We start from the raw sequence: 72,089 nt of genomic DNA on the forward strand, positions 1-72,089 counted from the left end.
ACTCTGATACTTCTACAAGTTAAGAAGATATCTGAGTTAGAAATCTTCAGAAACCAATCCTTTGGTATTCCTGAAGATCAGATACATCAACACGTGGAGCATTAAATGTCTAACCCTAGAACTTCTAGACAGCTGTCAATAGAAATCAAAGGTCAGAACGTTTGAAATCTCCTAGAGCAGTGTGCGTACTGTTGGGATTAGACATTCATTTATTAGCTGTAATCATTTTTCCCCCCAAGCGTGCTTTTTTTTGAGTTTTGTGTCTAACGCATTCTGAGGTGTCGTTTTGCATGTGTTTTACTTAGGGTATATAAACACTTTTCTCACATTTCACACACTTATCACTCTCACTCACTCTAAAACCCTAAACCCTTCTCTGCAAGTTCTCTGCAAGTTCTTCACCTTCTTCATCAATCTTCTTCATGGATGCTCAACAACAAGAAGTTTTTAACTTCTCCCAACAGATGGAATCCAGTTCTAATCCCCAAACCTCAAACACTCAAACACCAACTGTTACAGGCGTCACCATAACCCCTGTTTATCAAGAACCCCACATTCTTGAACGAGAAAGCCACATAAACCTTTCAACTCCCTTTGAAGGTTTGGATGTTTTGTGTGAATCTTTGGTTGATTTTGACAACCTTAGAAGAAATGGCGTTGATCTTACTAGGGAACTTCGTCAACAAGGATGGGAAACCTACTTCAACAGGCTTTATGGTCCAATCTACCCTCTTCTGGTCAAGGAGTTCTGGAGACATGCTGATGCAGATGACCAATTCATTGTCTCGTTTGTTCTAGGGGTAAAAATCGTTATCACTGAAGCATCAATTGCTTCCTTGCTGAACATGGAGCAAACTGGAGGAAAAAGGATTTACAACATCCCTCCTAGGTCTAAACGCATCACTGAAGTTATCAACCCAACGATTTTCAAACCAAATGTTGAAGGTAACCCCTCTAAGAACAAAGAGCTACACCAGAACCTCCGAGTGTGGCTGAAAATCATCCTGGGAACAATCCACCACCGTCCAGCTTCAAATTCTTCAGATTACATAAATGCAGATCAGAAATGCATTTTATATTGTATTCAGAAGGGTATCCAGATCAACCTCCCTGTTCTTCTCTTCAGATATCTGAGGGATTTTGTCAGAGAAACCAGAAACAACATGAAGCCAAGGTCTTATATTCCTCTGGGGAGACTGCTTTCTGACATCTTCATTGAGCATGGTTTGGTAGATGATCTGGAAAAGACCAGATGTATGGATGATCTGGCAATTGATGTAGGGAAGGCTTTAAATGCCAGAAACCTCAAGAGCATGGGAATCATCAAAGAGATTAGAGTCAAGCCAACTCTGGATACATCTTGGGAATCTTTGAAGGATCAGAGGAAGATGCCTCATGGCCTTGTCAGATTCTTCAAGAACGAACCCAGAGATGCTGTTGCCATCTATCTTCAGCGTATGCTGGATGAGGGTGTTGACGTATCTGATTTCCGCCTCGAAGACTGTCTGGACTCTGAAGAAGATCTAGTCAGATACAAGAGAGGTATTTCTGAAAAGAAGATAGCTCCTCCAGCAAAGAAGGCCAGACTTGGAGAAACTTCTGGAAGCAAAGCTTCAGCACCTCTGAATGTCTCTTCTGGTAAGTCTGTTCCTCCTGTCTCCTCTGAATTTATAATGGCTTCCTCTAATCCTCTCTCCTCACAACCAATTTATACCACCTCTGACATTCCACCCTCAATCACCTCCCAAACTACACCAGTTCTAAAAATAGCCAGAACTTTCATTCCTCCCTCTCAACCTATACAAACCCACCAAAGCACTTCTTCTTCTTCATCCTCTGAATATGAATCACCTCCTTACGTCTCCCTCTCTTCTGACCAAGAGTTCTCTGACCAAGAACACTCTGACCCTAACTCCCCAACAATAGCTGAAATTTATGCTAAAAATTTCGCTCCACAACCCACAAAACAATCTGAAGTAACCTCAACCCTCCGAACTTCTCTTCCACAACAAACAATCACCATCTCCTCTGAAAATCAAACCTCACTTCCACCACAACAAACAACCACCATACCCTTTGAAACTCAACCATCTGATCCCTTCACATCTGATATCACCCCACCAATCCTTCCTGCTGTCCCAGAACCAGAATCCGAACCCTTAGATTTAAACCCACTATGCTTCATCCCCCAGTCTTCAACCAGAAGCAGATTCTGAACCCCAACCTGAGTCAGAATCTGAACCTCAAACTCTAAATCTCTGCCCTCAAAACTCTCCACCTCATACCTCTGAACCCGAACCTGAACCTGAGCTTTCTAAACCTACCCTTAAGGAAGCCATTATGATGATTGCAGAGGCTTCAGTTCAGAAGATCGATTCTCTGGTCACTAACTCTGAAGTCAGTGATGATCCTAAAGCTGTTAGGACACACTGGAACAGAGTCATTGGCTGGATGACATCTGAGTCTTTTAGCCTGAAGAGTGTCTCTGAACAAGTCAGAAATGGCTACATCAGAGATGCTGAGGCAAGACTCCAGGAGCGACTTGCCAGAGAAGCTGAAGCCAAAAGGCTAGAAGAGGAGAGGTTGGCTAGAGAAGCAGAAGAAGCAAAGAGACTAGAGGAAGAACGAATTGCAAAAGAAGCAGAAATCCTAAGGCAACAAGAAGCTGAAGCTAAGGCTCTGGCAGATGCAGAAGCTCAAGCTGCTGCAGAAGCTGAAGCTCAGCAGGCTCTGACTCAGGGGGAGTCTTCAACTGCTGTTCCCATGATCCTTCAGACTCTGAAGGACCTTAAGGAAGATCAGAATATCCTCCGAGACAGAATGGACAAGCAAGATACGGTCAATGAGAACATCCAGAAGATGCTTGCCATGATCTTGCAGAAATTGCCTCAGAACCCTTAGGCACTTAGGATTTTATGTTTTGCTTGCCTTTTGTTGTTTTTGCTTCTGTCTTCTTTTTGGATCTAATGATTTTGTTCTTGATTTTTTTTTGAATTTGATGTTTTGTGTTTCTCTTTTAATGAAGTGTTTTTCTCTTTAAGTTTTTTTTTTACTATGTCTTTTTGATTCTGACAAAAAGGGGGAGAAATCATTAAATAGCTCTGATGAAAATTATCTAAAACCTTAAGCACTCTGCAACAATTGTAGAAATAGCTCTGATAAAAATAGCTCTGATTAAATAGCTCTAACATTAAATTTAAGAAATTGCAGAAAGTTTTCAGAAATCTCATTACTTGCAAAGCTCTGGTAAGAACTTCTGAACTCCCTAGCACTAACTCAGGGGGAGCTTCTGTCTATCTGATCTTTTTTATTCATGTCTCATCTGCTATTTTAAGTTGTTTTGTCATCATCAAAAAGGGGGAGATTGTAAGAACAAAAATTGTTCTACAACAGATTCCTTGATTTTGATGATAACAAAGGATGAAACCAAAAATGGCACCCTAACGAAAAGTTTCTAAGTGTGCAGGGTTCTAAAGAAAGAAGTAATAAATCTGATGATGTCATCAGATGCACAACAAGATCAGATACAAATTCTCAAGTATCAGAAGCATCTGAAGTGGAATCTCGTTCAAGAAAGTCTAGAAGCTCTGACTCTGGACAAAACTGCAAAGTATCAGAAGCATCTGAACATGAAGTAAAGTCTAGAAGCTCTGACTCTGAACAACGCCCTCTGAAGAATCTATTTAGATCAACATCAGAAGCAAGATTCCAAGTTTCTCCAGATACACAATTACTCTGATTATGGATTTGCTAATCATGAAAGAGTAACGTTGAAGACAAGTAAAGATTTTCAAATGGATTTCCTAATTGAGAAAGAGACGTTAATCTCCGCTTCCAAGAGAAAAGATACTACTTGTGGTAAGTAGTCACTTCAAAGATGAAAAGTTAAACTGCAGAAGCTATTTATGAAATGGAGTAAACTCAGTTTAATATCCACCAGATTCTACTCTACTCCAAATCTTATATAAATAGAGATGCAATCAACATTCAGTAACATGAAATCAACTAGCCAAAACTATACTGAATTATTTCACGCTCAAGAAAATCATCTTTGCTCTCAAAGCATTTCACTAAGCTTTTGCTTATTAAGTGAAAAATCTGTTCTTAAGTTTGTAATATTTGCTTTCTTAGAAGCATTGTAGTTTACATATATTGTATCTTTTATTTGTTTGATTTCCTCAAGTGACTCTTTGTAGTCTGTAGACTTGAGAGGACTAAGAGATTTTCTTCTCTCTTAGGGGTTGTTTGTAATCTTTCAAGATTAGTGGATTAAGTCCTTGTTGAAGGCGAAATCACCTTGGCCGGGTGGACTGGAGTAGCTTTGTGTTATAAGCGAACCAGTATAAAATCATTGTGTGATTTTCTTTTTGAAAAGCGCTTATTTTTCAAACAATTCAAACCCCCCCTTTCTTGTTTTTCTCACCTTCAATTGGTATCAGAGCTCCGGCTCTGTTATTGATTTTCAAATCAAACACTTAACCGTGTAGAGAGATCCAGTGCGAGAAAAACAAATGGCTCACTCAAATGAAAGAGATTCTTACAATGCTAAACCTCCTGTTTTTGATGGAGAAAAGTTTGATTACTGGAAAGACAGAATCGAAAGTTTCTTTCAGGTTATGCAAGAATTATACATTCATCAGTGATAAAAAGGGTACTAATTTTCTATTTTCTATTACTAATACAATTTAATTTGGTACTGATTGTGTGTTAATGAATTATAGGTATTGTTTCCAGCACTTGAAGAGTTTCTCTCATATATGGACCAAACGTTTTATGTTAGGTAGTTTCTCTCATATATGGACCGGCACTTGATATATATATATATATATATATATATATATATATATATATATATATATATATATATATATATATATATATATATATATATATATATATATATATATATATATATATATAGTTTTAATCTGGTATTGTTGGTAGACATTTATGCATTAAATTCAGGAAGAAGTTTTCAGGAATTAAACTAAAAGAATTGACGCGGATGATTGCAACTACAAGTTATGTCAATACTTTGGAAAAAAGCATGCTTGAAGTAAAGGCACTTAATTAAGAGGCATTCATACACCTAATAAAAATTATACCAAGATTTTGGAGCCAATATAGGTTTACACTCAGTCAAAGATGTGATACTTTAGTGAACAATATGTCAGATACATTTAATTTAGTCTTTGTAACCGATAGGGCTAAGTCCATTGTCATCATGCTTAGAGAAATAATCGTTTACCTTATGTTGAGGTGAAAGTCAAATAGCCAGAATTTATGTTGAGGTGAGAGTCAAATAGCCAGAAGATTGCCAAGTATGAAGGTAATATTCTACTAAATATAAGAAAAAAGATTGAAAATGAATAAAAAACAATTGAATTGTGAGGTAAATGAATTGTATTTTGATCTGTTTTGTTTTGAATTATGTATTATGTTGCATTTTAAAATTGTGAATTATGTTTTTTAAAATGTGGATTCTTCATGTGTTATAGGTGTGTTGACATGGTTGCCTTTCTTTCATGTAATTTTATGTATGAAGGATCAAAACTTGGATATAAAAGATTTTGTCTCTGACTTCTAAAAAAAATATTTCTTTGAAGTTTACTATTAGTCAATTATTTATCATGTCAATGGCGAAACTCTGTGGACAAAAATAGAGTTTATTAATCTGCAATCATCCACTATAAAAGGACAATCTGGACGGTCCAAGAAGAAAATGAACAAGGAGATCGGAGAAATAATGAAAGATAAAACACAATTGAAGTGGGTAAAATATAGAATCAAATGTAAGCATTAACCATATGAACCATCCGAGCCTAACACAAGTCAGACAACACCAATTGAGCCTGCACCATCAAATCGGACATCACCGATTGAACCTGCACCACCAAGTCAGACAACACCCACTAAGCCTACACCCCAGTCTTATCAACACAAACATTTAAAAAAAAGACTTCAAAAGGAGACAAAAACTTATTTTGAGTCAACCTTAACGGTTATAATCTCTTTCCGATCATTTTGTAATCATATGCCATTTTGGTTTAGTCTTTTTGATGATATGAATGTAAGTCTATTTGTTTGCCATTATGGTTTGAAATTTGCTTTTATCATAAGCACAAGTAGTTTAAACCAACAAAGCCTAACCCATTATTGTCATTAACACATTTGAAACTTGCTTAGGCATAAATGACGCCATTCTATTATAATAGTATAAGGTATTTTAACATATTTAACAACACAATTATGTTATTTTGCTATTATAGCATAAGATATTTTAATAGGTTGAAAAAATTAATTTTCTTACAATTTACTTACAATAATGATGTCAATTTTGAGAGACTAATTAAGTAAATAGAGCCGGAGACGAATAAAACCTAATATTAAATATGAAGTATGTATGACACCTAACTTGTAAGACTTATTTTCAACAATAAAAGTTCTTATTTCAAATTTAGCATTAACTGACCGTATCATACAAGAGCTAATACCATTTCATCAACAAAAGAAATTAAGAAAAAGGTGTTACATCTGCCTTGGTCACAATAGTATAATACGAAACATTTATACAAATTTTTTAATCTACTAAAATAAAATTATCATATTTAAGTAGAATGTATACTATCTTTTGATCCTATTTATAAATTATTTTTTTTACTTAAATACATTGAAATTATAACTAATGTAATATAATGAATATTCAAATCAGTAGTGATTGAGTGTAGTCAAAACCCATCATTCTTGAACACAACACATAACCGTTTCTTTTAAAGCATCATCAACAACATTCAACCTAACATTCATTATCGCTCATGAAATGTCACTCTTCAAGTTAGATTAATTCTTCACCACCATGATTAGTTATTATTTTATTTTCTAAAATTTGAATGTCAAAAAAGGAAGAAGAAAAAAAGATGGCCACGTCATCAAAAATCGCTTTTATATACGACCACAACTTCTTCAACAAGCTAGAATCAGAAACTCAAACTCTAAGTAAGAAAAAATGGATGTAGAGAAAGTGTTCCACATGACTGGAGGAATTGGCAAAACAAGCTATGCCAAAAACTCCTCACTTCAGGTTCATTACTTTAATTTCTATCAATCTTAAATTTTCATGACAAATTCATTATCTTAATTAGTACTTTTACAATAGCGTCAGGGTAGTTATTATTGTATATTTTTGACAGAAAAAAGTATCAGATAAGGTGAAACACATTCTGATAGAAGCAGTTGAGGATCTTTACATTGAAACAACTCCAAAGAGTATAGGCATTGCTGATTTGGGTTGTTCTTCTGGACCAAACACTCTCTCAATCATCAAAGACATCTTCCAAACAATTCAATCAACAAGTCACAAAATCAGGCACCACTCTACTGAATTCCGAGTCTACTTTAACGATCTTCCAACTAACGATTTCAATTCAATCTTCAAAGCTTTGCCTGAGTTTCAAAAGTTGCTTAATCAAGATAGGAAAAACGAGTTTCCGTCCATTTTCATGGGAGGTTACCCTGGTTCATTTTATGGAAGATTGTTCCCTAATTGTTACTTGCACTTTGTTCATTCTTCCCATTGCTTACACTGGCTCTCAAGGGTAATAAATAACATTCATTCAAGTCTCGTTTCGATAGTTTATGCCACCGATTTTTCACAACTGTGTTTCATGCTTTCTTGTTAATGTTATTTAGGTTCCTCCGGGAATCTATGATGAGGAGAAAAAGTCTTTGAACAAAGGTTGTGTTTACATTTGCGATAAAAGTCCTCAACTGGTTTCTGAAGCGTATTATCAGCAGTTTCAGGAAGATTTTTCGTTGTTCCTTGAATCAAGGTCTGAAGAATTAGTTGTCGGTGGAAAAATGGTGTTGACGTTTTTAGGAAGAAAGGGACCTCAACATGTTGACAGAGGCAATTCATTCCTCTGGGAGATTCTTACTCGTGCATTTACTATTCTAGTCTCACAGGTACATTGTTTCATCTCATATATCACAATTATAATTCTATTTTTGAAAAATTCTTAATTATGATAAAGTTTTTTTAAGGTGATTGTTTTAATAATTAATAAAAACACACACAAAAGCTACAAATACAATGATTCGAAATTTGATGACTACGATATAATTAATACTCTTCTGTTTCATAATAGGTGATTCATTTATAATAAAATAATGTCTCAAAATATAACATTTATTTCAATTTATAATTTTTCAATTCTATCTTTTAATCACTACTACTTTTATTACTCTCAGATAATGGATACTTTAATAAAAATATTATTTTCTTTCTTACATTATTACACTTTTTTAATAATGAATAAAAACACACACAAAAGCTATAAATACAACGATTTGAAAATTGATGACTACGATATAATTAATATTCTTCTGTCTCATAATAGGTGATTCATTTATAATAAAATAATGTCTCAAAATATAACATTTATTTCAATTTATAATTTTCCAATTCTATCTTTTAATCACTACTACTTTTATCACCCTCAACTAATGGATACTTTAATAAAAATATCATTTTTTTTTTATTATTACACTTTTTTAATTTATGTGAAATGATCAACGGAATGATTCATTATGAGATGGGGAGAATAATATTTGTCAATTGTATTAAAATTTGTAGACTAATTAAAATAAAGTTAATAATTGATTAAAATATGTTTAAAAATATTGAAAATTTAAACTATTTAATAAATAATTATATATAATATCCACAAATCTTAACTAAATTGAAAAGAAAATGATATTGTTACCGTCATTCCAAAATTTAAATTATATAATATTTAGGATTTTGTGTACTAGAAATTTTTTAAAGGAATGTTGATGCAAAATTAGTGTCTATCATTAAGATTTTGAGTAAATCTAGTAGTAACATTCAATGGTCTCTGGTCCCTCTAAGCCCAACTTGGACGACTTAGAGTTTTGTCACTTTCCTTCAATCATTAACTGATTGCAAATTTTTTGGGGTCAAGAATTGATTGCAATTTCTATCACCCTAGATGAAAGTAACATCCTACCGATTCAAAGTTAGTAGTTTGAAATGAAACAGGCTATTTTGCTAGGATTTTGATTCATGAACATTAATCATTAAGTTGTAGCTTTTCAACATAGGCTCTCGAGTTTATTTTAAAAGGAGAATTGTAGGGTGCACCATTCCTCCACTATGGATAACAACACTACCATACAAATTGCATTTTACTAGTTACTTGTGGATGTTGCACGTTGTATTAACTAGAGAATATAATTAACAAATAATTAATATTATATTGATGATTAGAAATGATATTTATTTTAGAGGAAAACACATTATTATTATTTTTTCAAACTTAAATATTACTGATTTGGCTTTATGTGTTAAAGGGGGAAATAGAAGAGGAGGAACTTGATTCATATGATGTGCATTTCTATGCACCATCAAGAGAAGAATTAGAAGATGAAATAAGGAAAGAAGGGTCATTGGAAATGGAGAAGTTGGAAATGTTTGAGATAGACAAGGAGCAAGGGAGGGAGAGTCATGGTACAGAGTTTGCAAAAGCAGTTAGAGCTGTCCAAGAATCAATTATCTCTAATCACTTTGGAGAAAGGATTTTGGACAATTTGTTTGAGATTTTTGCAACATTGGTGGATGAAGAGTTTGCAAAGGAGGATATTAAACCAATCACTTTTGTTCTTGTTCTTCGAAAAGTATGAATGGTGTAAAAAACATTATGGTATATTTTTGTTGGAATTGATGGGATGATTTTAAATTTTATGCACTAAGTGTATATTTCTTCCTCTAATTAGTCAAATATGTATAAGTGTCTTTCCTTCTTGTATGCACACTTGCAGTGGAGTTAGGAAGGACTTAGAAATTTGTATCTTTTCACTTTAAAGTAGTAATATATATTAGACATAACTACAAGTTTTGAAATTGCTCAAACCCATCAAAAATCGTCTCAACTTTAGTGGTAAAACTATGCTACACCGATATTTAAAGTTGTTGGAGGAGGATGGGGATGTTTATATTTGTCCCTGTATAATTAAGCCCATGCAAAAACAAAATCATAAAGGCCCCATAGTAAAAGAAGGGGCGTGGATAGTTGAAACTGAGGTGACAAGAGCTAAGGGAGTGATCAAGGCTCCAAAGAAGCTTGAAGACTACTTCATCCATTTGGAGGCTAGTGAGGTGATCCTGGAAATGTGGGAGTTGCAAGAGAAAAGCCGGATTCTGTTAGTTATTGGAGGTAGATGAGAATAATTCAGTTGTGATTAGTAGTGTATGAATCCATTATAAATTCTATTGTATACACCATTCGAGGATTATCAATGAAATTATCATTCTTGTATCTTAACTTCTATGAGGTTACTTTAACCTTATAATTCATAGATCACAAAACTCATCATTTGATTGGTGCTCTCATTGAGAGAAGCTTCTCCCGAAATATTCAAATGGCGGGTGGCACACGTAACAACAATGACAAACTGGATGACTTAACTCCGGTGTTTGCTCAATTCTAGAAGACCTTCAACTCAAAGATGGATGCGATCACTAACCATGTTGAATCTCTGGAGTTGCGTTCACTGGAAGTTAGAAATTCACGCAACACGCATGAGCCAGATCCACATCATTGTCACATATTGAAGCTCGATGTTCCTAGATTCTGAAGAACAGACCCCCGTTGATGGATCTTCAAGATCACCATGTGTTCTATACCTATAACAATACACCGAAGGAGGAGAGATTCACGATGTCCTCCTTCTATTTGGACAATGCGACAATAACATGGTACTAGTGGATGTACCAGAACAAACATACAGTCTCATGAAACCAATTCTTGCAAGCTCTTTAACTCAAAATTGCATTGACGACATACAACGATCCTAGGGGTAAAGTGTTCAAGCTTCAATAATCAACTTATGTTGCTAATTATCTCAATGAGATTGAAACACTTGGAAATCGAATTGTGGGGTTAACACCACCGAATCTATTGAGTTATTGTATGTTCGAATTGAAATCAAATATCTATTGCGAGGTGCTTGCACAATGACCCATAAATTTGATTCAGACTGCGGGTTTGTCAAGATTGCAAGAAGAGAAAATCCAAGATTTAGTGTGATTGGTGTGTTCTAAGCCCTCATTCTCACCTTGGGTCGGGTTCGTCAATGGCGGCGATGTGCACGTTTTCTCTGTCACCATTGTGGACATATGTAATCGCGACTATAGTCGAAAAGTGATCCAAGATGGTAAAGCTAATGGATAGCTAGGAGGCAAGTCAGCTAGTAGCTGCTTAGTTTTGATCATGACAACACTTGAACTCAAGAAATTGTTGCAACTGCTGAAGATAGATCAAGTAATCAAAGATGTACAAGATGGTTGATCAAACTATCCTCTTGAATCTACTAAAGGCATGTGTTCAAAAGTCAATAATATAGTCCAACGAATCTCAAGTGAAGGTTTAGGTTTCAACGAACACTGGTGGTTTAACCTCTCAGATGATGGTAGTCAACTTGAAGACATATCAAGCCTCATCAAGAAGACTCAAGGTTCTATGTGATTCTAAAGTCAAAGATAACGATGCCAACACTTGAAGCTTCAGAGTGTGAAATAGAGGAACTGTGAAAGCTTATTTGATTGTGCTCGTCTAAGTGATCACTATATTGTAAAGACACGATGGGCATTTCTAGAAACATTACCGCTAACCCACACACACAGACATACACACACACACACATGCACACACACATGCATATACACATGCACATGCACATCCACATGCACACGCACACACACACACACATGCATACACACACACACACGCACACAGTTGAAAAGTCTCTCATTTTAAAATTAAATCACCAAAAAAATTGAGGCCTAGTGAGGTGATTAAAGGAGTACTTAATTGATTAAGAGACTTTTTGTAATTGTCTAATCGATTAGATACTTTCCTAATCGATTAAATGATGCCTGATTGAGTCTATAATCGATTGTGGAAGTCTCTTAATGATTTGTAATAGCTCTATATCTAAACCTTCCAATTTGGACCACAACAATTGACTATTTGCATTACCTAATCGATTAGAGCATTCATTTGACCCATGGATTATTTCCAAATTTATACCATACATAGGCCTATAAATAGAGAGCTTCTCTATTACTTTTTCAAATCCAAAAAACATGAAAAACCTCACTTTTCATTTGTCTCATCACCTCTCTAAATCGTTCTTATTTTTCTTCCATACTTTAGCCATAGTGTTTTGAGAGTTTTTTCAAGTTTATTGTGGAATATTGTTCAGGGTAAGGGAAAAATTGTAAGTTTACCAAAGGTGAATTTTCTCTTGAGTAAATAATTCTTTCATAGGAAGTTTTTATTTTGGTTATTAGCTAAAGCATTTAAAAGCTCTTGTTTGTACTGGGGGATTGTCGTAGGAAGTCCTAGTCCGGTTCGTGAGTTTCTACATTAAAGAATCTCTTTTGAGTCGTGAAGATCAGACAGTGAAAATCTCCATAACGATTCTTGAGCTTAGCCTACTTAAAAGCTTTATTGGTTTGAGACTAGTCTGGTTTAAAATCTTAATTTGTTTTCGAGTTCATCCAGTGTTAAAGCACATAAGGTTCGAGATCAACCTAGTAAAATTTTGGTTCGGTTCGTGGTCAGTCTGTGTGAAACCCCAGTTTGGTTCGATGGATAACGAACTTAAAACTTTGTCTTTTGCTCGAGATCAGTCTGTGCAAATACTAGGTTTTGTTTGGATACTAACCATTCTAAGCCCTATTTGCTATTTGGATTGGAGACTAACTGCTTCAATTCATGTTCGTTGTTTGGTTAAAAGTTGTTTTTAAAAAATTTCATTTCCTTGTATAAGAGGGTTCATGGATATAACCTTCTAAAAGCTCTCAAGATCAGTGGATACTCTCAAGATTAATTCTTAGGTACATGATTAAGTCTTCTTGATTGAACCTATATAACTCTCTGGTGGCATTTATCTTCCATTACTTCTTTTACTTTTATTAATTTTCTTAATTTGAATTTCTGCTACTTACTTATTTAAACACTCTTATAAAATGTTTTGAAACTCTGATTTATCAAATGATTTCGTTTTAAATCAATGTTTTTCAACCTGCACAATTCACCTTCATCTTGTGTATGGAGTCAAATGTCCAACAAGTCGTATCAGAGCCTAACTCATGTTTAAAGACTAATCGTCTAAGGACAAAGATGACCCTCAATACTTCTTTTAATAGTAGGGCTTTCTTAAGCACACCTCATTTATTTAATGGTGATAGGTTTGAATTGTGGAAAGATAAATTTAAAGTTTTCATTCAAAGTTTTTATATTGAATTATGGGAAACAATAATCAGTTGTCCATTTGTCCCTACTCAGCATGTTAATGATGAAGTAGTAGATAAACCTGATTTTGTTTGGACCATGCAAGATAAAAGAAAGTTCGAAATTGGTTAATAAGTACCGATGTGGGTGGTATCCCTACACGGCAGGGGATACTCAAAGGCCTTAATAGGTTTATAATATGTAAGGCTTGCTCGAGGCGGCGAGAGGCTATGTATGGTGGTGTTATGGAGTTTATTGTGGTATGAGATGCCAAATCATGTGACGTGAGAGGATATGTGATATAATTAATGCTCATTAGGTTATATTCTCTACTGCCATTAGAGGGTCAGATATTTATATAGGCTCTTTGACCTAAGGCTTAGGAAATCCTAAGAAGTGGTAAGCACTCCCCCTTGACCGGGGGAGACTAGTGACCACCTATTTTCTAGGGAGTCATGGTGTGAGCCATTATTGTATGACTAATGGGGAGATAAAAATATTATACACATCATATGTTCTAAAGGCGAAATGATGTACTCCATAAAGGTCATTCCCGGGAGACGCCTTACAAGGAGAGGGATGTGTGTCACTCGTATTTGAGACTCTCACAAATGGAAGACTATAATTAATATATCTAGAAACTTAACATTAAGGAGAAATCTTTAAGAATAAACCTCTGGTAGAACCTTAGAAGAATCTTCTTCCAACAAAGAAGATGAACAAGTTTGCTTTTGAGCTTCTCATAAAGAAGATGATTATGGGGTAACAATGTTATCATACAAGAAATTATTTAAATTAAACGTTAGGTTAACCAAGGAACATGATAAGATTTAAAAGCATAACATAGATCTTAAAGACCTCATTGAGTTTCTAGAAAATAGAAATGAAACACTAAGATATGAAATGACTAGTATTAGAAACCAAGATAGTAAATGAAAGACTTGTGTCTCGAAGAAAAAGGGAGTGAAATATCTACATGAAATCCTAAGTAAATTTACTAAGAGGAAAGAAAACCTAGTTTTGATTCTATCAAATCAAAGGTCTTCCATGAAAAAAACTAGACTAGGTTTAAAATCTAGTATATCACATAGAAAAGGATTTATTAAGAAGAAATTAAATCACCATGTTTATTAATGCTCTTATTGTGAAAAGTTTAGACATATTGAGGCTTTTTCTTATGATAAATTAAGTAGATTTAAAGGTAGTAACTCTAGACCTCTTAGAACTACTAATGCACCAGGATCCAAAACAATTTAGGTAGTAAAGGTGAAAACCTAGTTTTTTTTGCAGGATGCTTTATAGCTTTAAATGAAGCCTCAATGAATATTAAATGAAGTTGTGCAAAGAAATATGTATACCTTTGATTGTACATGGTATGTACCTGATGAGTGATGACACTCTGTCAACATGTAAGTTTTACATCATTTTGTTCATTATTTAATTAAGTTTAATCTCATTTTGGTTAAGTTTGATTATGGTTTACCATGTTTTTGAAAAAATGGAAGAAAGAGGAAAATATGAATAAATTGTGTGAAGAATAAAAAATTTGAGGCAATTCAGTAATGCAATTATTGTGCCCTTTTGTGGCACGATTCACATCTCATCGTGGCACGATGCCACGTGGGGCCTGACACGTTTTGCAACTTTATAAAGGGATTTTTGCACACTTTTTGAGGATCTTCTTATAGCGACCTAATTCTGACGACTGAGAGATATTGTGGAGCTCTAGAGAGAAGGTTTTCACGAACGGACCCCGGATTCTAACCATAAATCCATGTATATTTATCTTATCTCTATTATTACGAACTATATAGTTATGAGTAGCTAATTTTCTTAGGTTAGGTTTTATTGAGATGAATCTGTATGGATCTCTTGGGGCCATATGTTAGGTCTTTGTACTGCTTACTCTTTTGATTAATTCAATTTTCTATTTAGTTAATATTTATGATTAATGCTTTATATGTTTTTACAAATGTCTATATATCGATTCAAATTCATGTTGATTACTAACCATAACTGTATGAATCATATATAAATTAATTGTTCAACCTAATAATTAAGCTAGAGATGGGAAATTGTAAGGTTGTGAATTAGGGTTTAACGAACAAACATTTCATATTTTAACTATCGAATTATCCTAAGAGATTAGGGAATTATAGCTTAAAATATTGAGTTACACACTAAGAGATTTGGTATAACATCCTAGTTAAATTGTCATTGTAATTGAATTGATAATCATAAGGGTAGATAGACGCTAACATCAACAATGTCATACAGGGGATTTAAGACGAAATCTAATCACCTTTCACATTCTGATAACCTTTCTATTTACATTTCGCGTTCAAACTCGAAACCCCCTTATTAATTTTAATTCATACAAATGTACACCTTGTTAAATTTCAACCCTCGTGGATACGATATTTTAATTATTACTTCGACACAATCGATACACTTACCGATTTGTCTTCAAGTTTTTTGGCGCTGTTGTCGAGGATTGTTGAAATTTCAACAAGGAAAATTATGTGTGACATTTTAGTTTATTTTATTTATTTACTTTAAGTTTTTTTTTGTTTGGTGCAGTACTACAAATGGTATCTCTGTTTGTTTATGCAAGGTTCAGGATCAAAGCTAGTACGATTTGATTCAAAAATAAAAAATATCGCACGAATAAACCAGAAAGCAGCATGAGCAACACTTTTAGCGTGAGATGTAACACCCCAAACTATTTCAGGATTATGGACTGATCCCACAAACCAACACGGGTCTTTTCAGCATGTTTTGTCCTCACTCACACGCTTCCCGGGAAACTTCCCAAGCGGTCACCCATCCAAATACTACTCCAAGTCAAGCACGCTTAACTATGGAGTTCTTATCTATTAGGCTACCGAAAAGAAGATGCATCTTATTTTCGGTATCCCAGCAGATAAGAACTCCATAATTAAGCGTTCTTGACTTGGAGTAGTATTTGGATGGGTGACCTTCTAGGAAGTTTCTCGGAAAACGTGTGAGTGAGGATAAAACATGTTGAAAAGACTCGTGTTGGTTTGTAGGGTCAGTCGGTAATCCTGAAAGAAATTTGAGGTGTTACAAATGGTATCAGAGCCAAACCTCTCCTAGTATAATGTGGTTCGGGGACGAACCAAGCGGAAGCTGGTGGGCATGTAACACCCGAGGCCAGAGAGGCCAAAGAGTGGTTACATGTTACACCCGAGGGAGAGAGAGTGGTTGTCGGTGCATGAGGCATGACAATGAGACACTCCTAGCAGCTTCTAGGGAAAAACCGAATTCTCATCAGAATGAGAGGGATCCTGAGGTTATCCAGGTATGGGACTGCATGGTTGAAGGAAGGCTTATAAGGATTAATTGGTACTACCTATACCAACAAGATGCATCTTCTTTTAGGTATCCCAGCAGATAAGGACTCCACAGTTAAGCGTGCTTGACTTGGAGTAGTATTTGGATGGGTGACCTTTTGGGAAGTTTCTCGGAAAACGTGTGAGTGAGGATAAAACATGTTCAAAAGACCCGTGTTGGTTTGTGGGGTCAGTCGGTAATCCTGAAAGAAATTTGAGGCATTACATGAGAAGCTTTAGTAGAGGAAAGTATACCTGTTTCATTTGATAAAGAAAGCGAACGAGAAGAAGCAACCATGGCGGAGCAACAACAACCAAACATGGGATACAATTGTAAACGAAATAATGTTGGGAAAATTTCTATGGGTTTCGTACCTACTAACTATACTGCTTTTGACATAAAAAATTATGTGCTTTCAAGTTTAAGGGACAATTTGTTCGATGGAAACACGATCTGAGATCCTTGGGATTATTTAGCTTGCTTGTATGAAACAACTTCAATGTGCAGACAAACTGGTGTGACTGATGATCAGGTGAAGCTAAGGTTATTAAGTTTTTTGTTTTTTGGGAGAGAAAAATATTGGTTACTATGTCTTCTCAGCGGAACTATTGGAACTTGGAAATATCTAGAAGACAAATTTCTAGAAAGGTTTTTTACCACTACCTAATTTTTTGAGAGAAGGGTCGAGATCACAAACTTTGAGCAACAAGAGACATAATCCTTGCATGACTCATGGGGGAGGTCTAAACTATTATTACGAAGGTGTTCTAATCACAACATGAGCAACACAGAACAAATGCAAAATTTCATAAGAGGTCTCATAAGTAAAACATGAATGCTTTTGGATGCCTCAGATGGAGGTACAATTCGACTCTTGGGTGAAGCACATGTAAAATATCTAGCTGAGAAGATGTGCTTGAACTAATACCCTCAAAGAGTGAAAAATGGGTCAAAGTTGAAAGTATCGGTATGTCTAAGGGTGTGCTTACATTGGATACCCATACTGCCTTACTAGCTCAAATTGAACACCTCAACCAAAAGTTGGTCGAAAGCAACCTTAATTAGGCCAATGTAAGTAAGGTATAACTTTTGAAATGTGATTTCTCCGGAGAAGGACATGCGAATGGGATGTGTGTTCCAGAAGGGTGCAATGAAGAAGTTCAATTTTCCACTTTCCAAAAGAATAACCTTTACTCCAACATTTACAGTCCAAGTTTGAAAGATCGCCCCAACTTCAAATTGAGCAATAATCAAACCTCTTATTCTATTCAAGGCACTTAGAGTGCACAACAAGTTCCATTCCACAGGAAGCCATCACCACTTGAAAAAACTCTAAATAAATTTATCCATATGACTCAAAATGGTTTTTAATACGTAAACAAGAAAGATGAAACCATGAGCAAAAACCATGATACATTAATAAATTTTTAGAAATATAGATAGGATAATTATATCAACATGTAGCAACAATACCAAGTTCTAGTGAAAGATATGTAGGTAACATTATTGACAATCCATAGAATGAGATTTGTAAGGAAATAAAGTTGGGAAGTGAAGGACCATATTTGAATCGATGTCATAGTCTTGTGAGAAAATAAGTGAGTCAGAATGATATTAAAGAAGTAGATGAAGTCTGGGATATGGAAGATGAGGGAGAATTTGAAAAGAAAATAAAGGCCAGTGAAAAAAAGGTGAATATTATGTGAGAGGGTATACAATTGATAAGCTGATAGATAGAAACTCACCCTTGAGAAGAACAAAGAAACAAATCCTCAATGATCAAAGTCTCGAACTACCTTATTATGTCAAGACCCCTTACCCAATCATCAAGAAGAAACCAAAGAAGAAAGAAGATGAAAGGCTTTTAAAAAACATTCAAATAGATGTTTGCCAAATCCAAGTAAGTATTCTGTTTCATGAAATTTTAGAACTTATGCTTAAATATACTAAATTCATGAAAGCGTTTTTGTCAAGAAAGAAGAAATCAAATTTGGGTGAGGATGTAGCTTTGACGGTAAAGTGTAGTGCTATAATCCAAAGAAAACTTCCACCTAACCTAGAAGATCCAAGAAGGCTCATCATACATTATACCATATGCGAAGTTAAGATTCCATATGCTCTTTGTGATTTATGGTCTATCATTAACTTAATTCCTCTTACATTAGTAAAGAAGTTGAACTTGGGAGATTCAAAACCAACAAATATGAATCTTACGTTGGCAGATCTCTTAATTACGCATCCTTATGGGTCATTGAAGATGTTCTAATTAAAGTGGATGGATTGATAGTCCCATCTGATTTTGTGATACTCGTAAATGAAGATTTTGATGCTTCAGTAATACTGGGAAGACCTTTCTCAACAATTGGTAAAGTATTAATCCATGTGGAGTCAGGTGGACTAAGCTTGAGGTTTAATAATGAGAAGGTAATTTTCAACTTGTTTTAATGGACACATCATATTGAAGACAAGGACGAATGTTACAAGATTGAGGTAACAAAAATGGACGGAAAATTGATCCGAGGTAAATCAATCGATGTGAGGGTATCTCTTGTGCCTGGAAAACCTTAGGATATTTTAGTCAAGCTAATGACGGTAAAGAAGAGCTTAATGGGAGGCAAACCATCATGTTTGAAAATAAAATATCTTTGCATGTTTTAAATTTTAGTCATTCACAATCGAGTTTATTTGCTTTCTTTTAAGTTTTTCTAATTTTGATAGTAATAAGAAGCGTTAGAGAAAAATATTACGGACTTAGAAATATTTTGGAATAGGAAAAATTAGTTTGGGGCCATAAAAATCATTCCACGATGTAGCGGTAAATTCGTGACCATTAAGCTATGGATAAACTTAACGTTAATAAAATCAGAGTCGCCACCGCGCTTTTATTGTTTCCAAAGGAAAAGGGAAAAGTACGAACAAAACCCAAACATAAGAAGCTTTCAAATAAAAACTAATAAAATGCCAGAGATTATAGGTAAGGGGGTTGGTTACACAGAGGGAAGGTGTTAGCACCCAAAGTGTCCTAGGTACTCCTACGGAGCCCTTTTTTATATATGTATGTGTTTTGGTATAAAAGATGTTTGAAACAAATAGACTGTGGGGATGAGAAAAGAATTCATTAATTATATTTTTGTGTTTGACAAGACCTTCATACTTGTGCCTACGTACCAACATAAGAATGAGGGATCAAAACCTCGTAGTTCGTGATATCAATTTCAAAATGAGTGGATTGCTTTTAATCAAAATTTGAGTTTAAAAGAGGCACAAAGGGCCCAAAAGTTTGAATGAGTGTTAGTTCTTTTTGTCTTTTGAAATTTTAAGTCAATATTGTTAAGTTCATTTACAAGTTTGATTTAAGAAAAGAGTTTAAAAAATATTCAATGGCATAAGGCCAAAGTTTCTATTTTGAAATAAAGTCTAAATTTTGAAATCACAAGCCAAAGAAAGTTTTTGAAAAGGGGGAAAGATTTTGAAATTGAAGAAGTGGGAGGAGATGAAGAGACTAATCCTAAGCATAAAATTAAAAGTTAAGAGTTAAAAAGATCTGACCAATGAGATGCAATCCAACAGACAAGAATGTCATATAGAAAACTCATGTTCCCTTTGGACTTTGAATCAAGCAATTATCAACAAGCAATTAGCAATATCAGACATCATGAAGATCAAGGCATCAAATAAAGATGGCCACATCCAAACAAGTAAATTCCATAGCTAGAAGTCTTCTCTGTCTTCTCATGTATCAAATGACATACTCCTTGATCAACTCAGAATAAGCTATTAGGCATGAGATTAAAATAACAGTTGGATCAAGACCATGGAGCATATAAACTCAAGTGGATCCAAATGACTTGAAATTAAATTGTGTAAAGTAGATGACATGAAAGTAAAGCAATATTAATATAAGTTAGTCAAATGTTAGTTGATTAGATGTTAGTGATGTTTTACATTTCAACTGATTAAGTCATTCTTTGGAGAACACTCAACCATCTATTCACAAGCATGGATCCTTGAACCAAGACATCTTCCAAAGGAAGGAAAAAAGGCCAATTTTCTACATAATACCATGAAATATGGGAGACTTACAATCTCACTTACTAGAATGCTATTCCTTTAGGGTCAAATTTGGCTCTATGTTAAGCAATCGTAATTAGACTTATGTAGAAGTCACAACTATCTGAGGTCGGGCAATAAAGATTTAGGTGTTAATGCATGTTATAGATTTGGTATATTGAACCATACTCCTAAAACATACCATACACAAAAATAAAAAAGATCAAAGGATGGACCTGTAGCGGTAAGTTCATGACCATCAAGCTATGGATAAGCTAGACGTCAATAAAACCAGAGTCACCATCGCGCTTTTATTGTTTCCAAGGGAAAAGGGAAAGTACGAACAAAACCCAAAAGATAAGAAGTTTTCAAATCAAAACTAATAGAATGCCAAAGATTACAGGTAAGGGGCTTGGTTACATAGAGGGAAGGTGTTAGCACCCAAAGTGTCATAGGTACTCCTAGGGAGCCCTTTCTTGTGTGCATATCTGTTTTTGTACAAATGATGTTTGCAATAAATAGAACGGGGGGATGCGAAAAGAATTCATTAATTATATTTTTTGTGTTTGACAAGACCTTCGGACTTATGCCTACGTACCAACATAAAAATGAGGGATCAAAACCTCGTAGTTCGTGGTATCAATTTCAAAATGAGTGCATTGCTTTTAACAAAATTTTAAGTTTAATAAAGGAAAAAAATGCCTAAAATGGTTTGAATGAGTGTTAATTCTTTTTGTATTTTGAAATTTGAAGTCAAGTATAGTTAAGTTTATTTACAAGTTTGTTTAAGAAAAGAAGTTTGAAAAGGAAATGGCATAAGGCCAAACTTTCTAATTTTTGCAATATGGTCAAAGTTTGGAAAACAAACACAAGCAAAGAAGATTTAAAAAAAAAATGGAGGGAGATATTTTGAAATTAAAGAAGTGGGGAATAGATGAAGAGACTAATCCTAAGCAAAATTTAAAAGTTAAGAGGCGAAAAGATCTGACCAATGTGCTGCAATCCAATAGACAAGAATGTCATATAGAAACCCAAATTTCCCTTGGACTTTAGAATCAATTAAAATCAATACACAAATAGAAATATGAAGAGCAAGGCATCAAATAAAGATATCCACATCCAAGCTTAGAAACTCCATGATTGATCGCTATATTCGCAAGTGCATGAATCGCGTCAGAGTAATATAAAAGATTATCGATTCCACAGAGACCAAATCGTCAATCTATCGATTACTATTGTTACGATGTTTATCTAAGGCGGTACAAATGAGGTATTGATGTCACAAAATAACAGTAAATAAAGAAAATGATAAATGCAGTGCAGATAAAGATAGGCTTGAATGTATTTCACGTCAGTTAAACGATGCTTCGATTGTCTAAATAGAACTACTTATGGGGCAATATTTTCTACTCTTGAAAAGAATCCATTTAACAGGAATTGTCGCTTTCGTGTATTCAGAACCGAGTTTAACCTTAAATTAAGGCCTTTTATTGTCACTTATAAAAGGTGCGCAGAACGCTAAAGTAGTAAACCTATTTAAGAAATAAGACTCGTAAACTTAGTTGAAAAGTGATTTTTATTCGAAAAGTTTACCCAAGGAGTTTCCTGATTTTAAATCTATCAACGCGTCCGAAAACAGTTTCAAAAATCGTTTTTCCATAAAGTGATAAAAATTCCTAGTTAACAAAGCCAGGGTGCTTTCGCACTCCTTGAGTAGTTAAAATTAACTAAGTTTGTTTCAGAAAACTCGAATTAAAAATAAAAACAACCCCTAAAGCATTTCTACAGATGCAATATATGAAACATCTCTTTAACCGCGATCCTTACATTCTAACCTTTGAAAGATTTAGCCAGACATGGTAATACAAACAGATACAACGATGTTGAACATGATGAAAAGAAGTTTAGAATTTAAGGCGTGAAGAACAAGTAAAGCATGTAAATCAATTAAAACGAGCAATAAAGATAATGGCGAGGAAATTAAATAAAGTAAAGACAATGACAGAAAATTAAATAAAGTAACGCATGACAAGGAATTAAATAAAGTAAGGCATGGCAAGTAAAATAAAAAGGCGATTAAATTAGAACCTGCTCCAAACGGAGGCTTTAAATCTGGTACAAGGAAGTAAATAAACCTTTGACTTTGAAAATAAAGACGACAACAAAATCAAAGTGCTCCAACTCAATTACACTAACGTGCGATAACCCCTCGATGTGACGGATTACCGCTTTTACAGATGATAATATAGTCTTAGTGTTGTAAACTAAGTTGGATGATTTGGAAGTGAACTAGAACGACCTATTTATAGAGGAACTCAACAGCATGCAAAGACCAGGATGCCCTTCAACTTCTCTTTAATGGTAACGTGGAATTTAAAGGTGGCGCCCGCCACCCCTCCACGGAGCCCGCCATGTGAGTAAATGGGGAAGTTCATGGGATCGTGGCAGTTTCCTCCAGGTTGAGGGTTGATGTGTCCTGAAAGAGCTAAATACCTGAAAACAACAAAAAAGAAAGCATAACACAAGAAAAATGATAATAAAGACCTAATAAACATGTGTAATCCGAGTCAAATACGCGGTGTTTTTCAGTGTGATCAAATTCTCCCACACTTAAACCTTTGCTTGTCCTCAAGCAAAACTCTTTATAGCTCATGTAAGAAAAACAATATCAACCAGAGATAATTCAAGGCTAAAAGGGCTTATAAGTTTATTCAAGGAATGTATCGATAGGTACTAACGAATTGAACTAAGGATATTGTAGTGACACTTTCTGCAAATGCGGTCATAGGCTTCGTTCCTATACAAATCAATCCATATCACCCCACCATACCTAGGCCTTCTTTTCATCTTCTTCAAGTATTTTTCATTCAGGTGCAATCACATTAAGCCCGTTATCCATACATACTCATAGTAAGGTGACCGGTTAGTGATTATGATCTTAAGCATGGGGCTCTGGTAGATAAGTTGGTGTAACCCCTTTATTCAACCCAATTGTAGTTGTGGGGGATTGGATCGTAATCCACCCTACCAAGTTCAGCACCAGATACCTTTGAACCAACCAACAATGAGCATATTATTATATATTTTTTTTATTTTTCTGCATGTTTCGCAAACCTCTTTATTTTGCTAGGTCAAATGACCGTGTGAGAGTCACCTAGCCCGAAATTTCATACAACTAGAGAACAAAGAAGAAATTTTTATGATCATTCACTTGTTTTCATCGGTCCCCTACGTAGAGCATGCTTAAGCCGGAGCTGACTGCAAGGATAAACTACTTAAGGACTTATTTGGAACAAAAATTAGGGCCACAACATATGGGGTATCAGGATCGACTCTTATAATCATGAAGCCTACGGTGTCGAGACGATATCGATTTTTAGAAAAAGTTTTCCCAAATCTTTTACATCCTGTCATAAACTTGTCTTATAGCCTAAATATTCAAAATACACTATTTTCTTTGCTCACAATTTTTTTTGGTAAGGCTAAAGAAATGGGAGAAGTAATGATACACCACACAAATGACTCGTCAAACACATGTTATTTTATTGAAAGGAAAGCAAACAACTAAAACACAAAAAACATACTGAAAATAAAGGAAAGCGATGAAAATCTCCTCCCACACTTAAACCGAACATTGTCCTCAATGTTTTGAAATGAGATAGGGTTGGAGTAACCTGAAAGAGAGTGAACTATGGCTGATCACTGACACCGTCACCGCCCTGGTCAGGATGCCTGGGTCGACGACTCCTGCTACGAGTACTAAGACCTTCCTGCAGTTGCCTAGAGCGACCTAAGAGAGACCCCTGGTTGGCCTCGATAAGTGCAAAGTGCCGCTCAGTAGCCTGTCACTAGCGATGTTGCTCATTAGTGATCGCAAGCAAGGACTCCGTGATAGTCCGATGTGCTTGCTCATTGCGCTACTGGGAGGCTACCATAAAACTCATATTATCAGTCAATCGTTGGTTTATGGTATTTAGAAGGGAGTCACACCTTTCTTCCCGAGCCAGGTGCTCGCGCCACATCTCTTCAGTGATGTAAAAACTGGGAGTGGTACCTGCAAAATGGTCAGAAGAAGAAGGTGCAGTGTGTGCAGGTGATGTAATGTGTGTAGGAATATCATGAGCAGGGGACTGGTCGCGTTGGTCATACTCATCATCGGTCCCTTGCCCATCGTCCATAGGGACATTAGGTGGCAATGGACCGATAAAAGGTGGAGCATCGAGATCATATGTCCAATTTCTTGCATGTCACACATCTGTACGCTGAGAGCAAGGTAAAACAACACTCAGTATAGCTACACCATGGATCATGAGGTTATAACCGTCTGCTCGCCGCACCTTGCACAATTTCATATCCTTCAAGAATTTCAAGTTAATGGTGCGGTGAGGGAGCAGTTCTAAAGTAGCTAACTCAGCGTTGAGATTTAGTGCTCTAGCAATAGAAATAATTAATCCACCAAAAGAAATGGTTCCTCCTTTTTTCAAAATGGAGGACATATGTGCAAGCATAAAAGGAACATGATTGATCCTTTGATTAGTAAGGCAACCCTGTAAAAATAGCAACTCGCGAGCATTTACTTTATTAGAAGTTTCCCGACCAAAAATAGTACATGCCAAGAGATATCAAAAAATAAGGATGGCCGGGGTATGAATAGTGGAGGCTAAAATTCCTTCAAAAGAAGTGGCAGCCACATTCGATAATCTATTCCAAAAGTTAAATGCTTCGAGTGCCCATTCTACATCTAAGGGTGTCTCACAAATGGCACTCTCTCCGTAAGGAATTCCTAACAAACCTGCTAAGGCATCGGTAGTGTCCTCATATTCGACATTGAACATTCTAAAACATACGATACCAACCGTGCTAACAGTGCCAGGATGAACAGTGTAAATTAGGGAACTTAGAAATTCCCTAGTCAGCCTATTATAGGTGGGTTCCTTATTAGAAAAAATCTCATGCAATCCTAAATTATCTAGAATATGAAAAACACTATGATATGTCCCTAAAGTATATAAACATTCCTCATCTACATACCTGGTGGCGAGAATTTCCCGTGTTTGCAACTTCTGTAAAAAAATTCTCTGACGCTCTCCATGTTTCCCTCCGCGAAGGATGATATTGTTGAATTCCATTCCAGCCATTGATGGTGAGTGAAGAAAAAAATGGGTTTTTATGGTAAGGAAGTGAAAATGGGATTATAGTGGGTTTTTGGTGGAGGAAATTGATGAGTGAAGTTTGGAAATGATAATGGGTTGGAGTTAGAATGATGAAGTTGGGAATTTCCGTGGACTTTTGATGGAGGTGGAAGGACGAAAAAATGGGTTTTGAGAGGTTGAAGGAGGAAAAAATGGGAGATTTAGGGCTTCTGTCCCGTAAAAGGTACCGACCCCATGGCGCCCGCCATGGCTCCGGAATTGTTGTTTTTGGGTCGGGCTTATTCCTTGTTCTTAGGCTTCAACTTTTTCCTTATTTTGCAAAGGGGGTGTACATAGGATTCCATAACATGCTGCCTTTTTTATTTTGATTAAGCTTGATAAAAATAAAATAAAAAAGTAAAGTAAAGTAAAAAAAAAGGAAGTTAGATCAAACAGGTGGACATATGACCAGTCACAGGGAGAATGGAACTGTTGGGACTAAGCCACAAGAGACTCTATGCAAAAAGGCCAATGACAATATGGAGAAGATTTGGATGACACCTGTGAAAGGTATAGTAGATGATAGCAGTTGGGCTCAACTGGGTTGGATGAAACTTTTACTGATTGCATACAATGTCACACATGATGTCATAACATTGTATTATGACTTCCTAAATGCTGAAACTAGGTCCAAAAATCAGATTCAGCACAGATGGACAAAGTATTGTTCTTGCTATTATTACTCCATTAGAAAATTTGTGGAAGACAAGTTCAGAAGTCTAAAGCTTGGATTGGAACTAGCAGACAAGCTTGCAAGGAATTTGGGTAAAATTGAATGTGAGAGAGGGAAATTAGGGATTTGGACTCTTGTGAAATTATGGCAGTTAAAGTGGAAAAATAAAGAAAATAAAAATAGTGTTTGCCCCTTTAAAAGAAAGAGCCACATTAATGATAAATCATTCCCTGGCATTGAAAATAGTAGCTATTCCCTTAGCACACGCTACCTAAACGCAACAATCTCCCTCTCCATTCATCTTCTCAGAAAAGCTCAGCTAGGGCAAAGAAACTTTTCTCAAAAGTCCTACAACATGTCTCAACATTCATCATCATCTAGTTCACATTCATCATCTTCCCACCATGGAAAAGCTCCCTCAATGGAGTTTGTATATGAAGATGTGATGGACGTCACTCCACTCTGCATGATACCAGGCGACATCCCAGGTCCCTCTTCCAAAGCTGGAGATAAGCAAGGTAATACCTCTGGTAACTCCTCTCTCCCAAAAGACATGCATTATGCTGATCGTGCAATAAGGAACCTAGTCACTAGGATTCTAAGAGAAGGGCATGAAGTCAAAGGGGTTTCTACCCCTCTGTCTAGAAGGGAACCCTCTCCTGAGGAGGAACCTCATGCTGATAAAGATGAGGACTCATCTAAGTCAGAAAAAGAAGGTGCTGCTGAAGGGCTATGCTCTCTAGGTAAAACCCTACCTAGCAAGAGACCAACAAATATGTCTCAGGAGAATGTTATTGACCTAGAGGAAGAAAGCTCTGAAAAGGAGGATGATCCTTTGGTTAATCTTGTAAAACCTAGTGTTGCTGAGAAACTGAGAACTAGGCAAGGGAAAAGTGTGGCAAGAATGAGAACAGGAAGAGTGAAAAAGACGGCTGGTATAGGACCCTCAAAAGCTTGGAGCAAAGTTGAGGTTAGGAAAAGGAAAGAAAGAGATAGCTCTGACTCTGAGGAAGATGTCAAAGACGATGTCCCAGACATCTCCCCTGCAAAAATGCAGGCTGTTCAGAAGTCTCCTGGCAAGGCTGATGCTGTGCACCTAGACAATATCTCCTTTCATTTGGAAGATGGTGCAGCAAAATGGAAATATGTCATTCAGAGGAGAGTAGCTATTGAAAGAGAGCTTGGACAAGAAACTGTAGAGGTAAAGGAGGTAATTGAGTTGATCAAAAAGGCTGGACTTATGAAGACTATGGTAACTCTACCCGAATGCTATGAGGGGTTGGTAAAAGAGTTTATTGTTAATATTCTTGAGGATATTCAGGAAAAGAGCAGCAAGGAGTTCTGCAAGGTGTTTGTAAGGGGAAAATGTGTGAAATTCTCACCAAGTGTCATCAACAAGTTCCTAGGAAGAGGAACAGATGAAGGAGTAGACCTAGAGACTACAGACAATGAGGTCTGTAGGGTTATCACACCCGGCCAAGTTAAGGAATGGCCTAGTAGGAATCACTTATCAGCTGGAAAGCTCAGTGTTAAATATGCCATCTTGCACAAGATTGGCTCAGCTAATTGGATTCCTACTAATCATGTCTCTACTATCTCCATTAACCTTGGAAGAATCATTCATGCAATTGGAACAAGGGTTAACTATGATTTTGGCAAGTTCATATTTGATCAAACCATTAGACATGCTTCCAGAAATGCTGTGAAGTTACCCATTGCCTTCCCCTCCCTTATTTGTGGCATTATCCTGAGCCAACAACCAGGCATTCTGAGTACAAGTGACATTCCAAGTAGGAGAAAATCCCCTATGTCCATTCAATATAAGCTGTTTGAGGGAAGTCATGTCAATGATGTCATGACATCTACCAAAAGGGAGTCTACATCTCAAGGGAGCTTGGTTGATCAACTAAAAGAAACCTGCAAGGAATTGGAAAATGGTATAAGGGTGGCCAAGGCTAGAAAAGAAGCATTAGAAGTTCTGATCTGTAGCCTGGAGAAGGAAGAAATAGAGAAGGCTGGGAAGGACTCAAATACAAGATCAAAATCCCAATCCAATGGAAGTTCTGGAAGCTCAGAAAACTCTGAAGGTGCAGGTGAAGATACAAGTGAAGGTGAAGATGATTCTTCTTCTTCTGATTAATGGTCCCTGGCTGAATTGAAGATTGAGAGGTGTGGTGAAAGCTGGGTTGCTGTTTGGAAGGCTGTTGTCTTGATTGTTTTTTTTATTATGTATTTTGTGGCAGTCCGTATTGATGCCTGTTATGTAATATTTAGGGCTCTTAAGGAGTTCCTTGGATTTGTTCATTATTCCAGCTATCACAGCTGTGTTTAATGATGGTGTGTACTTCCTGAATATTTTGTTTTAACATGCTTAATGTTATAACATCTGATCTAACATTCTATGATAGGCTAATAGACATTTATTTTGTCTCATTGGTCACCTTTGCTCAATTTTGACTAAAAAGGGGGAGAAATGCTGATGTGGAAGTTGTATGTGACTGGACAGAAGGACAACTATTATTAGAAGTGCACAGGTGCCACAACAGAATGTTGTTCTGTTTACAGATGTCAAACAGGATGTCTGATATGGTGCACATGTGTTAATGTTGAAGCAGATGTCAGTATGACATTCTGGCTGGTACAGGTACTGGTGTTCAGTAGCTGTTATGATTGTTGTGTGCACAGATTTAGGGGGAGAAGGAGTACCCCTGTGCATTGTGTATTTGTGTGTCTTACTAGTTGCATCCATAACTAGTAATTCTGTTTGTTGCACAGATTTAGGGGGAGGAGAAGTACCCTTGTGCATCTATGTATTACTAGTAGCCATAGCTAGTAATTGTTTTGCTTCTGCTACTGATTAAACTTCTGTTATGTTGTTTAACTACTGATAGTTTACCTTGTGAACAAAAAGGACAGATATATGTTTTAGCCAAAATTTGCCAAAGGGGGAGTTTGTTGATTCTAAGTGTTGGCAGCAATTTTGGTAAAACAAAGAGTGTTCACAAGATGTCATGTGTGATGTCTTAACATGAGATATCCTATGTACCTGTTGGAGTTCAAGAACATGTGCATGCAAGATTGTTTCAGAATGCCACATACAATGACAAGGCTTCTGATATTGGATGTACCTGCTGGAGCTTAGATGAAAGACATGTTCATGCAGGATTGTTTCAGATGACATACACAATGTCATGGCATCTGATATGACTGTATCTGCTGGAAGTTATAAAAGGAATTATTGGATTATGCAGGATTTTTCCAGGATGTCAGACCCGATGTCATGACATCCTGTACACAGAACATTCAGTATGAATGTCTGGTGTTTTGTGATTGCACAATTAATGGCAATCTTTGGATGATTGAAGATATGGCTAGCTGGCGCATTCAATCATGGATTACAACCAAATTTACTTATTTTCCAAGGAGATCTATACAGCTGTTATAAAAAGATTTGATTGGAAAATAGATTTAGGGTTTTCAAGATGTCCAAGCCCAGCTGAAAGCTTCTATAAAAAGGGACTTAGAAAACCTGTTTGAACACACAACCAAGACTGAGCGAAATATAGAGAGAGAGCTAGGGTTTGTGTCTGTTTAGTCGTAAGACTTGTAGGTCATTCAAGTCATCTATTGATGATTGAATTGGACTGATTTGTGGTTGTAATTTGTCACTCTAAAGCTGTTAAGCAAGAGTGTGTGTCTTCTTGATCAAAGCTGTGAAGCAAGATCAAGAGTGTGTCTTCTTGATCAAAGCTTTGAAGCAAGATCAAGAGTGTGTCTTCTTGATTGAAACTGTGAAGTAAAATCAAGAGTGTGTAATTGAAAAGTATTTTCTTTTCTCAAGGGATAGTTGTTTAAAATCACTGGTGTGTGATTGTAAGGGAAGTGAGTGGGTTCTCATATCTAAGAGTGCTTAGGTAGAAATTGCACGGGTAGAGATTAGGTGATAAAGACTGTAACTTGTTGAAGTGTACGGAGAGTCTTTGAACTAATTCTATTTTAGTGGATTTCCTTCCTGGCTTGGTAGCCCCCAGACGTAGGTGAGTTGCACCGAACTGGGTTAACAATTGCTTGTGTTATTCGCTTTACCATTCTGTTTTTATTTGTCCATTGTGTGTTAACAGATATTAGTGTCGTAACATTACCTTCGACATCTTATATCTGATACCAGAATTTCACCTATAATCTATGCACATACGCCATCCGCCTTCTATGCGTTTAACGACATGCTCGCCCTTTTCGTTCTGCACGACTGTGATGCCTCCCTTCTTGGGTACCACATGTACAGGACATACCCATTTACTATCAGAGATTTGATAAATTATACCAGCCTCTAGTAGTTTAAGGACTTCCTTCTTCACTACCTCTCTCATTACAGGGTTGATTCGTCTCTGATGTTCTCTAGAAGGTTTTGAATCCTCCTCCAGCGAAATCCTGTGCATACACACAGATGGGCTAATACCTTTTAGATCAGAAATGTTGTACTCTAAGGCAGAGGGGTATCTTCTTAAAACATTCAAGAGTCGATTCGTCTCGTCTTGGTTTAAGGTGGCACTAACTATTATTGTGCGGTTCATTTCTTTATCCAAAAACTCGTATCTTAGGTTCTTGGGAAATTCCTTAAGTTCTTGAGCTGGTTTTTGGTCTGGAGTAAGGGCCAAACATTTGTTAGTGTGAGGTTCCGTTTCCTTTAGCTCGTCATCCTTTTCATTCGGGTTTGAAAATGGTTCGATCATAGGTTCTTCTCAATCAAGTTCCCTTATGCATTCATCTATGATATCAATCGCGTAACATGCGTCTCCTATGATTGGTGCCATCAGGAACTTTGAAAGAATAAACTCTATCTTTTCATCTCCTACTTCGAAAGTAAATTTTCCTCTTTTAACATCTATTATAGCTCCGACTGTTAATAAAAATGGTCTACCTAAAAGGATAGGGATATCATCGTCTTCTTGATATCCATGACCACAAAGTCTGTCGGGATATAAAGTTGACCGATCCTAACGGGGATGTCTTCTAATATGCCTACAGGATACTTAACAGATCTATCGGCTAATTGGAGGGACATCTTAGTTGGTTGTAATTCTCCTAAGTTTAACCTTTTACACACAGCTAAGGGCATTAAACTCACACTAGCGCCTAAGTCTAGGAAAGCTTTGTAGATCACATGACTCCCTAGAATGCAAGGTATAGAAAAACTCCCAGGGTCTTTCTCCTTCTTAGCATGTTTATTCTCGGAAATAAAGTTGCATTCCAAGGGTTTGGGATCGTCAAGCCTACGCTTGTTGGTTAAGATGTCTTTGAGAAATTTGGCGTAAGATGGAATTTGGGTGATGGCTTCGGTGAAAGGAATCTCTACATGAATATTCTCTATTAATTTTATAAACTTTTGTATTGGTTATTGATTTTGGTTTGTTTATGTCTTTGTGGATATGGGATTGGTGGTTTGTACGGGGGTGGTGGTTTGTAAGTTTTATCCTTGGCTTCTCCTTCTTGGTCGATTTGTTTTTCGGGTTCCACTGGTTCCTCTCCTTGGTTGGTAGGTATATTTTCTTTAGAAGCTTTGGACTCGCTCATTGCTGGGTTATAAGGCCCTTTGTAAGCGGCCCCACTTCGTAATGCGATAGCGTTAGCTTGCCCTCGAGGGTTGAGTTGAGGTTGTCCAGGGAATTGTCCTCCAGGTGTAGTTTGTGGGGCTTGGTTTTGTGCTACCTGTGAGATATGGGTTTCAAGCATCTTATTATGAGTAATTATCTGATCAACCTTAGTCCCTAATTGTATTATCAGTTTGTTTACATGAATGTTCCGGTTTAGGAATTCTTTATTTTGCTGAGTCTGCCTTGATATAAAGTTCTCCATGATCTTCTCAAGGTTAGGCTTCTGGGGCACAACTTGTATAGGTTGATTTGGTTTTTAGGCTTGAAAACCTTGTGGTCTTTGAGGTGCATAGTTTTGGATAGGGTTCTGGTTTTTATAGAAAAAATTTGGGTGATTCTTCCATCCAGGGTTGTAAGTGTTTGAAAATGGTTTACCTTGGGCGTAATTCACTTGGTCGGTGTTCAGGTCGTTCAAAAGGTTACATTCTACCGATTCGTGTCCTTTAGATCCACAAAGTTCACACTCTGTGTGGACTACCACTGTGGTGTTAGAGTTTGTAGAAATATGTCCGACCTTAAGAGCTAAAGCATCCATTTTTGCTTGCATCATGTCCATAGAACTTATCTCATGTATTCCACCTTGAGTATCCTTTTTCTCTATTGATTCTCGTTCAGTTCCCCATTGGTAATGGTTTTGGGCCATATCCTCAATTAGGTCACAAGCTTCAGGGTAAGGTTTGTTCATCAACGCACCACCAGCGGCAACGGCGATGCTCATCTTTGTGTTATAATGGAGTCCATTGTAGAATGTATGAACGATCAGCCATTGTTCTAGGCCAGGGTGTGGACAGACTCTTAACAGCTCTTTGTATCTCTCCCAAGCTTTAAAAAATGTTTCTCCTTGGTTTTGAGTAAATCTAGTTATTTGGTTTCGAAGAACAACAGTCTTACTAGGGGGAAAATATCTAGCAAGGAATACTCTCCTAAGGTCTTCCCAGGTAGTTATTGAGTCAGTTGGAAGTGAATCTAACCACGAACGTGCTCTATCCCTGAGGGAGAAAGGAAATAATCTTAAACGAATTGCATCAGGTGAAACACCGTTGGATTTAAAGGTGTCGGCCAGTTGGACAAAGACTTTTAAATGTTGATTTGGGTTCTCAGTAGCGAGACTCGCGAATTGGTTCTGTTGCACTAATTGCAGTAAAGATGGTTTTAGTTCGAAATTGTTGGCAGGAATGAGGGGGTTTACTATACTAGAACTAGGTTCCTCGTCAGAGGGTTGGGCAAATTCTTTAAGAGGTCTCCGGTCACGATTCTCGGTCATAGCTTTCTTAATTCGGACGAGTAAGAGGCGTGTACGAGTGTAACGTTCGGGTTCCGCTAAAGGATCTACTAAATTTCCGGTACTACGGGTCCTTCCATTTACCGGCTAATAATTCCTTAGTCTAGAAGATGTAACAACAGGGTACGGAATTTGACGAAGTTGGTCCCCGACAACAGCGCCAAAAACTTGACCGCTATATTCGCAAGTGCACGAATCGCGTCAGAGTAATATAAAAGATTATCGATCCCACAAAGACCAAATCGTCAATCTATCGATTACTATTGTTATGATGTTTATCTAAGGCGGTACAAATGAGATATTGATGTCTCAAAATAATAGTAAATAAAGAAAATGATAAATGCAGTGCAAATAAAGATAGGCTTGAATGTATTTCACGTGAGTTAAACGATGCTTCGATTGTCTAAATAGAACTACTTATGGGGCAATATTTTCTACTCTTGAAAAGAATCTATTTAACAGGAACTATCGCTTTCGCGTATTCAGAACCGAGTTTACCCTTAAATTAAGACCTTTTATTGTCACTTAGAAAAGGTGTGCAGAACGCTAAAGTAGTAAACCTATTTTTAAGAAATAAGACTCGTAAACTTAGTTGAAAAGTGATTTTGATTCGGAAAGTTTACCGAAGGAGTTTCCTGGTTTTAAATCTATCAACGCGTTTGAAAACAGTTTCAATTTTTTTTTCCTTAAAGTATTAAAAATTCCTAGTTAACTAAGCTAGGGTGCTTTCTCACTCCTTGAATAGTTAAAATTAACTAAGTTTGTTTCAGAAAACTCGAATTAAAAATCAAAACAGCCCCTAAAGCATTTCTACAGATGCAATATGTGAAACATCTCTTTAACCGCGATCCTTACATTCCAACCTTTGAAAGATTTAGCCAGACATGGTAATACAAACAGATACAACGATGTTGAACATGATGAAAAGAAGTTTAGAATGTAAGGCGTGAAGAACAAGTAAATCGTGTAAAACAATTAAAACGAGCAATAAAGATAATGGCAAGAAAATTAAATAAAGTAAAGACAATGGTAGAAAATTAAATAAGGTAAAGCATGACAAGGAATTAAATAAAGTAAGGCATGGCAAGTAAAATAAAAAGGCGATTAAATTAGAACCTGCTCCAAACGGAGGCTTTAAATCTGGTACAAGGAAGTAAATAAACCTTTGACTTTGAAAATAAGGACGACATCAAAATCAAAGTGCTCCAACTCAATTACACTAAGGTGCGATAACCCCTCGATGTGACGGATTACCCCTCAATTACACTAGTGTTGTAAACTAAGTTGGAAGATTTGGAAGTGAACTAGAACGACCTATTTATAGAGGAACTCAGCAGCATGTAAAGACCATGATGCCCTTCAACTTCTCTTTAGTGGGAACGTGGAATTCAAAGGTGGCACCCGTCACCCCTCCATGGCGCCCACCATGTGAGTAAATGGGGAAGTTCATGGGATCGTGGCAGTTTCCTCCAGGTTGAGGGATGATGTGTCATGGCTTCTCCTATAGCGGCTGCCATGCAAAACGCTACGAGTACAATATTTGCCGAAAACCTTAATTTTTTGGTCTTTTTCCTTCATTTCTTCTAAAAAGGTCCTGAAAGAGCTAAATACCTAAAAAAAACAAAAAAGAAAGCATAACACAAGCAAAATGATAATAAAGACCTAATAAACATGCGCAATCTGAGTCAAATACACAGTGTTTTTCAGTGTGATCAATGATCTTCTTCAAAAATTCCTATGTATCAGATGACTTCAAAGATGGCATGAGACACAAGTTCAAAATAACAGCTTCACAATAATCATGTTGCAGATGAACTCAAATGGATCTTCAATATTGTATCAGATGAATGTTCACTTCACAAGCACTTGGTTTCATGAAAGTTGGCATTGGCCAAGTCCTTTGCATAGGGAATGTTTCCTAAATTCCAGGTCCAATAGTCTCAGATCAAACCAACAGTCCACACAAGATGTTTTTTAGGGTTTTTATTCTTATTATGTACATTAAGGTCAAAAGACCAAACAAACAAGTATATATAAACACAATGTATCATAAAATATGGCCCAAGTGGGCAAAGTGAAAATAACATTAAAGTAAATAAATTGAATGGTATGAATAATGACAAATGAATTAAAAGCTTACAAATTAAAGTGCTTAAAAGTAAATGACTTGAAATTAAATGTTAGTTGTTAGTTGATTAGGAGTTAGTATTGCTTTTGCTTTTGTAGCGGGGTATTCGTTACCTTTAGATTTATTGACTAAATCAAAAGTAAATCATACAATTCGAGTCGCCACCACACTTCTATTTATCCAAAGGAAAGGTTAGATAGTGAACAAAAACCGAGAAGTTTTATCAAATCAAAAACTAATAAAAATGTCAGAGATCTGGGTAAGGGGGTTGGTTATGTATTGGGAAGGTTTTAAGCACCCAAAACATCCTAGGTACTCCTAGGGAGCCCTTTTCACAGTTGTTGTAAGGTAGGTTGGTATTTGTGAAAAATTATTTGTGCAAACATGATTGAGGAGATGAGAGAAGAATGTACAAATTATTTACAATTTTTTTTGTTTGAATGGATAAACCCACTGCCTACGTACCATCTTAAAAAGATTAGGATCAAAACCTCGTAGTTCGGGATAAAAATCTCAAAAGAAGTTGGTGAATTGATTGGTCCAAAAGCCTTAAGTTCTTTTGTTATCCAAGGGAGAAAACTCAACCTAAAACCACAAATCCACCATGTGAGGAGAGCTTCAACATGCTAGTGAGGGGGTATCCCTATAATAAGCTTGGAAGTCTTATTGTCCATCACTAAGGATATAGGTGAGTATTATATCAACATCAAGGATAACTCAGACCTAATAGCTAATGTTTATGAAAAGCTTTGGCAAAAGTGGCCATTGAAACCACAAAAACAATTGAGTGAGTTGTATTTACCACATGAAAAGTATTTACAAAAAAGGTCAAAGTTGACTTAGAATTCAATTCAAAATAAGTGTTATGAAAAGAAGTTTGGGAAATCAAAAGCATAATGCTTAGGTTTCTAATTTTGAAAACAAATATTAATGTTTGCACAAAAGTTTTGGCTTGGGTTAGAGTGGAGGGAAGAAGAAGAATGGCTAAGTCCTAAACATACAAAGATGAAGGAAGAAGAATAAAACCACAAATGGAGTTCCCTTCTTGAGATCACAGTGATGATCCAAGTAGCTCCCATCCTTTGGAATTAGCAAGCAAATAGAAAATAACTCAAGCAATCAAGCACACAAATCAAGCTCCTAGGAATCTTTCAATGGCTTTTGTATCTCTCACTTTGGATGCTCATGACAATGGTTCTTCTACTTGGCTCATATGTTTGGGATCCCTTGCACAAGAACACACAAATCAAAAAGTTCCACAAAACAAATAAAGAATGGACAAGAGGGAGTTTAGAATTTGGTCCTTTCAATGTTCATCTTCAAGCTTTAAGCATTCTAAAGGCATGAGGCCTAGTTGCTCTTTGACATTTTAAGCACTCTAAAGGCAGGAGTCCTAGTTGCTCTTCAAACTCCATTAGCTTAGGGAATGTCCTAAAGTCTAAGTCCTTTTGTCCATTTGAATTTGGTTCACAACAATCAAAACAAAACACAAGCAAAGACAAATTACATTAACATAAACATGAGCTCAAGTGAGCAAAGGGTAAAAGCAAATGAATAATATGTACAAGATATTAAATTGCATTAAAATAAATTGCAAGAATTAAATGACTTGAATTAAAAGTTAATGGTCAATAATTAGTGTTAGTGTGCCATAAGGCAATTTAGCGCTATGTTAAGCAATCGTAAGTTGACTAATGTAGTAGTCACACCTACCTGAGGCTGGTCAATAAAAATATAGGCAACAAATACAAGTTAAAGACCTTGACTAGTAAGCCAAGCTCCTACAACTTGCCATGTCAAAAGAAAAGAAGAATGATCTTGTATTGATTTAGGTTTTTTGCTTGATCAAAAAGCAACCTATCCTTAATGTAAAGTCATTCACTTGATCTATGATCAAGATGAATTAGATTTGAATCAAGGAAGGTTAAGCCTCCCATATGTCAAGGCTAACCACCAATCTTTAACTCATTGATCAAAAAGAAAAAGATGAAGAAGAAGATGAATAAGAATATACATGAATTGAAATTTCAAATGAAATAAGCAAAGTGCATTGACCAAAGATGAAAGGGATCAAGGTCAAACCATAGTAAACAGAAGCAAAATGAAACTTAGAAGTCAAGAAACAAATAAAATATTTTTGGTACTTTTTCAAAATTAAAATAATACTTGAATTAAAATAAACAATTAAAGGTCAAACTTCAAATGCATTTCAAATCAACTTTTAAAAGTCCAAATGGATCATCCTAAGTTCAACAAAGTCAAACAAAGTTTGACAAAAAATTTCAGCATTTTTAGAAACCTGAAACTATTTTTAAACAATTAAAAATAAATAAAAAATAACCTAATTGAACTAAAATCTCAAATAAATCTCAAATCAATTAATAAATTGATGAGAATATTTTTCATAGATTCATCATCATTCAAAGAGGCTAACAAAGTATTTTTTGCATTTTTTTGAATATTGGAAACTATTTAAAATAAATTAAAAATAACCAGAAAAGAGAAAATTCATAAAAAATATCAAATGACAAAATAAAAAATATTAAAAATCATTTTCATAAACTAGAATTAAAAAGGGAAATAATGCAATTGGTCCCATATTTTTTGGAATTAAAATGAAGGAGTTATGATTTTTTTGAAATAAAATGAAATAAAAGAAAATAAAAAGAAATTAAATCAGAAAATGGAAATTGCTAAAAATCCTGGCGCGTTGGATTTCCTTTCATTAAATGACGTGGAGGATCTGAGGGCAATGGCATGCGCGCGCATCATAGGACCAAGTCAACTGAGTAACACAATGCATTATAAAAAGTCATAAGATCCAATAGCCATGATTCAATCTGAAAATCATCATCAACGGCCTGGATCAAAACTGGCAAATGGATGGTGGTGTACACCACCGTCTTCTCCGGCGAACCTGGAGATTTCGGCCAAAGTTGCAAGTATGGAAATCTTAACCAAATGAAGCGATCCTCATATCATTGGAAAGCTGGGGTGATGTACATCACCCATGTACCATTGGTTTCTCCTCTGGACTCTCATAGAAAGAGAAATCAGAGAGAGAAAATCATGGTGTTCAATCTGAACTTCATGGATTTGCAAAATTAGGAACACAATTCAAATGCCTCTTATGAGAGGACTTCAACCAAGCCAATAAACAGAAGAAATGAGCTATAATCAGTGTGTTTCGATTGAAAAAAGTTTGAGGATCAACCTTGAAAATGCAGATCTATGGAGCACGATCCTTCACCAATCTTGATTGCAGTTTGCTCTTGAGGTGGAAAGGAGATGAGGCTAAGGAATTTAAGTCCAATAATCAACCAATGAAGTTGAAAATTGGATCTGAAAAATGAAAGTGAAATTGCACAATTCCTTTAGAGTGAGGTTTGGATGGATTTCTGCAGCATATGAGGCGCCTTAAGGTTGGTTCATGATGAAGGTATGCATGCTTATTTATAGCTGAAGCTGAAGCAAGGCATGTAAATTTCATGTGCATGAGTGATGAGGGCCTCCATGCATGGGCTTGTACAGGCGCATGGAGGGCCCAAATCCAATTGGAAATGCAAGCTGGGATGTAATTGAACTGAAATGGACGTGCAGATGTGAATGATTTGGCTTGTGCATGAAGTTTGAACAAAGTTTCCATAATTGCACCAAAATCTTTTCCTCTTCGAAACTACCTCTTACCAAAATGAAACATGGCCTTGTGATTAATGGTTGGAAAGGTTTAGACATGAGGAACAATTGCTATGTTGAAAAAAAATCCATTTGGAGTTGGTAAATTAATGAAAATAGGTCATAAAGTTCAAGGTGCAAAACATGTGCATGTGAAATTTTCCAAAATGGACCAACTTCAAGCCCTTCTGTTTCAATTATGCAAGCCTCAAAGGACAAAACCTTCAACATAAAAGTTGTATATCTTTTCAAGACAATAAATTGGGACCTACATTTTGCATCATTTGGATTTTTGATGAGAAAGTTATGGGCACTTGAAGTTGGACTTTTTCACATTTCAATGCCTTTGGTCCAAAGTGACCTATAATGTTTTGCATTATCACATGTATTTATTTTAGGATTATAAAAATTTGTTCAACATAACAAATGGAGTAGACATCTTAAAGTTTCTAATTAATTTAATCCCACCTCAAAATATTAAAACATGAGTGAGTTATGCCCTTGGGAAGTTGACCCAAAATTAGGGTTTCAGTAAAAATGACCTATAATGTTTTGAAATGAATGATGACCTTCCAAGTTTCAAATGAATTTTTGATGAACATGAAAGTTGTTCATATGGTTCTTAATAACATTGTTTCTCTTGGGGGCATCCTCATTTGACAAACACATTAAAAGTTAGGTCTCAGTGGATTTCAAAATAGTTAGATGAATTGACTGACCAACTTCTCAAGTCCATACGTCAAACCTTGATGAATTTATGATTGAGGACACTCAAATAACTTCAAATATGCATGTAATGATTAATTAAAGAACTTCACTTGATTATATTTGATCATGGGTTGAGGTTGCTTCATGAGCAAGGCATAATTGATGCACAATGAAATTAGGGTTTCCTTGGGAAACAAACCTCAAGCCCTTTGGTTTTCTTTGATCAAATTGACAATTTAAGATACTTGGGAGGCATATATGATGATTGAGATCTTTTTGAACCATTGTCATGCTTGCTTTCCACTTCATCTGGTCAAATCAATGAGCATAGGGGCCTCATAGGAGCTTTAGATCTTATGATTGCTCAAGCTACAAAACAAAAGATGTTAGTGACATATTTTTATGCTTTGGGTTAGTGAACAAAAAATAAGAAAAGCACTAATATACAATTCAAGCATGCTTGGTGGTCTCAAACCAACTCACACAAGTCCTAACCCAGGGTAAGGAGCCAAGATGCTATGATCCTTGAGGCAAATGCAATGTGTAATGATATGACGCCACGAGGGATCTTAGGGTCAAATTAGGGTCTTACAAATTTGTTTTGTTTAAGTCATTCTTTGGAGAACACTCAACCCACTTATCACAAGCATGGATCCTTGAACCAAGACATCTTCCAAAGGAAGGAAAAAAGGCCAAGTTTCCACATAATACCATGAAAGAGGGGAGACTTACAATATCACTAACTAGAATGCCATACCTTTTATGTCACAAATTTAGCGATATGTTAAGCAATCGTAATTGGACTTTTGTAGAAGTCACAACTATTTGAGGCTGGGCAATAGAATTTTGGTATTAATGCATGTTAGAGACATAATATAATTAACTATGCTCATGAAACATACCACTCACAAAAAGAATATGCAAAATGGGGTACCTAATCTCATCCATACTCATGTTGATTTTGCCATCAACTAGCCTTAGGATATAGAGATGTCATAGGTCCATGACATGAATGAGTGAAGAAAGGGAATAAGATGAAGAGGGAGGGGGAATGGAATCAACACAAATTGGTTAAAGGAGGACTTTTATCAAATTAAGATCATTCATTCATATTGGGAGATGGAATGTACATTCCATCAATCCCCTAAATCCAATGATCTTAACCTAACAAAGTGAAATCAACCTTGACCAAGGCCCAACAACACAAGTCAAACTCACCAAGTCAATTAAAATGGCTCTACACAATTAATTTGGCATTTAAACAATTAGAAATAATAAAAATATGAATTAAATTAAATTATGGTTGATCAATTTCCTAAAGTATTTTTGGAAACTTAAAAGTATTTTTAAACAATTAAAAATATTCACAAAATCAATTAAATCATGAAAAATATTAATAACGATATAAAAAATAATTTTAATTCATAAAATGAAAGTGAAAATTTTAAATTTTTTGGTGAAACTCTAATATTTTTTGGATCAATATTAAATTTAATATGAATTAATGAAAATAACACAAATAATATGAAATTCAAATATTCAGAAAAAATGTGGACCACTTGATCTCCCTCATTAATTGAAGTGGCAGATCAAGTGGATCCAACGCGTGTTCCACCATGCACTTGACTCAGCGCATCACACAAACGATATTCAAAACCATCGCTCGTGATTAAAACAAAATGAAATGATCATGTGGCTCTGAACCATTCCAGCTCATCACCGGAGCAAAACGCCGGTCGTCTTCTTAGGCTACCCTGGCCGGACTGGTTCACTCATCACCATCACAAAAATAAAAAAGAAGGACATGATTTCAAAGTAAAAATGGCACTAATCACGAATCTGACCTCAATTCATTTTAACTCCAAGTATATTGAGAGATACATGGAGTTGAAATTTGAGGTACGTGATCTGAGTTGCTTCGATTTAACCTCAAAGCAACTCAATCTTCTTGCCTACATTGGTAGGACTTCAGACAACCAAGGATCCAAGATAATTGACGAGAATTGAGAGAGAATCGAAGAGAAGAAAAATATGGAAAATACCTTCAATGTTGTGCAGAATTCGATTGCTCTTGCTTTGATTCTTACTTGATCTCACTCAGGAAGCTTGCAGAAGTAGATTATAATGGAACAAAAGCTTTGGATCCCTGGAGTTTTGAATCTCCAAACAGTAAGATTCAAACTCAATTTTTAAAGAAAATTCTCAGGTTTCTCCTTTCAAATGTGAGGGTTTGGGGTATTGGAGCAAAGCTGGCATGCAAGGGTCCTTAATTATGATGCTAGAGGTCTCTATTTATAGCTACAGCTTGTGATATTTGCACCTTCAAATTCAACTTCCAAATTTGGCAATGGATGATGCATTCTTGCATGGGCGTGTACATGCCCATGAAGTCACTCAATTAGGTCCATAATCAAGTGTGAATGAATCTGAAAGTGAATTGGAATGCAAGGCAAATGTGTACAAATGATTGAAGTTTGATCTTTGCCAAATGATGATGCCATGTTCAAGCCATGCGCAGACCACTAAAACCTTGTCCAAAATGGATGAAATTTGACTCTTTAGAAAGGTTAGATCAAGAGGAACAACTCTTATTTTGAACACGTTTCCATTTGAAGCTTGTACCATGATGAATTTTGAGGTGGAAGTTTGGAAAATTTAACATATCAAAATTTTTTCTAAGTGTCAAACCATATGTTCACTTATTCCACCTTGACTAACTTTTTTATGTGAGCTTCAAATGAGAAAAGTGTCAATATCAAAGTTGTAACTATTTAAAAATAATTCAAAATGGTTACCCATTTGACATCATTTGGATTTGAGATGAATGAATTATGCATTTTTGAAGTTGAGGAAAATCACTTGTTCAATGGCATTGGTCCAAAATGACCTATAATGTATCCTCATATCACATGATCATAAAAGTTGAATTAGCTCTGACTCCAAACATCAAAGTGTAAGTAGACACACTTAATTTGATTGTGCAACTTGGAAATATTTCATCTCATAAAATTTTAGAAAGTTATGGCCTTGGGAAGTTGACCTCCAAATAAGGGTTTAGACAAAATGACCTATAATCTTTCACCATAAAAAATGACTTTTCAAGCAAAACTAGCTCTAGACCTCAACCTGAAGTTGTTTGGAATGTCGTTTAGAGTAACCTTTCTCTTGGAATCATTTTCATATGATAAAAATTGTAGGAGATAGGGTTTAGGGGACCCCAATTTTGATCAGATGAACTCCTTTGGTCAACCACCATCAACCAACTTGCTAACTTGCAATTCTCTTGACTTTTGGGGGTCATGGGAGATCACATATGCATAAGATGATGAGATTTGAAGTACCCCTTGAAATATTTGATGAATTGTTGAAGAAGCTTGGTGAAGAAGTTACACAAGATACCCAGATGCACTAGGGTTTCCAAGGCAAACCAATTCTAAACTCATGAAGGATTCGTGATCATAATACCGTGTAAAAATCATAGGGACTCATATATGATGCCTAAAGCCATTGTGGATCATTTCATGGTTGAGCTCTTAGCAATGAGGGTCTTAAACCCTAGATGTGAACTTGATAAATCAAAGGTGATCATGTGCCCTACCTACAAAAGAGTTAGACAAATGCAAAGACATATTTTTGGTATTTTAGTTAGTAAATATAATAAAATAACAAGTATGATACAATCACACAGTGCTTGGTGATCTCTCCCAAAACAAACCCAATGGGTGAGGGGTAAGGAGGATGCCAAGGTATGATCCCAATGCCAATGCATATGATGAGATAACATGAGGGATCTTAGGGTCAAAATTGAGGTCTTACAACTGCCCCTATTTAAGGATATTATTACTTAGGAGGTGAAGGTTAAAATCTTCGTATCGACTCAGTAGAATGCGCTTAAATAACAATATATAGAAACGAATTTATGTCCCTAAGAGACCTCATGATGCATATGATACGAATGCTAAAAATAAACTCTCTGTGGGGGAATATTGCCACAAAGGAAAAGAATTCAGAGAGACTGAAAGTCCGCAGGAGCGTAATGCATTCCGTAAGGAAAAATCACTGGGGAGATAGAGACTCTGGGGATAAAGGGTTATGCGTAGGCCAGGCTACGACTTAAAAACTGCTGGGGGACAAGAGGAATTCCATAGAAAGACTCAGTCGGGGAGAAAAGGAACATCTGCAGGGGAAACTGATAAATCAGAATAAAACTGAAATACTTGAACCAAGCAGGACCAGCGATTTCACTAAGGAAATACGCACTCAATCTTCAACACAGGAGGAGCAGAAATATATTATCCACTACTAGTTACTGGGTACAGAGATAATAATATCTGACAGGGAGGACATCCGTTACCGGTTAGGATAAACATATCAAGGATGACTTGCTGAGGGCCGCCATGAGGTGTATTCATTAACGGCTACTAGGTAAGAATATACTTGTTGGGGAAAAGATGAAAATATGATTTACAACTACCGGTTACTAGGTAGAAGACCAAAAAGGAGAGAATCTCCGTCATTGTTTAAAGTGAACATATCAAGGATAGACTCAGCGAAAAGAAAATTCGTCATCGGCTAATATGAACATATCAAGGATAGGCTTGCCTATGGATGTTAAAGAGGATATCCATCATCGATTAGGATGAACATATCAAGGATAAACCGCTTGAACAAAAAAAGGTAGGAATTATATCTATCGAATGCTGAATAGAATACCATCAAAGAGAATATCCGACACCGGTTAGGATGAACATATCAAGGATAGACTCCGGGGGGAAGACTAGGGATTACATATATTTGTTACTAGATAGAAAAACGCAAAGAGAATATCCTTCACCGGTTAAAGTGAACATATCAAGGATAAACTCTGCAAGGGGAGCAAAAGCAAGATTTACAACTACTGATTAATGGGTAGAAGACCACAAAGAGAAGGAAACCCGTCATCAGTTAGGATGAACATATCAAGGATTAACTCTCTGGAAAACAAATAGGGATTACAACTACCTTTTTACTGGGTAGAATACCAAAAAGAGAATATTCGTCACCGGTTAAGATGAACATATCAAGGATAAACTCAAAGTAGGGTAAGAAAATATCCGTCACCAGTTAGGATAAACATATCAAGGATATACTTCCTAGGGAGACGTGAAAACGAATCCGCTGGGGAAAAAAGGGGGGTTACTTTTGCCGAGTATTGGGCAAGAAGTAACAAACTGCAAACCAAGAAGAATATTACCAGTTACTGGATAATAGACTCTTAGGGGATCAAAAATATCTATCTAGGTAAGATCTAGAAAGAAACGGTCGATCAGGACTCAACCGAATGAGGATATAACTCAAGGGGAGTGGTTCCATCCAGATAATCAACTAAGGAGGATGCTGAAATGATAATTATCCACGAGGAAATAACTCAGTGGGGAAAGGATAAAGGTTAAAGTCTTTCTACTTAGGGGGCTGACGCTTTACAATTTAAGGAGGAAAGACACCCCAAATTTGTATGGGGATAAAGTACCACCATGACAGAGGATTAAATCACAAGAATGAATCACCAGGTGTAATGATGCAATAATGAAGTTACATGAGTGTATATGTACATGTATATGTATATGTATATATACATATGATGATTATGCTGACAAAACGATCACAAAGGATACAAAATGTCTCTGATCTGAATCATCGATACCAATCCTAGACAATCCACAAAAGAGGGAAACAATTGTTGGAGAAAATCATCATCTCAAAGGCTCAACCCTAGCCGGGGAAGAAGAGAGAAGGTCTGCACAGGAAACTGCTACCAATTCTGTGGGGAATTTTAGGTCAACACCATATCAAATGGGAGACAACCCTATAGGGGAGCAAACACAAATAGTTGCTCAGAAACCGGGAGGAAAATATGACTGGGAGCGAATCTGATGGCGGCTTGTGGGGAATCAAAGTTATGCTGACACCAATGCAAACTACTATAACGGAACATCTACATTCAGTTGGAGAACCATCATAGACTCAGCTGGGGAGAACGTCGAATTAACAGATGGGGAAATCAACAAACACCAGGTGCTAATCATGCTGCCGGGGATGAAAGAGGAATCGCACCTACTGCTTGGGGGAGAACCAATAATGCTCCACACTTAGGGCTTATTGCTTTCAAACCACTGTTGATATTCCTTTTAATGAAATCGACTGCTTAAAATTAATGCTTTTATATGTTTAAGAAAATATTCTTGTAATTAAAGTTTTGATTTCAAAAATGATCATAATAAAACTTAAAACTATTTGGCCGAATTAAATAAGAGTAGAAACAATTGGATAAAAGCTCAACTTTATTTAATAGAATGGTAGTCTGTAAATGACAAGACTCCATAGATCTTTTACAAAAATTGAAAATGGTAATTTACATGGAAAAGGGCTACATTGAATACAATGATCACTAATCCTTCTACCAACTCTTGATATCCACTGTGCTCTTGGCCGCTATCGGGGATCAGAATTCGACGATGTGCTCAAGAAAGTCTTCAAAACTGAAGATCAGTAGGATGCAGTTACTTGCCATAATCCCTAATTTTTGCATAAATTGCCGCAAGGTGGGGTACTCAATTTATCGGGATAATTCTTTTTGTTTTATGTCTCTAACTTTTTCCTGGATCGCCCTTTCGGGTTTTTAATCCACCGAGATGCTCATTTTTGCCTAAGCATCCCTTTCGGGTTTTCCACTTAGCGAGTTGTTCTTTTCTTTTTTTAGGCGAAGTATTTCTTGACTGCATTTGCGTTCACAAGACAAGTGAACTCTTCACCATCCATAGTTGCGAGAATCAAAGCACCACCTGAAAAGACTCTCCTAACAACATATGGGCCTTCATAATTAGGAGTCCACTTGCCCTTAGAATCTGGTTTGAAAGATAGGATATTCTTGAGCATAAGGTCACCTTCTCTAAACACACGAGGTCTGACCTTCTTATCAAAATCTTTCTTCATTCTCTGCTGGTATAACTGACCATGACACATGGCAGTTAACCTCTTCTCTTCAATCAAATTCAGCTGATCATACCTGGTCTAACACCATTCAGCCTCAGTCAACTTGGCTTCCAGTAAGACACACAATGATGGGATCTCAACCTCTACGGGGAGCACAACTTCCATACCATATACAAGAGAGAAAAGGGTTTCCCCTGTTGAAGTGCGGATGGATGTACGATACCCGTGCAAAGCAAATGAGAGCATCTCATGCCAATCCTTATACGTTACAATCATCTTATGAATAATCTTCTTGATGTTCTTATTTGCAGCTTCAATAACCCCATTCATCTTAGGTCTAGAGGGAGAAGAATTATGGTTTGTAATCTTGAAGTCTTTGCAAAGAGCTTCCGCCATATTGTTATTCAAGTTCGATCCATTATCAGTAATGATCTTATTTGGCACACCATAATGATATATGATCTGATTCTTGATAAAACCCACAACAACTTGCTTGGTTACATTCGCATACGATGCCGCTTCAACGCATTTTGTGATGTAGTCAATAGCCAACAAAATGAAACGATGTCCGTTCAAAGCTTTGGGCTCAATCATGTCGATCATATCAATTCCCCACAAGGAGAAGGGCCACGGGGAGGAAATGACATTCAACAGTGTCGGAGAAACATGAATCTTATCTGCATAAATTTGACACTTGTGGCATTTCTTCACAAACTTGCAACAGTCACATTCCATTGTCAGCCAATAGTAACCTTCTCTCAACATCTTCTTTGCCATAGCATGTCCATTGGAATGATTACCAAAGGAACCTTCATGGACTTCAGTCATCAGCAGGTCCGCTTCGTGTCCATCCATGCATCTGAGCAGAACCATATCGAAGTTTCTCTTAAACATCACATCCCCATTCAAGAAGAAATTGTCGGCTAATCTTCTCAAAGTCTTCTTATCTTTCAAAGATGACCCAGACGACTAAATCTGACTTTGGAGGAAACACTTGATGTCGTAATACCATAACTTTTCATCTTTGACTTCTTCAACAACAAACACACGAGCTGGCCTATCAAGATGCATCACAATCAAATTGGGAACTTTATTCCAATATTTCACTATGATCATTGAAGCCAACGTTGCAAGAGCATCTGCCATCCAATTTTCATCTCGAGGGATATGATGAAACTCAACCTTTGTAAAGAAAGTTGAAATCCTCCTCGTATAGTCTTTGTATGGTATCAAACCGGGTTGATTCGTCTCCCATTCACCTTTGATTTGATTCACGACCAAAGATGAATCTCCATAGACGTCTAGATATTTGATTCTGAGATCAATGGCCTCTTCAAGCTCCATAATGCAAGCTTCATATTCTGCCATATTATTTGTACACTTGAAAGTCAATCTAGCTGTAAATGGAAAATGAATGCCTTGAGGAATAATGATTACTGCCCCAATGCCATTACCATACTGATTAACAACTCCATCAAATACCATGCCCCAACGGGAACCAGGTTCTGGCCCTTCTTCAAGCAATGGTTCATCACAATCTTTCAATTTTTAGGTGTAAGATCTCTTCATCAGGAAAGTCAGACTGCATTGACTGGTAATATTCAATTGGTTGGTGAGCCAAATGGTCAGCCACGACACTACCTTTAATTGCTTTCTGAGATCGGTATTCAATATCATACTCTGATAACAACATCTGCGAACAGGAAATCCTCCCAGTTAAAGCAGGCTTCTCAAATATATACTTGATTGGATCCATTTTGGATATCAACCAAGTGGTATGATTAAACATGTATTGACGCAGACGCTTAGCAGCCCAAGCCAATGCACAACAAGTCTTCTCAAGCATAGAATACCGAGTCTCACAGTCGGTGAATTTCTTACTAAGGTAGTAGATAGCATATTCTTTCTTTCCAGTCCCATCTTGCTGACCTAGAACACAACCCATACTTGATGCGTGCTTTTCGCAAGTATACGAACGCGTCATAGTAATATAAAAGATTGTCGAATCCACAGAGACCAAGTGTCAATCTATCATTATCTATTGTTATGGTGTTTATCTAAGGTAATCAAAATAGGGGTTTTTAGAGTGTGCAATGAAAAGTAAAGTATTAAATTAAATTCAATTAATAAAGACAGGCTCGAATGTAATTCATATAATCGATTAATAATCCAAGTACTTGCTAATAGAACTACTTATGGGCAGTGTTTCCTACTTTGAAAAGAACCAATTTAATAGGAACTGTCGCTTTTGCGTATTCAGAACCGAGTTGTACTCCCTAATCAAACCCTTTTATTGTCACTTATAAAAAGGTGCGCATTACGTTAGAGTAGTAAACCTATTTTTAAGAAATATAGTATCTTGACTAAGTTGAAAAGTATTTTAACCTGGATTTCTTAACCAAAAGAGGTTCTCACGAACCAGACTCTAAACTTATAAACGCGTCCGAAAATAGTTTTAAAATCACTTTTCTTCTTAAATTAAAAACTCCTAATGAACTAAACAAAGCGCTTTCGCTGTATTTGAAATAGTTAAAAACAACTAAGTTTAAAAAGACGTTGGACGACTTTCGATCTTACCCAATGGAAATTAAGTGCGGGAAAACTTAAGTTGAAAGTCAAAATAACCCTTAAGTGTTTCTACAAACAATTATACGGATTATCGGTTCAATTACGAACCATACACTCTAACCTTATAGGTTTAGTTAGACATGGTAAAGTAAAGGTGCATTTTAATTTAAATAAAAGTAGTGCGAGTGCGAGAAATAAGTAAAGTAAAGTGAGTGCGAGAAATAAATAAAGTAAATCGAGTGCGAGAAATAAATAAAGTAAAGCGAGTACGAGAAATAAATAAAGTAAAGAGAGTGCGAGAAATAAATAAAGTAAAGCGAGTGCGAGAAATAAATAAAGTAAGGCGAGTGCGAGAAATAAATAAAGTAAAGCGAGTGGGAGAAATAAATAAAGTAAAGCGAGTGCGGGAAAATAAAATAGATAAAGGCAAGCAATAAAAACCTGCTCCAATCGGAGCGTTGAATAAAATGCGAAGCGGAAATGAAAATGGCGGCAAGATTAACTTCCTTCCAAAGTGCTCCAAACTCGATTACAGACTCGATCACAGACTTGATTACACAATTGTGGTAACACCCCAATGCAAAGCGATTACCACTTTTAAAATACTGAATATATGCCTAAGTGAAACTAAGTTTGCTCTAAGTTTGCATCTGCTCTAAGTTTGGATGATTAAACAAATGAATTCGAGTCTCTATTATAGGCAAGTAAAATAATGGAAAAGACAAGGATGCCCTTCAGTTTGAAATTGGGAGGGAAAAGTTTCCTTCTTGTGGCGCCCGCCACAAGAGCAAAGTGTGGCGCCTAAGTGGAGGTAGTGGGGAATGTGGCAGTTGAGGGAAGTTGAGCTGTGACACGTCATGGCTGGGCCCATGGCGCCAGCCACAGTGGGAGCCACAAGTGTAAAATGCTGAATTTTAGGGTTTTTAGCTCGTTTTCACTCCTTTTCTCGATCGGGGCTCCGATTAGACTGAAAACCTGAAAACAAAGAGAAACATAGTAATAACATAACAAAACGATAAAAAAAAAACTAGAATGCATGCGAAATCGGAGTCGAAAATACGGTGTATTTCAGTGTCATCAATACTCTCGTCAGGCACAGTCAAATAGATGATCAATGGTCTTCCTTCAACAGGCGGAGACAAAATCGGAGGTTCAAGTAGATATTCTTTGATATTGTCAAAATCGTTCTGGCAATCTTCGGTCCAATCACAATACTGATCTTTCCGAAGAAGCTTGAATATAGGCGCACATGTGGCAGTCATGTGTGAAATGAATCTTGAGATATAATTCAAGCGACCGAGAAAACCTCTGACTTGCTTCTCGATTTTGGGCGCAGGCATCTCTTGTATTGCTTTGACATTGGCAGGATCAACCTCAATACCTTTCTCACTGACAATAAAGCCCAACAACTTACCAGAACGAACACCAAAAGTACACTTATTGGGATTCAAGCGGAGTTTATACTTCCTCAACCACTGGAATAGTTTCAACAAATGCTCAACATGTTCCTCTTCATCAATAGATTTAGCAATCATGTCATCGACATAGACTTCGATCTCTTTACGCATCATATCATGAAAAAGAGTAGTCATTTCTCTTTGGTAAGTTGCACCAGCATTCTTTAAATCGAAAGGCATCACTCTAAAACAGAATGTTCCCCAAGGTATAATGAATGTGGTCTTCTCCATATCTTCGGGTGCCATCTTGATCTGATTATATCTAGAAAATCCGTCCATAAATGAAAAGACTTTGAACTTAGCTATATTGTCTACCAACATATAAATGTGCGGTACAGAGAAATCATCTGTTGGATTGGCTTTATTCAAATCTCTATAATCAACACAGATACTGAATTTTCCATCTTTCTTCGGAACATGCACAATATTGGCCACCCACTGCGGATATTCAGTAGTCATAAGGAAACCGACATCAATCTGTTTCTGCACTTCTTCTTTGATCTTTATTGCCATATCAATATGAGTCCTCCTCAACTTCTGCTTGACTGCAGGCATTCTGGCTTTAACGATAATCTATGCTCCACGATCTCAGAATCCAAATCAAGCATGTCTTGATAGGACCAAGCAAACACATCTGAATATTCTCGGAGAAGATCAATCAACCCCTTTTTCACTTCAGTATACAGTCGAGATCCAATCTTGACTTCCTTCACATCATCCTCGGAACCCAAGTTGACTAACTCAATCTTCTCTTTGAATGGCTGGATGGCTTTTCCTTCATGCTCAAGAATATGATACAATTCATCACTTAGTTCTTCATCACTTTCCTCCTCGGCCTCAAATATAGGGAATTCAAAATTTGGAGAAAGAGAAGGATCATTGTATTCAATGGGGTTAGGAACCAACCTGGATAATGATTTGATATTTTGATTTTAGAGAATTGAATTGGTGATTAAATATTATGCAGATGGACAATTGTATTTATTTATTTATGTTTTTTGTGATTACCACTTTCAGAAAAAGCAAAAAGTAAAAATAAAACATCATAGATGTGGATGAATAGAATTATATTTTATTGATGATCAAATTTGAAATGCCTAACAATGCTCACTTCTCCCTTAGGCATAGGAGAAGGATTTTCAAAAATAAATAAAAGCAATTATTTATATCGATGCATAATAACAGGAATATCAACAGTAGTCCAATTATTGCAAGCTTTTCAATGCATCATAAAATTGGTGCAGTCTTCGTCTTCATCACCCTTGATTAGAGAAGCTAAGTGTTGTTCATTACCATGAATGAACCCTCCACTACGGAAACTGGGTTGTGCATCTTCAACTCTAACCACTGATGAACCTTGTTGAAAACCCAAACCAACTTTGCTCTTATTATCGGAGACCTCCACCATCTGTCCCCACTGATCAGACTTACCACTTCAATAATTTTCTATGCATCTTTAAATGAGGACATAGGTGCCCCAACTCTTTTTTCTTCAGCAATAGATAAGGCTTGGAACAAAGTTCCAACCTCATCCTCATCTTCTACATAAGAGAAAGATGACAGGTGGCTGACCAGCAATGCCTTTTCCCCACAAACAATAACTAGCTTCCCATTCTTAACAAATTTTAATTTCTGATACAACGTTGAAGTAACGGCTCCTGCCTTATGAATCCATGGCCTTCCCAATACGCAACTACAGGCCGAGTGGATATCCATTACTTGGAAAGTAATTTGGAAGTCACTCAGACCTATCTTCACTGGAAGGTGCACTTCACCGATCACAGTCTTGCGAGAACCGTCAAAAGCTTTGACAATCACACAATTATATCTCATAGGAGCTCTTTGGTATGACAACCTCGACAGAGTTGACTTCAGAAGCACATTAAATGAAGACCCGGTGTCTACCAGCAAATTCAATAGAGCGTCATCTTTACAATTCATAAAACTGTGTAGAGCCAAGTTATGATTTCTACCCTCCTCGGGGAGTTCTTCATCATAGAAACTGAGATTGTTGCAAGAAGTGATATTAGCTATAATATGATCAAACTAATCCACCGTAACATCATGTTCCACATAAGCTTGCTCTAGAAATTTTTGTATTGCTTCTCTGTGCACTTCTGAGTTCATTAGCAGAGACAACACTGAAATCTTGGAGGGGGTTTGGAGAAGTTGCTCCACCATATTGAACTCGCTCTTTTTGATCAAACGAAGCACCTCATCATCATCGCTAGGCTTCAAACCGCTGGATTCACCAGACTGACACTTTGGAACACTAGCAAAATCTACCACATGCGCATCAACCTTCTTGCTAACAGATATATCTTCCACATTCTTCGAAAACACTAACCCAAAGACTCGAGCATTATGGGTCACCTTAGTCACATTAGCAATGCTCACAACAGAACTGGTCGTAGGCAAAGGAACCTCTTGACCATTCTCTATCATGGTAGCATTGTACTGATATGGGACAGCCTTATCGGATGCATACGGAACAGGGTCCGCTAACCGTATAACCAACGATGATACCGATTTATTGCTGACGTTGTTACTATTGTTGTTGTCGTACTGGATTACTACTCTCTCAGGAGTCTTGAATATTGGGACTATAACATTCACATCATCATATACATGATGGGACTGGACAATCTGAATCAAACCTTCATCCATCAACTTCTGGATGTCTCTCTTCACAACCATACAACCTTTGGGATTGACACTGCAGATATCACAACAATCATGGTCATGCTCGCAATCGCTTACCGAGCAAATATCCTTGTGCATCGTCACCAAGGACCTTCTAATAAAGCGTACATTAAATACCTTGAACTCCCTAGGACAGCCGTCCACCATATTAACAGATGAGTTCCCATGGGCAGGTAGTGGATTAGCTTTGACGTTCGGCGCACGGTCCTCAAAGGACACCATTCCACTTTTAACCAGCTTCTGGACTTCATACTTTAGAGGGTAATAGTTCTCGATATCATGACCGAGAGCTCCGTGGTGAAAATACAACGGAGTTCCGGTTTATACCCCCATGGAAGTGGTTCAGGGATTTGAGGTGGGTTTCTTGGTTGCAATAGGTTCTTGAGAACCAACGATGGGTACAATTCTGCGTATCTCTTAGGAATAGGTCAAAAGAGACATTCTTCCTCTCAAAGTTTTGTTGTTGTTGAAGATGATTGTTGGTATTGTTGTTGTTGTAGGTGTTTGTTCGTTGTTGTGGCTGTTGTTGTTGACGTTGCTGTTGTTGAATTGATGTTGACTGATTGTTAGAAAATACTGGGACAATGCATTAGCTTCGCTCTCCTTCTTCTTACCAAAACTATTACCATACGTCTTGCTGGATGACAACTTCTTCTAACCTCATCCCCATGTTTACCATCTCGGTAAAATCACTGGGGGCACTAGCAATCATCCACTCATGATAAAATGAGCTAAGGGTCTTGAGAAAAATCGTGGTCATCTCCTTCTCTTCCAAAGGAGGGGTAATCTGAGCAGCAAGCTCTCTCCATTTATGAGCATACTCCTTAAACGTCTCTTTGTCTTTCTGATACAACGACCACAACTGATCTCTATCTGCTTCGCCTAAATTATTGAATGTGCGGATTCTCACAGTATCTAATCCCATGTCCCACCTCAAAGCGGCATCTGTCAAACTGTCTTGAAAATAATGGATCAACAACTGATCATTGTCGGTTTGAGTCGACATCTTTCTGGCGTACATCACAAGATGACAGAGTCGACATGTATTTACCTTGAACTTTTCAAAGTCAGGCACTTTGAACATCATCGGGATTTTAACATTTGGAACCAAACAAAGTTCCGCAACACTCTTACCAAACAGATCTTTACCCCTCAAAGTCTTCAACTCCTTAAGAAACTCAAGGAATTGATCCTTCATTTCATCCATCTTCTCATACACATCAAGGCCCTCATATGGCTCAGAATGATAGATGGTTTCTTCCACACGGGGTAGAGTATGCACAACAGGTGGTGGCACAGACATGACCGGGCTAGATGCCGGCATGGAAGCAAAAGTAAGCGCAAAACCTTCAGGCACGAAATTGGGTGGCATTCCCCACGGGAATCCGGCAGGTATGTTAGGCGCAAAGTGAGCAACAGTTGCAGGAATGGTAGAGGTAGCAACCTCAGAAATGACAGTTCTCTGAGGAGGAGGAGTTGTAGGCGTTGGAGAAGACTGGCTCTAAGCGGCTAGCACTGACTCCATCATGGCATTCAGACGAACAATATTGTCCTTCAAGTCTTTGTTCTCTTGCTCTAGATGCTCTATAATCTTTGAGTGATTGGCGCAGGTATTGTATCGATGAGTCAACTTGGCTGAAGTACAAAAGAAATACCAATAAGACATCTGGCGTAAGAGAAACCTACTATGAAAATGATGCATGAAATTAAATGTTTGATTGTTTTTATTTTCAAGAAACTTACTATATTATTTGCAAATATATATATTTAACAATAATTGCAATAATTTGATATGACCATAAAAATATCTTTTATTTATATAATTGGAAGGATTACACTGAGTACAATTCCAGAAACAAAAAATACAAGAGTAAAGGAGACTAATCATCCTAAGGATCCCTAATAACAACATCAGAAGATCTAGCCGCAGGCACGTACTTCCTTTGAATGCGTCGGAGCTCGGCCTCAAAAGAAGCCTTCATCTGAGTCTTCTCGAGGACAAGTTGATCAACAATCTTCTTCCAAGCAATGGAAGGCTGAGGCATACTAGAGGAAGATGAAACCTCTGGTTTTCTCTGTCTCTTTGTTACTCGGTCTTCAAGAAGCTCAATAAGTGCATCTTTGTCCTTAGACTCAAGCTGCAACTCCTCATGCTTTCTGCTCAAAGCATGGAAACACTCTTCCCACATATCTTTCTCTTGCTTCATCTTAGCGAGCACATCTTCCAACTCCTCTACATCTTGGTTAGGGAGAGTTAATGGCTCAACCACAACCAAATACATAGGTCTTTCACAAGCATAAGGTATCTTCAACTCCAAATCCCCCCTCTTCACCCAAAGAGTGTAAGCTCCCAAAGCTACACAATTGCACGGACCAAGCTCGGATCTTCCTTTCCTATGTACATTATGCCAAGCATGCACAATCTTCTGCTTCAAATGTTAGGTATCTTTACCCTCTTGATAGAAAAGACCTTCTAACAAAGTGTTATTAGGTTTGTCTCTCAAGGGGAACCCAAGTTGACGACGGGCCAAAGCAGGGTTGTAGATAATTCCTCCTTGTGTACCAATGAGAAGTACATTAGAGAATTCACCACAACAATCAATAATCTCCATTCTACTCAATGAATAATAATACCAAACTATATCATCATTAGTGAGAGACATAAGTCTCTGAGATCACCTTAGACATTATTTGTTCTCCATAAAAGCAGGCGTCTGAGGCAAGTGAGAAATAAACCACTTGTACAGAAGAGGAACACAACAAACGACCGTTCCACCACCTTTAGAATTCCTTAGATGCAAAGATAAGTACATATCACCTAATAAAGTAGGCACATGATTCCCAATCAAGAAAATTCTAATGGCATTAACATCAACAAAACTGTCAATGTTAGGGAACAAAGCCAACCCATAGATGAGCAACACAAAGATGGCTTCAAAAGCATCCACACTACCGGCTTGAGAAAAGGCAGTAGCTTCTTTAATGAGGAACTCAGAAGTCAACCCAAACAATCCTCCTTTCTTCACCCAATGAGCCTTAATCTCGGACTTCGTCAGATGAAGAGCTTCAGCAATAAGATGAGATCTGGGAATCTCTTCCAATCCACTAAAGGGAACTTTCTTAGAAACAGGTATTCCCAAGAGATGCGCATACCCCTCCAATGTAGGCACAAGCTGATAATTAGGGAAGGTGAAGCAACGGTAGAGAGGGTCATAGAACTGAACCAACACACTCAAGAGTCCTTCAACCATATTAGTAGATAACACAGATAAAAGCTTCCCATGATGTTATTTGATGTCCAAGGGATCTAATACAAAAGATGATAGCTTCCTTAACTCTTTCAAGCCGGGACATATGAAACTGTACTTCTTAGTGTCCCTTCGTCCACAATCCATGGTATGAAAATATTTGCAAATAAGACCTCAGTTCCTTGAAATTTTCGTGTGAAGAATGTTATGATGTGCATGGATGCATGAATCCAACAATCACAAATAAGGGATCACACACAAGGAAAACAAACAAAGGTCAAGGGATGAATCGAGTCATTGTCAAGATCAATCATCCATTTTGGTGGATTATGGTTTTCACCTTATCAACACCCAAGTTCCATTGATATTGACAAGACTTGATTGAATCAACCAAGAATCAAGGGTTTGTTGTGAGTCACGAGAATGGAGTCTGGGTATGAACCATCCCAAAGGAGTGAACTAAGGATAAAAACCTGTAGATCATGTTCTAAAAAGTTCCCAGAGTCTTAATTCCATCTATAGGGTATTACAGGTTAGGATGACAGACTCATAAACCCATAATAGTCTTAAGAGAAACTCATCTGAGTGTAGTATCACGTAACAACTGTTATCAAGTCTGCACTTGAACAGTCTCTACACTACGTCCTAAATAGGCCAAGAGGGGTTAAATGTTCTATGGTCCTCAGCTTCTCGGACCCCAAATCAGAGATAGTAATGCCTAACCACAAACAACTTGTGTGACATTCCTAACTCCAAAAGGGTCTCCACCGAGTAGATGTGTCTCAAGCCATCTTTTTAAGGACTACTCCACACAAGTATAATTAAGTTTATTTACAAGTTTATTTAAGAAAAGAGTTTGAAAATGCAATGGCATAAGGCCAAAGTTTCTAATTTGCAATATGGTCAAAGTTTAGAAAACAAACACAAGCAAAGAAGATTTTAAAAAGGGGGAGAGATTTTGAAATTAAAGAAATGGGGAGGAGATGAAGAGACTAATCCTAAGCAAAAATTTAAAAGTTGAGAGTTGAAAAGATCTGACCAATGGGCTGCAATCCAATAGACAAGAATGTCATATAAAAACCCAAAATTACCTTGGACTTTTAGAATTAAGCAATATCAATACACAAATAGAAAGATGAAGAGCAAGGCATCAAATAAAGATATCCACATCCAAGCTTAGCAACTCCATGATCTTCTTCAAAATTTCCCATGTATCAGATGACTTCAAAAAATGCATAAGACACAGGTTCATAGTAATAGCTTCACAATGGCCATGTTGCAGATGAACTCAAATGGATCTTCAATATTGTATCAGATGAATGTTTACTTCACAAGCACTTGGTTTCATGAAAGTTTGCATTATCCAACTCCTTTGCATATGGAGTTTTGCCTAAATTCTAAGTCCAATAGTATCAGATCAAACCAACAGTCCACACAAAATGTTTTTTTGTGTTTTTTGTTCTTTTTATGTACATTAAGGTCAAAAGACCACACAAACACACAAGTATATCCAAACACAATATATCACAAAATATGGCCCAAATGGGCAAAGTGAAAATGATATTAAAATAAACAACTTGAATGGTATGAATAATGGAAAATGAATAAAGCTTAAAAATTAAAGTGCATTAAAAGTAAATGATTTGAAATTAAATGTTAGTTGTTAGTTGATTAGAAGTAGTATTGCTTTTTCTTTTGTTTTGTTTAAGTCATTCTTTGGAGAACACTCAACCCACTTATCACAAGCATGTGTCCTTGAACCAAGACATCTTCCAAAGGAAGGAAAAAAGTCCAAGTTCCCAAACAATACCATGAAAGATGGGAGACTTATAATCTCACTAACTAGAATGCTATGCCTTTTTGTGTCACAAATTTAACGCTGTATTAAGCAATCGTAATTGGACTTATGTAGAAGTCACAACTATTTGAGGTCGGGCAATAGAATTTTGGTGTTAATGCATGTCACAGACATAGTATGATGAACTATGCTCATGAAACATACCACACACAAAAAGAATATGCAAAGAGGTGGACCTAATCTCATCCATACTCATGTTGATTTTACAATCAACTAGTCTTAGGATATAGAGATATCATAGGTGCATGATATGAATGAATAAAGAAGGGGAATGTAATGAAGAGGGAGGGGGAATGGATTCAACACAAATTGGTCAAAGGAGGACTTTTACCAAATTAAGATCATTCATTCATTTTGGGAGATGGAATGTACATTCCATCAATCACCTAAATCCAATGATCTTAACCTAACAAAGTCAAATCAACCTTGACCAAGACCCAACAACACAAGTCACACTCAACAAGTCAATTAAAATGGCTCTACCCAATTAATTTGGTATTTAAACAATTAAAAAAATAACAATATGCATTAAATTAAGTAATGGTTAGTCAATTTACTAAAACCTCATCAAAACACCAAAGAAATGTCCATGAGATTTATCATAATTTTTGGAAACTTAAATGTATTTTTAAACAATTAAAAATATTCACAAAATCAATTAAATCATGAAAAATAATAATAATAATGCAAAAAATAATTTTAATTCAGAAAATGAAAGAGGATTTTATTTAATTTTTTTTGGTGAAACTCTCATATTTTTTGGATCAATATTAAAATTAATATGAATTAAAAAATAAAATAAAATTTAAATATTCAGAAAAAATGTGGATCACTTGATCTCCCTCATTAATTGAGGTGACAAGTCAATTGGATCCAAATGCGCGTTCCACCATGTAGACGAGTCAGCGCGTCATACAAATGGTATTTAAAACTAACGCTCGTGATTAAAACATCATGGAATGATCATGTGGCTCTGGACAATCCAGCTCATCACCAACGCAAAACACCAGTCATCTTCTCAGGCGACCTTGGCTGGACTGGTCCACTCATCACCATCACAAAAATGAAAAAGAAGGACATGATTTTAAAGTTAAAATGGCACTGATCACGAATCTGACCTCAATTCATCCTAACTCTAAGTATATTGAGAGATACATGGAGTTGAAATTTGAAGTACATGATCTGAGTTGCTTCGATTTAACCTCAAAGCAACTCAATCTTCTTGCCTACATTGGTAGGACTTCAGACAACCAAGGATCCAAGAGAATTGATGAGACCCGAGAGAGAATTGAAGAGAAGAAAAAATCTGGAAAATACCATCAATGTTATGCAGAACTCGATTGCTCTTGCTTTGATTATTTCTTGATCTCACTCAGAAAGCTTGCAGAAGTGGTTTAGAATTGAACAAAAGCTTTGGATCCCTGGAGTTTTGAATCTCAAAACAGTGAGATTCAAACTCAATTTTCAAAGAAAATTCTCAGGTTTCTCCTTTCAAATGTGAGGGTTTGAGGTATTAGAGCAAAGCTGGCGCGCAAGGGTCCTCAATTATGATGCTAGAGGTCTCTATTTATAGCTGTAGCAAGTGATATTTTCACCTTCATATTCAACTTCCAAATTTGGCAATGGATGATACATGCTTGCATGGGCGTGCACATGCCCATGAAGTCACTCAATTAAGTCCATAGTCAAGTGTGAATGAGTCTGAATGTGAATTAGAATGCAAGGCAAATGTGTACAACTGTTTGAAGTTTGATTCTTGCAAGGGGGAGCTTCCCCTTTGACCCCCATCCTCTGATGGGTCAGCGAAACCATTGTCCATTTACCGGTCAGCGGAACCACCGTCCGTTGACCAATCAGCGGAACCACTGTCCGTTTACTAGGCAGCGGAACCCCCCGTCCGCTGACCGGGCAGCGGAACCCCGGGCTAACTCTACATAGTGTGATCGATCGTCGAAATTTAATTTGGTTTTAATTAATTAAAAGAATTTAAATTAATAATAATAATGTGTTTATTATTATTGTCTTGTGGTGGTCGGTTATGGCCTTAGTTTTCCTTTATTTTGTTTAGGGATTTTAAAATAGGACCTACATGTTGTGCCTTTCTTTTAATCTCTTAATGTAACTTCTTTTCTCATCTCATTCCCTCGTATGTAAAACGAGTTTCTTTTATATAATGTAATGTTATGAAGAAAGAGGAGAATACGATATCAAAGGAGGACAACTTTGAAGATCTTGCTTGGAGAAGCTTAGATAGTTATTAGGTTATCTTAGGTTCTCTAATTGGCTTGGGAGAATAATTGCTCTAGGGGCCATAATTGTTTCATTATGTATGTTAATGCATGTGAATGCATGTTGATGCATATGAGAGACGATTTAAATGATAAATAAGCCGATGAGATCAAAATAATTGCAAATTCCCTAAAATTAAATATTAAGTTTATGCTTTCCAAGTTTTAGCACTCATCAAGACTTGTATCGAACAATGTAGGTTTCGCCTACGCGAGGTGCATATTCTATATTAGTAAGGTGCGGTGGGATTATTGTAATATCCAATTGCTAAAACAATGGGTCAAACTTAACGAAATAAATTATAATAAGATTATATATGTTTAGAAACAAGAGTTGGAAATGATTCATGTGATGGATTGGAATAAGGAGTTATTCACCCAACTGAAATATTCGAGAGTTGTATTAGATATAATTGGAAGGAATTCCTACCTAAATAACCATGTTTTATGTAATCCGACTACGCGGACTTAAAACAAAGTGAAATGTGGATCTAGACCCACTAGAAAATCTTCCAACAGGATTTTCCGAATCAAATGGTGAGGGTCATTTGTTTTGAGTAAAATAGTTGGAGCATATTTAATTAAAGGCCTAATTAAATATGTCATTGATACTTATATTTTCATTATTTTCATGTAGATTACCATGATAACAAACACCTCTAGCAACATTTTATGATCAATCCTTGACAAGGAAAAATTGTCTGGGACAAATTTTCTGGATTGACACCGAAATCTGAGGATTATCCTCAAACATGATAGAAAGCTGTATGTCTTGGAGAAATCTGTTCCCAAAGAGGAACATCCTAGTTCTGCACCTAAGGCAGAAAGAGATTCTTATAAGAAGCATGTCGATGATGCCAATGAAACTGCTTGCCTCATGCTAGCTACCATGAACTCGGAGTTGCAAAAGCAACATGATAACATGGCAGCGTTCGATATGATCAAACACCTGAAGATGCTCTATCAATAGCAAGCAAGGCATGAAAGGTTTGAAGTTTCAAAAGCCCTTTTTCAAGGCAAGTTAGCTGAGGGAGCCCCTGTAGGTCCCCATGTGCTCAAGATGATTGGGTATGTGGAGAACCTTAAGAGATTGGGTTTTCCCCTCGGAAAGGAACTTGCGAATGATTTGATCTTGCAATCATTGTCTGATAGATTCAATCAATTTGTCCTTAATTTCAATATGAATGATATGGACAAATCTCTTCCTGAACTGCTAGCCATGTTAAGAACTGCTGAGCAGAATCATTGTCAGATAGTTTTCCTGGTATTATATGTAGATGACATATTACTCATTGGAAACGATGTCCCTACCCTACAACAAGTAAAGTTTTGATTAAGGAAATGCTTTTCTATGAAGGACCTAGGTGAAGCAGCCTATATATTAGGAATCAGGATCTATAGAGATAGATCATAAAAGCTGCTTGGCCTAAGTCAGAGTACATACATAGACAAAGTGCTGAGACGCTTTAATATGCATGATTCCAAGAAAGGATTCATACCTATGTAACATGGCATGTGTCTATCAAAAACACAATCCCCTTCAACTAAGGAAGAAAGGGATTGCATGAATAAGATTCCATATGCATCTACAATAGGATCTATCATGTATGCCATGTTATGTACTTGACCAGATGTCTTGTATGCTTTAAGTGCAATGAATAGGTAACAATTTGATCCCGATGATGCTCATTAGGTAGCTGTCAAGAATATCCTTAAGCATTTGAGAAGGAATAAGGACTTATTCTTGATATATGGAGGTCAGGAAGAGCTTGCTGTAATTGGATACACCGATACTAGCTTCTAGACAGATAAGGATGACTTTAGATCGCAAACTGGTTATGTGTTTTGCTTAAACGGTGGCGCTGTGAGCTGGAAAAGTTCAAAGCAAGATACAGTTGCTGATTCTACAATCGAGGCCGAGTATATTGCTGCCTCAAGTGCAACAAAGGAAGCTGTTTGGATCAAAAAGTTCATTAGTGAACTTGGCATAATTCCTAGCATTGTGGATCCCATTGATCTCTATTGTGATAACAATGGTGCTATCGCATAAGCTAAGGAGCCTAGATCTCACCAATGATCCAAACACATACTTAGGCGTTATCACCTTATTTGAGAGATAATAGATATAGGAGATGTGAAAATATGCATAGTACCTACACTTGACAATATTGTTGACCCACTAACAAAGCCTCTTGCGCAACTGAAGCATGATGGCCATACTAGATCTATGGGCATTAGGGGTATGCCTGATTGGCTCTAGTGCTAGTGGGCGATTATTGGTGTAAGCCCTAGAGGCCAATACTTTTGGTACATGTATCAAATTATTTATTAATAATAAAAGGATTTTTCTTTATTATGTTTGTTTAATAAAGTCCCTAGAATAGGTAGTTTGTTTAATGTATCAAGTGTGACTTAATCATGAGATTCCATTAAACATAAGGACACTATTCTTACAGTATCCGTAGTCGAGCTTTATTGTGAAATGGGATAACATTAAAGCATTAAGAGTATTATGTATATAGACTGATGATCACATCTCATGGATCATGGATAAGGAGTTATCAAGTCTTAAATATATGTATGAATATTAAGAGTAATATTTATACTGGATTGACCCTCTATGAGAATACTATATAGAATGTTATGCAAAGTGTCAAAAGTTATTCTCATGGTGATAATGGTGTATACCACCCATCAACCTGAAACAACTATGGACCCTAGATGTAGAGTCAGGTGCCTTATTGCTGATCAAACATTGTCCGTAACTGGATGACCATAACGACAGTTGATGGGTACTCCATGAAGCATACTAAGGGACATGAGTGACCTAGATGGAATTTTCCCATCCTGCGTAACAGGAGAAATATCTATGGGCCCAATATTGAACTGGACAAGGATGACATGGTCTATGCCTCGTGTTCAATATATACATAAGGGCAAAAGGTAATTATACACATAAGTATTATCACAAAAAGGATTTGTCAAATCACATGACATTTTCGTGTCTTGGGTAGCAGTGATGTGTTGCTAGATACCGCTTGTCGCATTACGCGAAAAACCGGCGGGAAAACAAGAACAACAGAGCCGCCACCGTGCGTTATTTATCCCAAAAGAGGGAAAGGAAACGCTCAGAGTAAACCTGGAAAAGACATGGTCTCGCGACCAAAGAGAATGGGATCGGGAGTCGGTTATGCGAAGGGAAGGTATTAGCACCCCTACGCATCCGTCGTACTCGACGGGATCCACGCACAATAGAAAGGAAAATGGTTGCTAAAACGCTGCTCACACACACACACACTGGCTGAAAGAGACACAAGAAAACAAACAAGACCGAAACTGACTCGGCAGGATACCGCATCCTGGGCCTACTTAGTCTATCAGGCATAGACATCAGAGTCGAAGTAGTTCGGAATGGGGAAACGACACATGCTCGCTAGGATGTCGCATCCTATGCATACGTATCTCCTTTGACGAAGGAGAATCAGAGCATTCGTAGCTCGGCTGACACGCACACAAACAAACACTGGCAAACATGGAGCCTGACTGCCAATCACTGGACTTACATCAGCATCCGAACCAAACAAACCCACACTGGAACCTGAATGCCACTCGATGGTCTTACATCAGCTTCCAAGCACACAACAACACAACAAGTTAATAGGGAGTCGGGGACTCGAGCCTATAACTGTCAAGCAACACACACAAAAAAGAAAAAGGGCGGCCGGAGAGATCAGCTCATCTCCTGCCTACGTACCTCATCTGGTATGAGGATCAGGGCGACGTAGTTCCCCTACGCAGGGAAAAAGGACTAGCCTAACCAGATAACAGAGGGAGACACAACACTAGGGAGACTACGACTCGAGCCTAGATGTTGTCATGCAAAGTCGTCCCTAAGTTAAGGTTTCTAGCTAACTTGCACAGGAAGCAAGCCTATCCTAATCATGACTTGCACAGGAAGCAAGCCACACCAAACCTAACTTGCACAGGAAGCAAGGGTCTCGATTGCAACTAGGGCAAGAGAAAGGGGAGGTCTCAATCGCAACGAGGGCGAGAGAAGAGAATTAGTGTTAGTTGTTAGTCAAACTCGACAAGACATCGCATCTCGTGCCTACGTATCTCATCTGGACATGAGAATCAGAGTTGCCGTAGTTCGGCTGAACTATTCCCGTTGGTTTGTGTTTTTTAAGTGGACAACGTCACTGCGCAATCTACCTGATGCTCGACCTTTGGAGACTTACTCACCTGTAGTAGAAGGACCTAACGTATCCTTAAGAGGGGATAATGTTTGTTTGTGTTTTAGGAAAGCTCAAGCAAGAAAGGAAGTCCTATACGAAGGAACCGTGCTACCTTAATTGACATGCAAACGAGACTACGCGGAGTCTAGCAAACCTAGGGGATACAATCACACCACACAAGCACATACAGCATAGAATAAACACACCAACAAGGGGCTCACACATCAAGGCTAGGTTTTAGTCGAGGGGTCATATCAACCTCAACAAACAAACCTCTGGAATTGGGTAGATGTTGCTCTTAACCTTGCCATTGAGGGGCTAAGGTGAAGCAGATGAGAGGTGAGTGAAGATAAGACTTCACAGCTCTTATCCCTGGCCTGGGAGAGCTTAAGACAAGAATGTGTGGGTTCAGAAAGTGGGAACCCTTCTACACATTTGAAACTGACTCAACTGTACAATTGTACAAGATCTTGGGTTTGTATCTGCAATGCGTCAACACAGTGGTGTGAGCAAAGCAGATGACACACAGAATAACAGGGGATAGGTTGCATATCCCTTGGGTTCTGCCAATTGCCTCTTCACTTAGGAGGTCTTTGACTATGTACAGGGACAAATTGTAAACATACACAAACATTGCCTCTTAAGGAGGACTTCAGACAGTTGCCTGGCCAAGTAACAGACCAGGTCTTCCAGACTACATGAAGATTAGAAGTATACCTCAATGCAAATTGCTTATACAAGCAAAGCAAAGCAAAAGTTCACAAGGAACTGAGCAACTAAAAGCACCTGAAATAGTCAAGCAGATGTTAGTATACAACTTCAGACAAAGCAAAAAGAAACAGACATCAACAGTTAATCAGAAGCAAATAGATGTGCAAAGCACAAGGCTTAAGGCATGTGAGCCAAGCCACCTACAAAACAAACAAGTTAGTCAATGATATTCAAGCAAGCTCAATCAAAAAGAAATGGTCTCATTGGTCATTTGTTGATCAACCTGAAAAAATGAACTCAAAGGTAAGTAACAGGACCACTAAGGCAAGCCTAGGGTCAAAAGGGAATGAAAAAAGTCAAAACAGCAAAGGGCAAGCATCCAAAATCATGTTCAAACAATCAAGAATCAATGCCAATTTGGTTCACATTCATATCAATCACTATCATCATTTCATGAACAATTTAGGTCAAGGTATAGCAAACAGAAGCTCATAGGAGTCAACAGAAAGACTTGCATCAAAAGCAAACTAAAACATTTCCAAAAATCACCAAATAAATCATGATCAATCACAACACATAGCATGGTAAGCATGTCAAATTTCATCTCATTTGGACAAGTGGAAGGCAGTGAATGAAAATCAGAAAGTCAAACCAATTTTGAACATGCTCAAGGAAGTCAACCAAACATGCATCAACTTGAAAAATTCATAAAACAGAGATGGCATATGATAAATGAATGGGACTAAAACCATGGCAAAGCTTCGGATGTCTAGTCATCTCATGTAAAATTTCATGTCCATCTAATAAAGTATGAGCATTTCACAAAACAAATGGGCACATGCATCACATAAGGTCAACATTTTGGTCAAACAGGGGACAAAATCTCAAACAAATGGAAAATGGCACAAATAAATCCAAGAAAAATCCCATGTGAACTAGACATACAAGAGTAGGTTCATGCAAAAATTCAGATCAATTGGAGGTCAAGAAGCATGGTATCAAAAATCATCAAGTTACACATCAATGGTGTGACACAAATTGTCACACCCTACTTCAAAAATTCACAACTCACAATCCAGATAAGATAAATTCACAAACTCTACTCCAAAATCACCATGGATGAGTCTAGTTTGCGTACAAAAAATTTCAGGGCCATTGGATAAATCATCACTATTTCACAAATGATTTGGTAAAATGTACAAAAAATGGATACATGTCACAAACCCTAGCATAATAAAAAATCCACTCATCCAAAAATTCTGGAAAAATCATGATAAATAAGGAGAGATAAAGCAGAGCATAATGCAAAAAATTTCATGAAATTTGGATCAAAGATGATGATGATATGATTTTTGTAAGTTGTTGAACCAAAATGAAATAAACATTGAAACAAATAAATGAATTAATTTAAAATAATAGGACCGATGGCATTTTTGTAATATCTTGGACAACTTAATAAAACGCCGCGTTTAAGGCAGAACAATGGAATGTTCTGATTGGCCCATGCCAATGAAACAGTAGTGAGGCTCATGCAGCACGTGAACAGGGAAAGAAAATCTGGAAATTCTAGGGTTCATCATGTACAGTGCTATCATCATCTCCTTCCCCAAACTCGTGAAATTCGAAATGCCCAGAAATTGGAATCCAACATATCACTAGAACCAGTACACCACACACATCAAGAATCCATCATTCATTTTCCTTAAAACACACTAACAATCATGAATCGAAGATAAACACATTCACACATCAGATTTCAAGTCAACATATCTTTTAGCATAGGCAACCATTTGACATGATTCAAAGCTTAAAACAACCAGCTAAGTAAGATCTACACAGTGCATAGCATCATTTCAAGAAATGAGAGATTCGAAATACCTACCAGATTTGAAGAGCTGAGTTGGATTGTGGTTTTCTGGTTGCAAGAGGCCAAAACAGATGCTCCTTGTGGTTGGAAATGATGAATGGAGAGTGACTTGTAGCTCAACAGCCTTTGAAAATGCTCAAATCGAAAATCACCATTGATGGAGCTTGGAGAAAACAGAACTCGAAATGAGCTTCCAGTTGGGATTCATGGCCATAAAATGCTTCCAATGTGTTGGTTAAGGAGGGAACAAACAAGCAAATTCGTGCTTCTTTGGTGTTTTGATCAGAAATCCAAAATGAATAATTTGAGACTTTTTTGAGAGGATGAGTTTCTGTTTGTGTAATGTTGGCTGCTAGGGTTGGAATTGACAGAAAATGAGCTCTTATACCTCTGTTTTGTGTTGGCTAATGGAGTATTAATCATGATTTGGTTTAATGAGCAATTTTGCTAATTGGAGCATTTTGGCCTAAGGGCATGGTACATGAGCAAATGCTGCGAAATTGGGCCTTGGACAAGTTTCAAATATCATTTCAGACCTATTCCAATTGGCCAAATGTGTTAAAATTGGTTATTTCACAAAATCACTTTTGCACCACACTTGAAATTAATTAATGCAAGTCCAAAAAGGCCATTTTGAATGGTGATGTTTTGATGCATGATGATGACATTTTTGGAAAGAGGGGATCAAATATGACTTGTAGGAAAAAACCCCACCAAATTTGGCCAAATGGTTTGAGAGATATGGCCTTTTGAAGTTCACAAATATTTGAAAATGATTTGATCATAACTTGCCAACCATACATGGGAATTGAGTGTTCTTGGACTTTTTGGAAATGGGAGAACAAGATCTTCAACTTTCATGTTGGGCAAAAATTCATTTGAAGCTTGTATCATGATGTAAGTCTAGGATCAAGAAGTTTCCATTTTTGGCAAATTCCAATTACAGGTCAAGTTTCTATTTTTGGAAATTTCTTGTCTGGCTTCAAATTCTTCAATGCTGATGTTTGACATGATATATGGGGCCTATTTGGACATGAATAAGCTCTCTCAAACCAAATCCATCCATCAAAACCATAAAATCAATCACAGTTGACCAAGTTTGACTTTTTAGGGTTTCTGACTGATTGTGCATGGACTGATGACTTCTGAGCATCCAATCTTTGACCTAAACACTTCAAATGGATCCCCAAGTCATGTGAACATGTTGGACCAACCCTAGGGCCTTGGCTCCTTGGAAATTGCACTTGCTTGCTTGATTAACTGATCTCCTGATCAGTTTGACCTAATTCTTCTGACTGGCTTGCACTTGAGGCAAAGGGACAATGCAATGCTATGCAGTGGACCATGTTATGTTATGACCTAATATAAGAATGTATGTACAATGATAGGTGCAAATTTGAGGTGCTACAGCTGCCCCTATTCAATCAGCTGGGAACCCGAACGGATGATAGCAATGGCTGTCAGACTTTCAGGGTAAACAGGGATTGAATACCAAAGAACCGTAGAATTTGTACAATACAGGGATCCAATAATGGAAACGTCCACTGGGATTTGATATTTATTACTAGGTATATTTTTTGGTTTTTTTTGTTTTCAAAGGGTACGACCACATCCAGACATCACAACGATGATGAATGGAAAAAGAAATCACAACTAGATGCCAACGGACAACTAGGAAAAACTCAACGTTTACCAAGACCAACGGAGAGGTAACCAGACATTAATGAATGACTGGAAGAGATACAACCATACGTCAACGGACGAAATGGGAAAAACTCAACGTTTACCAAGACCAACGGAGAGGTAAATCCACGTGGGGACAGGTACAACTAGACGTCATAGGACGAATAGGAAAAACTCGACGTTTATCGACACCAACGGAGAGGAGGAAACTCTACTGGGGAGAGTGAACACAACCAAATCATCAACGGATGACCGGGAAAAACTCGACGTTTATCGACACCAACGGAGAGGAGGAATACTTCACTAGGGAAGAAGGACACAACCAAATCATCAACGGATGATCGGGAAAAACTCGACGTTTATCGAAACCAACGGAGAGGTAACTCTGCATGGAGAGGGGTACAACTAGACATCATCGGATGACTAGGAAAAACTCGACGTTTATCGACACCAACGGAGAGGAGGAAACTCTACTAGGGAGAGTGAACACAACCAAATCATCAACGGATGATTGGGAAAAACTCGACGTTTATTGACACCAACGGAGAGGAGGAAAACTTCTTCGATCTGAAAATCGGAAATTGGCCTGAACGCCACTTCGGTCTGAATACCGGAAAATTGGCCTGAGTGCCATAAGTACATCGACCTGATCGTCGGAAACTTCTTCGGTCTGAATACCGGAAAATTGGCCTGAGTGCCATAAGTACATCGACCTGATCGTCGGAAACTTCTTCGGTCTGAATACCGGAAAATTGGCCTGAGTGCCATAAGTACATCGACCTGATCGTCGGAAACTTCTTCGGTCTGAATACCGGAAAATCATAAGTACATCGACCTGATCGTCGGAAACTTCTTCGGTCTGAATACCGGAAAATCATGAGACATATTATCTATAGCCGTCAAAACGTAGATAATACACTCGCATGGAAGATTATCCATAACCGGGTTGTAGGTTGTTAAATGGATAAACGACCGAAAACAAAGTGTAACACCTCAAAATTTGCCCTCCTCTCTTGGGACTAGCATTATCATTATACATATCATTTTAGGGCATTAGGCATTCCATATTGCATATCATGTGGTTACATTGTGCAAGCCATCTTCCCAAGTCTTGATCAGAAGATGAGGAAGTTAAGTGCAAGCCTAGGGTTTATTGACTGATCATGGATCATCTGAGGATTGGGCTGTGAATTAGGGTTTTATGATTCTCAAAGGGTATTGGTCTTCATGTTGATTGAATCGATACATCATCATCATCATGATTGGATGTCATCAGAAGATTGAAGCTCATTCCTTGAGATTAGGGTTTTGACCACTGGTCAACCCTAATCAGTTGTATTGGGCCAATCAGGGCTGCATCAGGAGATGGGGTTTATGATGGTTATGGGGTTTATTCTATGATTATATTGAGCTTATGGATGCTAGGGTTTCATGGTTGAGCCATTTCATCAGGAGTTTGGGGCTCAATTTGATCAGTCAAGCTGAAATTCATCTATCTGTCAGAAAAGTCAATTGTGGTCAACTGTGCCTGGATTGATGGATTTGGAGGAGGGAGAGGGCAAGAGATACTCCATTCATGTTCAAACAAGTCTCATTTGACATTTCAAATACTCACATTGAAGGATTTGAGGTCATAGCAAAGGTTTCCAAAAGGAAAAATGACCTATGGTTTCAAGTTTCCAAAAGGATGGCAAGATTTTGGAACGACTTCAACCCAATTTTCCCCCATCAAAAAAGCTTCAAATGGAATTTTGTTGAACATGAAAGTTGTAGATCTTTCTCTCCCATTTTCAAAAAGTCCAAGATTGTGAGAATCGGATGAACGGTTGAGGAGATATGGTCAAATTACCACCGGGCGTGCATGGCAAAATTTTCCATGTATCGATGCACACGAATTTCGTATCGATGCGTGCAAGGCAAAAAAGGCCATGTATCGATGCACACGAGTTATGTGTCGATGCACACTGTTAAAAAGTGCCTTGTATCGATGCAAACAAGTTATGTATCGATGCATACTGTTAAAAAGTGCCTTGTATTGATACAAACAAGTTATGTATCGATGCATACTGTTAAAAAGTGTTATGTATCAATACATAACTCTATTTTGAGCTCTCATACAGTACTGTTCATGTCCATATTACTTCATGCACCATCTTCATGCACAAGAGTGAAAATCTCATTTGAGCCAACACACTCCAAATATCAATTGAGAATGTATGAGTTGTCAATGAGCTGTCACAGGGCTTGAGTGAAAAGGCCATTTTGCCCTTGCTTAAGTTAAACCATATTATGCTAATTACATTTGGTTTGGTTAATTAAGGTGATTAAGTGTGGATTAAGTTGAAGTATATATTCATAATCATCATCTAATCATAACAGAATTCACAATTCCCCAAAACAGATCTGAAAACTCTTCATTCTCTCAAAAAATCCTCAAGAACACAAAACCCTCAAATCCTTCAATCTT

General features: G+C 37.1%; 1 protein-coding gene and 1 non-coding gene across 2 annotated transcripts; both read left to right on the forward strand.

Annotated features, from left to right (window-relative positions):
• Nucleotides 1-6,867: 6,867 nt before the first annotated feature.
• On the forward strand, nucleotides 6,868-10,334 carry LOC127119700 (probable methyltransferase TCM_000336). Its single transcript, XM_051050001.1, has 4 exons — nucleotides 6,868-7,081; nucleotides 7,191-7,595; nucleotides 7,690-7,962; nucleotides 9,370-10,334. Exons 1-4 carry the CDS (start codon nucleotides 7,007-7,009, stop codon nucleotides 9,697-9,699), a joined length of 1,083 nt encoding a protein of 360 aa, XP_050905958.1. The 5' UTR covers nucleotides 6,868-7,006; the 3' UTR covers nucleotides 9,700-10,334.
• A 22,678-nt stretch (nucleotides 10,335-33,012) lies between these two features.
• On the forward strand, nucleotides 33,013-33,119 carry LOC127124189 (small nucleolar RNA R71). The gene has a single exon (XR_007803815.1). It is a non-coding gene; the product is annotated as a small nucleolar RNA R71 (small nucleolar RNA).
• Nucleotides 33,120-72,089: the final 38,970 nt, after the last annotated feature.

This window comes from Lathyrus oleraceus, chromosome 2, assembly GCF_024323335.1.
Source record: "Lathyrus oleraceus cultivar Zhongwan6 chromosome 2, CAAS_Psat_ZW6_1.0, whole genome shotgun sequence".
NCBI lineage: Eukaryota > Viridiplantae > Streptophyta > Magnoliopsida > Fabales > Fabaceae > Lathyrus > Lathyrus oleraceus.

Bases quoted from the DNA above. Each gene is read 5' to 3' on its own strand.
- LOC127119700 (XM_051050001.1), top strand. From the start codon at position 7,007: ATGGATGTAGAGAAAGTGTTCCACATGACTGGAGGAATTGGCAAAACA. The intron at 7,082-7,190 runs GTTCATTACTTT...TATTTTTGACAG, and splicing joins CCAAAAACTCCTCACTTCAG to AAAAAAGTATCAGATAAGGT. The intron at 7,596-7,689 runs GTAATAAATAAC...AATGTTATTTAG, and splicing joins GCTTACACTGGCTCTCAAGG to GTTCCTCCGGGAATCTATGA.